The sequence below is a fragment of the Benincasa hispida genome, chromosome 2 (assembly GCF_009727055.1).
Source record: "Benincasa hispida cultivar B227 chromosome 2, ASM972705v1, whole genome shotgun sequence".
Lineage (NCBI taxonomy): Eukaryota > Viridiplantae > Streptophyta > Magnoliopsida > Cucurbitales > Cucurbitaceae > Benincasa > Benincasa hispida.
Window position 1 is genome coordinate 54,309,634 of NC_052350.1, and position 72,089 is coordinate 54,381,722.

Below are 72,089 nucleotides of genomic sequence, written 5' to 3' on the forward strand. Positions count from 1 at the left end.
TTAATTAAATTAAATTATAATCTATATTATATTCTTACCCTATTAATTTGATATTCATATATTACTATAGGTAATTTCTCCTCCACTTGATTATAAATTTCATATTTATATTCTTTAATTTTCTCCAAAAATAAAACTACTAATTCTAATAATTATTCATATATAATCGGAACTTCCTTCTTGTCAATTGAACATTTCAAACTGACCCAAACACTGATTCTCGACTTTATCAAGCTACCTAGGGGACCTTTATGGAACATGTTGGCTCGAAGCTCCAACGTACATGTGAATAGGCTGACTTTAAACTCTTTAGCCACACAGATCCACCATCCATTAACTGCCAGCATTTCCACTAAAAGACCACAACTGACTTCTTCCTATCACATAGATATATTTATGTGTCCATCGAATATAACGCAATCATGAGTACGGATGACCCTTCACAAATGCTCGTAAGTTTACAACTAGCAATTTACTGTTTGCCCCTTGTAGTTACATCTATGTTTTCCTTATGTATCCACTGATTCCTTTAATTAAACTAATACAATATGTCCAACTATGTGTGAACAACCTCTTCGGGCCAATGAGAAGGTGTTTGGCGCCACATCGTTCAAGTCCTGGAATCAACCCTTAAGGGAGCTATCTATTTACTTGCCCTGCCTTAGGGAAGGAGTGAATTCCACCTTGTGTAGTTGAGTTCCCAGCTCCTAAATCAAACGAATCCCCAAAATGCTAGGTTTGAATCGGCCACCTGACCACTTGCACCCATACAAATCAAAGGACGACCCTCAATAGCAGGAGTTCCTAACTCACTCAGGATTAAGGTCATGTTACCTATGGTCATCCTAGTGAAGTGAAGTCTCTATCATGAACGGTGTTATATAACGAGACGTTAACACTTCGTGGTCAAGTTTTATACAAACTCTTTGTATAGGACGCCTCCGCTCACATGTCTCTTACACGAATGATCAGGATCAAACCATATGTGACAAGTCACAACACTTGTGGCCATTCTACAAAGCGGGCCACATCCGTAGCGTTACTAGGATAAGGTTTCCCTCCTATATCCATATACTACAGACCATTTTGGTTATCACTCAAGACATGATCCACTTGTATGTCACTACATACATGCTTAAGTTACATACAGATAACCAAGGATTTTATGTTTATTGGTTTGTGGTAAAGCAAATATAACATACAACTGAGCAAAAACAAAATGTGAAGTAAAATATCATATATTATACAACACAAGCGTTCGTACAAACTGTTTACAAACTACAGGACACGAGACTTTAGGATATCAACCCCAACAAAAATTTCATAAACATTTTTTTCCCATTCATTGTCACCTATTATATTAACAACCATACTCTTCATGTAGAGCCATCATGTAGAAAAAGGGCTCCTGAACAAGCCATTTCTATATTTTGATGACTTAGCCTATGTCTTCGGCAAGGACGAGACAACTGGAGAAGGGACAGAGACACCTGGTGACATGGCCTCAAATGTGCCAGGGCGTATGCATGAAGGTGCTCCTGCTAGCGATTCACAGGAGCATAACCTGTCATAGGATGAGTTTGATGGAATCCCAACTGCACTTGATTCCGAAGGAAGCAATTCATTAAGAGGTAGTAAGAGAAAACGTTATAGATATCAGTTTGAGTTGGTTTAGATTTTTAAGAATGCAATGGACTTTGTAAATGACCAACTAAAGTCCATTGTTGAATGGTCGAAAGAGCAACGCACAACAGAGGTTGAGCTACGTGTCGAGGTTGTGAATGAACTTAATGATATTCTAGAACTACAAACCCGATAGAAGGTGAAGCTTATGAATATCATATTCCACAATGTGCATAATGCGGAGAGTTTTTTAGTCTATTCCAGTGGATATGAAATTGAAGTATCGCAAGCTTTTTCTTCTAGACAACGCCCGACCAACTATTTTCATCACCTACTTTTCCATGTTTAATTTTAACATATCTAAATCATGACCTGTACTTTATAATATTTTTTATGTTTCACTCCGTACTATTTCATGGACATGAATGTGATTTGATTTTCGTTTTTTGTTGTTTGTAAAATTTCTCTATCTCTACATACATTAATGTGTTGGATAATGATTAATATCCTTTGAAGATAATGAAATTGTATTTGTTGCATGCTCACGAAGTTTGATATGTCAAACAAGGTTAAAATTGGTAGAATGAGGACAATGCAACGTTCAACACATTTTATACAAATTGGTGGGACAAATAATTTTATTTAGGTTTGTGAAAATATGATATTTCATTTAATTTTTTTCCTTTTATACACGAGAAAGTAGAATCAATTGTGATATATACTAAGATAACTTGCATTTAATTTACATACTATTACAATCGGCTATTATAATAATCTACACCCCAAACACAGATTATTATAACCCTAACTATAATAACTTGCACAACAAATATAGACTATTATACCACAAACTATAATAACTCACACACCAAACATACACAAACTATTATAACACAACCTAAAATAATCTGCACCCTAAACACACCTTAAACACAGACTATTATAACTCACAGACTATAATAAACACTAACTATTGTAACCCACCCAACACCTCAAATGCCCCCTTACGTTTTAGTCCCTGAATTTGTGTGAGAATAAATTATGATTTAAATAACATTTTGGTCATTCAAGTTTCATGTTTGTTACATAATGGTCCTTCAACACTTAAATGTCTACTTGAATCCATTTTTTTAAAAAGAAAAATCAATAATTTTGATACATTTCGAAAGGTTTATCGTAGTCTTATAAAACTTTTAAATAGGAATTGTTTGGGCCTCTTTGAAAGTTGATTCAATTGCAAACTTGGTCCCTATGGTTTAATGAAAGTTAAAATTAGTCCAAATGGTTTATAATTAGAATCTAGTCCCTATAGTTTGATAGAATTCTCATAGATAATTTTTTTTTAAAGAATAGGTGATATTATTATACAACAACAAGGGGAATCCCATGGTCCAGGATCAAGACATCAAAGCATCAAAGCACAAGCAAAAATAGGGTAAAAAATCCAAAAACAAAGCCTACAAGATAAGATCAGAACAATACCAACACAAAAGAAACAAACTAGCAGACCACTAGAGAGAGTCATTGAGAGAAAAAAAAACAAAGAACAACGGGAAGTACAACAAGAAAAACATCCGAAATACACTATAAAAGACCAAGAAGATCAACCCGCCAAGAAGAAGCACGAACACGAACTGTAGAGACCATAAGGTGAACCAGAGCTGACATCGACCTCGGTCTACTTCCATGCAGTCGCCAATTACATTCTTGCCAGATGTAGTATATGGAAGCACACTAGAAAACACGAAATAACTTCCTACGCACCCCTTACCCGACCCCACTCGACACAACCAACTCAACTCCACATCCCAACTCGTCATCTGATGTGACGAGCCCAACTGACGCAACACACCAGACCACACCTCTCTCCCAAACCCACACTCAAAGAATAAATGATCTCGCGACTCCACACCTCCCCCACACAAAAGGTACCCTCCTCTGACAACACACCCCAACTCCTCAACTAAATCCGCGTACCCAACTTATCCCTTACAGCTAACCATGCACAGAAGGAATGATGCGGAATACCACCCCCTACTCACAAAATACCAACTCAAGACACGCTAGGAGTTATTTAAAATCATAAGGTCCAAATTTGTAATTTAACCTTGAAATTTCTATGACAAAACTGGACGTTTAAAAAGAAAGCAATTGCAAAAACACATAACAAAGATATTTCCAGTCAAGACATCTATAGCAAATAGGCAAAACCTTACATTGAGAAGAGTTAAATCTACATTTCTATATAATCTAGATTACAATGAAAAATTTTTAATTTGGGGGCTTACCAAAAAGCCACTATCGGCGAAGTTTTTTTGATAACCACTTCTTTCGTGTCATGACATCCATGGCAACAAACACCTTGGCCTTCCTCTCATCTTCTAAAAGTTTACAAGCTTCCAGAAATAACTCATCATCCATGTCTGGCACACACTGGAGTGCAGAAACAACATTTTCTATTGAGTAATCTACAGCATTTACCACATTTTTCACCAAACTTGCTTTATTACTGACTATTTCCTGTATTTCTTCCTTGATTCTCTTAACCTTTTTGTTGCCAACAAAAGTTGATGGAGTGGCAGATTCTAACCTCTTTCTCTGATAAGATACTTCACATTCCCTTCCATGAGGTTTATATTCTGCAAACGAATCACTTCTACAAATTTTCCTATTACCGTCTTCAACCTTTACATTCATACCGAAACTACCTAGTCTTTCATCTCGAAACTTGTCATCATATATCAAGCACAAATCTTCATACCTATCAAAGCTTCTGCCTCTGCCTACATTATCATTTGCAAGCTCCTGCAGAAAAAAAAATGAAGTGAATTGGGGATATTTTTGAGAAATGGGAGTTTGCTGCACCCCCAACATAACACAATTGACTTTCCGCCATGGATATCTGTTTTCAATGTGACACATAACCCATTTAAATATGTTCAGTGTTCGTGATGCCTATCGCCAATATTCAAACATACATGACAAGGCAAATAAACAGGCACACTGATCGGAACCGATAACAAGGTCTTGTTTGGTAACCATTTGGTTTTTTAAAAATTAAGCCGATAAACACCACTTCCATCTATAGGTTTCTATATTTTGTTATCTACATTGTAGGAGTATTTTCAGAATCAAAGCCAAAATATGAAAACTAAAAAAATATAGTTTTTTTTCCTTAGAAATTGGCTAAGAATTCAAATGTTTATATGAGAAATATGAAAACTATGAGTAAGAAATTGTGAGAAAACAAACACGATTATCAAAAACCAAATAGTTACTAGACGGAGTCTAAAATTATTTTCAAGAATACAAAAACAGAGGAATAAAATAAAATTATTCCTAAGAATACAGAATCTCCCCTAAACAGACTACCTTCCTCCTCTTCTACTCACTATCTATAATCTAACACCCAGTAACAAGTTTTTTGACTTATTACTATTATGCCCTTAATACCCTAATAATATTACTAACTACCTCAATAGTATTACTATCACACACCTTAATGTGAGTTTCAAAGATTTCATTATTGGTCGCCATAGATTGGTGAATTCCACCACATGCCACATTTTTCTGATCAACCATATGTTGAGCATCTTTATATTCTTTCTTCAAGGTAAAGAATCGACTTTGAAGGAGATCTCTGTCACAAGTAAGTTCAAATGTCTTGTTAAATGAGGCAACCATCCAAGCCCAAGCATGATCTGTGAATGTAGATCCAGTCTTGTTCCCCCTACGGACTTGCTCGAGCATAAGGTCAACATAATAATCATCCATCTCGTTCGTCCATTCAATTATTGTCTGATCACTATTATCAGAAAAGAATTGCTCCTCCGCTTCATTTACTGGAGAAAAAGAAGACGATAAGGACAAAATATTAGAGGCTGTTTTCCCAATGGCAATGACATGAAAATTATAGAGGTTGTTTCCAAGACTTGAGACCCAAAATAATCAAAGTTAAGCCATTCTAATAATTCATTCGCTTTGATCTTGTACCCTAAATACACAATCGGATGAACAGAAACTAGATGGGCAAACATTACCAATTCATACCGAGTGACTAGAGAAAGATTATACAGATAGAAGAGCAACAACCACATAAAAATTAGGACAGTAAGTAAAGCATTACTGAGCTGATACATGCTAAAGTCGGTTTCCTTTAAGAAAAAGACTGACTAAGCTCATTTTGCCTCAAGAAGGGTGAAACGAATCACTTGATGTGATGGTTGCAGCAATTTAATAAATAAAATTATAGCGTAGTATTGGTCAATTTGAATCTCAAACAAGTGCAATAATGAACATACACTTTTGAGACGACTTGCAATTAGCTTGCATAAACTAAAATGTGAAGAATGCAACATGGATTCAAAAGTCATCAAGTTTAAAAACAGCACGTATCCTGAAGAGAAGTAATGGATAATAGAAATTATTCTAGCTAGTGTTTTCTGTACAGCAAATACGCTGGAAAGAGAGAGACCAATATTTACTTCCGGGTAACTGTCATCAGCATCCACAGAGTTAAATAAATAATGTTGGTGATTTGAAGCATTGTCGTTTCCAAATATCAAGAACAAATCATTAAAATTTGGAAGAGCCCTGCTTTTATACGATCTTGCATCTGGATATTCCTGCAAAATCTAGGTATAAGCCTACTTCAAGAAGAAAAGTTTAACGAACCTAAAATTTTTAATGAAATAAGTACCTCAATGTATGTGTCCCAGAGGTCATCTTCCGCAATTATCATCTGTTGTAATTCATCCCACACAAAACCATCCTGATCAAGTAGGAATTTCATATCATGGAATCTTTTCCTAAGATTAAAAAACCTACTTTTTAATACATCTTCATCATGCTGAGGCCCAAACTCTGCATTGAACTTGGAAACCATATCATCCCAAGCTTGTTTGTTAAAATTTTGATCAACCATATTTCCATTGCGAACATGATATAACATTAGATCAATAAAGCGTCTGTCCGTTTGTGGTGTCCAGTCAGATCTCCAGTGATAGCTATTGCTAGTTCTGGCACCTTTAAAAACTGAAAACAAATAATAATTAAGGGGAAGTCCTCAAAGGTCACAAATCAAATTCTATAATTTTAACAAGATCCCGAAACAATTGATACAACCTTATTTTACAGATATTGCAATATCTTTGAGGTCACGATTTGTCAAGATCCTAAGTCTTTTGGCAAAATGCTTCCAACGACATTTTGAGGGAGAATATTTATCATGTAGTTTCTTTTTGGTGTTTAATAAGAACTGAGTTTATTCATCAACAAGGGTACAATGTCAAATGAAGAATTCTAGAGATTCCCTCTCTCTCCACAGCAAATCCTCACAAAATGTTTAGCAGAAATGATACCCCTCTTAGCTCTCTTCCTCTCCTACATAACAAATGTCTCGAACTCTTGATGAACCCACTTCAAAATAACTTGCCACATCATTTTCCCCCGTCTCCTCACACACCTTCTCCTATACACATATTTTGTAGCAGGTCTATCACTACCCCGACCCTGAAAGAACCACCTTGTCTTCGATAATTTGGTAAATTATGACAACAATAAAAAATTATTTCCATTGCAACAAATATTAAACAAAAACAATAAAAATAATAGAAGTCTTTACATTTCCTCCCCATGCACGGATCAGAACTTCGTTAATCAAAATAAATAAACAAACCTACACATGAGAGGATTAATCAAAATTTATTTTAGTATCAATCCTACATAATAGTTTTGAGTCTTCAGAGTTGGTAAAAAATTAACAAAAACAATAGGAATGAACTCACCCTTGCCATCACTAGGGATTTCTTGATCTAATTGTTTTGGTCCTTGCCCTCCATCAGGAACTAAATTTCCATAAATCAAGCACAGATCATTATAGCTAGGTATGGGACCAGTTCTGTATGATTTTGCATGTGGGTGTTCCTACGTTTATAATGGTTAGATAGTATCAATTGGAGTTGAAGAACTAGAGGCAGAAAGGGAAAAACTCACCTTAATATATGCAGCCCAAGTGTCATCGTATGCAATTACTGAATGTCGTCTTTCATCCCACCAAAATCCTCTCTGCTCGAGAATATTTTTCAAATCATAGTATTTCTTCTCCAAACTTTTGAAATGCCTCCTAAAAGAATCTTGGTTAAGTACCAGTCCAAATCTTTCCTTGAACGATGATATCATGTTAGTCCACACAAGATCATCATTGTAATCAAAATTCTTCACTTTACCCACAGCCTCCAGCATGAGATCAATAAAATAACCATCCATTTCAAAAGACCAGTGCATGCTTGAAGTATCACTGTCAGCATGGCATTGGATGTTTTCTTCCTCTACAAGCAAGCATTTCCAATTTTAGAGATGAAAACAAACTTAAAGATGCCATAAATCCACAAGTTATGGTCCTACTTCCAATAATATTGAATTGAATGAGTACCAAAACCATTCTAGCAACAGCCATCACAGCTATATATTGTTTTTAGTATTTTGGGAGGTTAACAGCTATGATAAATATATCTTCTTCTGCAATCACCTATAGGTGCTTTGGGGTTTCCCCTTTATTGTCATTTATTCAATGAAATATTTTTTCTCTAAAAAAACAGCTATTATAAATATAACAGACCACGGATATGGATAGAAAACATGACCATGACACGACAAAGACAATGTGACACGTCATTTTTTCTTAAATCTAGGACATGGACACGACCCAGAGGAATGGCACAATTATCAAAGTATACATTTTTTATGAGAAACAATTATTAAAATATACATCATTTTTATACGAGAAGAAAATTCAAATCATTTTTATACAAGAAGAAAATTCAAATGAATAAGTATATGATTTTGTATCCTACAAGAATGAGTTTTATGTATTTTGTTCTCAAAATTAATTATTTTTGTCCTATATTATCATGTAACTATTTAATTTGCTTAATAAGTGTTCAATACATGTCTAACAGTTGTTGAACCCATATTGACTTTGTACAACTAGGGTCTAACACATCTCTATTGTGTTAACAAGTATCTGACATGTGTTCAACAAGAGTTGGAGTGTTGGAGTGTCCAAAATGGACACGCACCTAGACACATTGGTCAAACAAGTAAACAAATTCATTCTTTTTTCTGGCCAACTCTTGTATGATTTAAAGGACTTTTAAAATAAGACTTGCATGGTTTAAATTACTACTTTTGAAGAATAATTGAGTTTCAACTGGGCATTATGTAAACATTACCAGTATCCTGAGGTGAGATGTCACATTCAAAATGCTCCAATTGCTGCATATGATCACAATGCCCATTGCTCATCGTATCATCGTAGATCAAACACAAATCTAAAAAGTTTAGCAAGATCCTTTTCCTATATGCATAGGCATCTGGATTTGCCTACATTGTGGCAGTAATAGATATAAAATATGATATAATTGCTTTATGAGTACAAAGTTAAAAACAGCTATATACCTTGATATAATCATCCCACACACCATCATCAGCTACGACCATTTGTTGTTTCTCATCCCATGAAAAGCCTCTGGCCTCAAGTAGAATCCTTAAATCAATATAGTATGTTTTCAATTTCCTATAGCGATGTTTCAAGAAACTCTTCCTATGTTGATAGCCAAATTCAGCATTAAAGAGAGTGATCATATCTTTCCATGCTTGCTTCTTGAAAGTACCATTTATCCTGCAGCCTTTTCTGACTTGGTCAATCATAAGTTTCACAAGGTACTGATCCATAGCAAGAGTCCAGCCTGTTCTTGAACTCTCTTTATTCACAGGGGCAAGGCCACTCATGCCAACACCTACAACAGTAATGTTAATAACTACAATTCACCAAGATATGATGGTTTTTTAAACAACCAAACATTGCAGAGTTAAGGATGAAAATACTTCCTTATTACAAGAAGAAATAAATATGACACGAGGGTGCTGCTGCATCTAAGCAACTTGGCACACCATTGTCAATGGTGAATAATTCTAACATCTAGAAAAAGGGGTGGGGAAATCTTCCCATGATTCATCAGTTAATGCATCTCAAGCTCATTTTCTGCTAGAAAATGCTGGATTAGATCACATTCACAAAAACAGATTTATTTTCATCCTGAATGGGTAGACAGCAGGTAGTGATGCTTGACCCTGAAAATAGGTCAAGGCAGGAAAAGTGTTTCTCATCTCCACAACTTAATATGTTGTCTGAATAAAATCTTTATCGTAGATCTTTTAAGTTTTCATCTATTTCCCAGATATGTAGAGCTCCATCTTCACCAAAGTGACATGCCTGAGTAATAAAAATATTACAAAAACATTTTCTCCCTTTCTTTTGTTGTCCATCCTCCTGAAACTCGACTACCCCACAAGCATAAATATATGACAACAGAGGCAGGCTCCATCAAGTTTAAATCTGCAAGCTAGACATTATATTTCAACAAAAATTGTACAAATTTTGTAGGTCTCTTAAAGTACACAGAAACACACCTATACATAATCCCATAATGTCATCATCAAAATCTAAGTCATGGCTCGACATACTATATCTCCCATCAGCAGTAGTATGTGCATATATCAAACACAGATCATTTAAATTTGTCAGAGGCCTGTTCCTGTATGACTGAATATCAGGATGGGCCTGTAAATAAATAGTATCATTTAATTTCATATTTACAATGAAGATAAGAAAATGTCAGTCTGAACATTACTCACTCTGATGAAGCTGTCCCAAATATTATTCTCTGCGATGACCATTTGTCTAGTATTATCCCATGAAAATCCTTCATTATCAAGGAGATTCCTTATGTCATTAAATTGCTTCCACAAATTAGTATAATGACTTTTTAAGATATTAATGTCATATGGAGACCCAAATTTAGCATTGAACATCATCAGCATGTCATTCCATGCTTGTTTATTAAATGTATGACCCATCCTGTTGCCTCTATGCACTTGATTCAACATAAGATCAATAAAATATTGCTCCATTGCCGGTGTCCAATTTGTCCTCAAGCGATCACTGCTGATATTGGTTTGGTTATTCATATTTTCGACCTGCAAATAGTAATATCAGAATCCTATCTTTTCCCTTCAACATCAGTAACTTCAAGAGGGCTCAAGGACCAATTAAATTGTCAGGGCATCATTTTTAACTTGAATGAAGTTGCAAGTTGAAACTACCATATTATAGTCAGTATAACTTTAGGCACCAATTATATAATGTAGGATCCTACGAAATTTTTAAAAACAAAATTAAAGAGGACGGGCAACAAACACCAAGGTGAAAAAAAAAACTACAAAAAGAACAATAGGATCCTAATTTCTCTTCAGTTTACTTACAAGAAGCACAAAGTTCAGAATCATGAAACCTACTTAATATCGAATTAACAGAAGATGGGCATTGCAATGAGATTATGAAAACTTTTGTTCGAACAATTTTGTCGTTAAATGCTAAAAGAAAGCAGGCAACATCTTATGATTTTGCTATAAAAAGAAAGCAATTTACAAAAGCGTCTGAGTGAAAACCTCCAAGAGGACGAGAAGATTGCTGCAAGTTGGAGAAGGAGAAGAGATTTCGTCTGTGGCTATTCGACGGATTCGGAACCGACGGTGGAGTCTCCAGAATAGGAGTGTCCGGTATGAAGGTGATGATCTTCAAAAACGATGTCATCAATTTCACGAGTTCGAAGAAAACAATGAGACGCCTATGTAACTTTTTTTATTATTATTTTTTTAAAAATTAAGAAAATCAATGAAAATGGTTTGAATTTGAGTGAGTAAATAAATTACTAGTTGTATGAATCCAAACTATACGATCTACTCTTGCATAAGGACAAAGAAAGAAAAGAAATAGCAGGTGAATAGCATTGAGTGGAGTAATCATCGATCGATTGAAAGGGACTCAACACTAACTGATTTGTTGATTTAAGGCTTGTTTAGATTGACTACATTTTTATTTAAACACTTTTGATAAAATTTGGCTAAAATACACTTCAAAAGTTATTTTCAGTAGTTACCAAACACTTCACTTTTTTTTATAACGATTTATTTTTAAAATTAAACACTAAAAGTTAATCCGAACCCACCTTTAATTTTTCTGATAATAAGCCAGACGACTGAGCTACAGACGACTAACTAGTAGAGAGAAAGTGTGAAAGTGATATTGAGAGGTTTTCTGAAGGTTGGTGGTTGAAAGCTTAAGGAACCTAATTTAGGATTTTAAAAAAAATCACATTTGGGTGCAATCCACGATAAAAAGAAAGAAAAAAAATATTGCCAATATGTACATTGTTCTTTTTCGTTATTAGTGAGGGAACTATGAAACCGTGTTACAATGAAACTATGCGAATTTAGAATTTTATTTTAGACAACGAAAATGTGATGAGTGAATTATCTCAATTATGTGTGAGAACTCACCTACCTTTTAGTTTAGATGAATCCCTACAACGATAACAAGAATAACCCTGATTAATTAATTGATATACAACACTAGAAAAGTTAAACAGATTGAGTTGGAAAGATTATCAAAGATCAAGAAGTGAGAACGTGTTCCTATGTTCAAAGTTTGAAACAGCTTGAAAGTTCTAGACATGCATTCTAAACACAAGAATACAAAGAAAACATAAAACTTGAGAGAGATGAAATAGGAGGAATAATCATTCAAATTACAACACTATTTTTACTAAAGGAAAGATTTATGTAAAAGGACACAACCTTTCACCTATATAGTCTAAATAGATCCAACACCCATTTAACTACTTACATGAACTTTCATAAATGTAAATACATGAAATAAATACTTCTTTCCTTAAAATAAATAAATAGGTACATAATGCATTAATAATGTCGACGAATATGAATTTTCGGATTCATTACATCTCTTGGATGAACCAAGTGTCTCATGGAACTTAAGTTGCAATGCTTTACCATGGATGTTCTTCTCGAAGTCTTTTAGCTTTAGCTCTTGTCAATGGTCCTTGTGGCATAATGATTATCTCATGATTGATTGGAATGACCTCTCATTAATTTTCAGCATAAAAACAGATTGAACTTCATTTTCATCTTGTAAAGCCTCATTGCCCACTTAGCACTGCCCAGTGGTGTGTATTTCAACCCGATGTAAGCAAAAAATGTGTCACCATTTAGGAAATCAAGTCATTTATGTGGTTGCCTATTTCAACATGTTGACCACAAGCATCCATAATCAAAATTCTCCAAGTTTCAGCATCAAACCTCAGCTGTCTTTTTTCCATTTCCTCCAATACAAAGCAAACATAATCATTGTTTTCACCTTTCAAAAGACCAACAACTAAAAAAACAAAAGTTTTCAAATGAGGACAATGCCCACTCGTCAACATTGCATTCAAAATCTTCATAGCCCCATCAAAGTCCCCTGCATTACAAAATCCATCAATCATCATTCTATAAGTTGCTGCATTAGGATCACAACCACCAACTTGCATTTTAACCAAAACCTTATAAGCATCCCCAATCCTTCCTTCCTTGCACATGTAATTTACAAGAATATTATACATCACAACATCGGGCTTCATCCGTCTTTTCTTCATCTCATTGAGTAAAGATTCCATCTCGTCGATGTTCCCTGTCTTTCCGAGATGTGTCATTAAAACACCGTAGTTCACAGGCCGTGGTTTACAACCACGAAACTCCATATCAAACATCAACTTCTTGGCTTCCTTGTATTTACATATGTAGCACCATCCTTCCATTAACAAGGCATAAGTAACAGCATTTGGATGATGTCCTTTCTGAGTCATGTTTCCAAATAAAGACAGTGCTGTGTCCATTTCACCGTTTCTACATAAAACTCCTAAAAAACTATTGTATGTTACTACACTAGGTTGAACTCTCTTCTCAAGCATTTCGTTGAACAAGTTACATGCTTGTTCCCATCCACCCTTCTTGATCCAACCCTTGATCATTATATTATAGGACACTGAATTAGGACGGAAACCCATTTCATAAGCCTGCTGGAAGATTTCACTTGCTTTAGAAAATTGGTCACAGTCAACTAGTGTATTAAGCAATACATTAAAGGACTGCAGAGTACGAATGCAATTAAAGGAAGGCATTCGGTGGAAAAGCTCAATGCCTTTCTCAACCAAATGGGCTTTCCCATAATGTTGAATCAAAGCGACGAAAAGGGTCTCACTGCAGCGAATATTCCTATTTTGTAAATGACCAAGAATTGTCTCGACAACTTCAAATCTACGAGAACGAGCCAACTTGTAAAGGAGAGCTGAGTAGGAAGGATAGTGGTGTTTGAAGCCCTTTTCATGGTAATCCTCAAAGAGAGCCAATGCCTCAGATGGGTCCTTTACCTCTTTAACATCAGTGACAAAAGGAATGTGTTCACGGAGCTTTTGACGTTGTTTATGACGATTCATATAGTCAGATTTGTTCGGACTGAGAGTGCTAAGCAATTGGAAATGTATTAAACAGACATTTTGGTGAAAAACAAGCAATCTTGATCCCTTGATCAATTTCTGTATCATCGAACTAGCAATGCTCGAATTAATGAACCCAAATATCTTATTTGAAATATTGTTTTGGCTCAATTTCTATATCTTGACTGACAAACAGCTTTTCACCTTTAGCTACCTATCAGAACAGACAGGAAAATTTGCAATACATAAAAAAAAAAAAAAAAAAGAAAAAAAAAAAAAAAGAAAAGAAAAGAGTCTAGATCAAGGCAGAAAATGTTCTCCTTCTCCCAATAAGAAGAAAACACCTTTCCAAATAGCAGATAGCATAATGTAGAGAGCATCAAAGCCTCTAAACCAAACAGCCCCATTCCTAGGAGGAAAATGAATAAGATATTGAATTGAACAACATATTGCACTTACAATACAAGATTTTCCTTCTACGGTTTGCTATGAGTTTATGACTATTAACAACAAAAAATTCTTTTTGATAGGACCAACAACAACAACAAAAAAAAAAAAAAAAAAATAAATAAAAAATAAAATAAATAAATTGAAGCAAGTCAATAACAAGAATGCAAAGGATCAATCATGTACCATTCAGATCCTCAGCCTTAATCATTTAGATGACAAATTTCTGAGAGTAAAAGTTCAATAAATCCTATGGGATCACCAATACAGCCAGTTTGATCATATAATGGTCGAAATTCTTATCCCCAAGAATGGACATAACTTTTTGCAACTATTGAAATTTCCCTTTTGCTTCCTAATGGGAGAAAAGCTATGAAGCACAGGCATATAAGGATACATCATTTCTAGAAACTAACATACGGATACGTATGTAATTCTTTTATCTAAATTTTCTTCATATATATGGATTTAACATAACAAACTAAATGTAATCCACCAAAAAGCATAGAATACCAAATTAATAATATAAAAATACTTAATTTAATCAACCAAATAACTATTACATTTATCTCAACGAAACATTCATAATTCTAACAATGGAGAAGGTTGAGTTTATGGAAGGATTTGATAATTACCTAGGCTTGAGGATGAAGATGCCAAATTAACTATCAAAAACCTAATAATTTAAGTTAAAATTAAAGGAGGTTTCAAAAGACAGTGAAAATAAGCAGAGAGCTTTGTAACTGACCGGCGGAGGCGGCGGAGGCGCGGCGGCGAACGGCGTCGGGCAAACAGACGGGGATAGAAATGCGTCACTCGTGCGGTGAGACGAAGAGTACTAGTTGTGAGAGAACTCTGATCTTAGAGTTTAACTTTTTTACTTTTTTTTTTAATATTTATTTATTTTCCTTTTGGGCTGCAAATTAGTGTTGATAATTAAAGGTTGAATTATAAAAAATATCCCTCGACTTATCTCTTATGTCAAAAATATCTTTGAAGTTTCAAAATGTTTTAAAAATACTCTTAACTTAATAAAAGTTCAAAAATACTTTTACGGTTAGTATTTGAACAAAAACCGTTAATTCTTCATGACAAAAATTACTTTAAAAATTAAAAAAATTAAAAATTGCTCCTAATCAATTTGTTTGAAGTTTTCCTAAATTCGAAAAAACCAATTTTAAAATAAATTATATAGATATCCTTACTTTTTCATATAGGTATTCTCACATTTCTCTTAATTTTTCAAATTTTAACTTACATCAATTTTCTCAAGAACCAAAATAAAAAGTTAAAACATAATTGCTCGCACGAGATTTCAATAGAAATTTATTTTGTGTAACTTGAACTTTGTATTTGTATTGATTTTGTGAAAAGTGAGTACAATCTCTAATACATAATATTTTGATGCTTTCAAAATAAATTATAATCTTTAAACTGATTGATCTTCTTGAACGATCGGCCTTTAGGCTTGTTGATCTTGGATGATCGGCCTTCGGGTTTGTTGATCTTCTTGGACGATCGGGCTTGTTGATCTTCTTGGACGTTCAACCTTCGGGCTTGTTGATCTTCTTGGAGGATTAGTGTTCACACGAGACTTCCGAAGAAACTTGGGTGGAGTTGAACTTAAGTTGGTGTTAATTTGATGTGATGTAGTTCAATCTTTAGTGATTGATCCTTTGATTCTCTCTCAGTTGGGTGGATGTGCTTGACTTGAAAAAGAAAAGCACCGAACGTTCTTGAAGTATAAGTCTTGGAAGAGTGTTTGTGTCTTCAAGGGTCTTCTGTTTTCTAGGAGTGCAGCTTCAGTAGTCTAATCTTGGAAGAGTGTTTGTGTCTTTAAGGGTCTTCTGTCTTCTAGGTGTGCAACTTACTTCAGTAGTCTTGGGAGTCTTCTAAGGCTCTCTGAATGTAGAATGTTTGTATCTTTCAGAAGCTTTCATCTTCAAAGGACTTCAGTCTTCAGTCTTCACTTCAGTCTTCAGGTGTGGTTAGCTTCAGGAGTCCTGTGTGGTTAGCTTCAGGAGTCAAGGAGTCTTCTGATTGTAGAAAATTCCCTATAAGCTTTCTGGGTATAAAATTGCTGACCCTGGCAAATGAGGGGAGCTTCTTTATTTATAGAGCTTGCCGGTGGGCTTCATAGACTTAGGCCTGACCTTGATTGGTCCATGGGCCTAATTTTGGGTCAAATTTAATTGGACTTAAGCCTGGCCTTAGGCTTAATTAATTGCACTTGAGCCTGGTCTTTTTGCCAAATTAACTGGGCTTAGGCCTATTTTGGCATTTGAGGCCCACATTAAGCCCATATTCGAGCGGACCTGGACCAATGCCCAAATTATAACATCAAATTAGTCGAAATTAATTTTACTCAATCGACGTCTGCGACGAAAACACAGAATTTGTCCTCAATTTCAATTTGAGACACATAATAACTCTTAATTGGTCCCAAATTTGACGATTTCGGAATTTTGTCATTAATTTAACAAATGACGTGGTGGTTCGTGGTTGGTCTGAAATTTCTCCTCCAACAAATGCCCCCTTTCGAGATTTGTGTACAGGTGTGGGTGGATGAATCTCGAAAAAGATAAAGCCGATATCGAGATACAAGTAATTCGGTTTTGACTTCGATGCTCCCAATTTAATTAAACCGTGAGTTTGTGACGAGTTTAACTAAAATTTGTAATAGGAGACGACCAAAATTTTAATTTAAGAAAAATGTCAACATTTATCTCAAACTTGATTTAATTTAGAGAGATAACGTAGGAATATTTTTTTCTTTTTTTTAACAAAAAAAGAATTCAGGTGTTATCTCAAATTAATTTGATTTAGAGATGAAATTTAAAAATTTTAAATTTAAAATGAAATTCAAATTTCATCCGTAATTTAATTTAATTTGGAGATGAAAACTTTAAGATTTTGGTTTTAAGAAAGAAATTTAGAATATGGCCAAATTTATAAGAAATGTTTGAGCTTTGTCCCAATTTAATTTGATTTTAGGATAAAACTCAGCAATTTTTTTGAGTTAAAAATAGAAATTAAAGTTTCATCCCAATTTAATTTAATTTGGAGATGAAAACTTAAAATTTTGGTTTTAAGGAAGAAATTTGGAATATGACCAAATTTTCGAAAATTTTTTTTGAGCTTTGTTCCCATTTAATTTGATTTTGGGATAAACTCAGAAATCTCAAATTTTTTTTAAAAAATAAAGGAATAACATCCCCAATTTAATTTAATTCCGTACTAAAATGCGATTAATAAAAAAGTTTGGTGCATGGCCAAAAGTTTTATAAAAAAAGGGACGGACAAAAAATAATCAAAAATAAGATTTGGGTGGTTAAAAAAAGAGATTTTTTTTTAAACTAACAAACCCTAGATTTAACCAATAAAATCTAAATTTAACCAAATGATGTCACGAGGATTCTGGATTTAAAGGTAGAGAGAGAAGGAAAAAAAAAAAAAAAAAACTTCCCCCCTTTCTTTTTTTTTTTTTTCTTTCTTTCCTTTTTTTCTTTCCTTTTTTCTTTCTTTTGTTCTTCTTCTCTTTTTTTTTCCAAGAAAATTTCGTTTTTTTTCTTTTCTTTTCCATTTCCTTTTTCTTTTTTTTTCCTTTCCTTTTGTTTTTGTTTCTTTCATCTTTTATTATTTATTTATTTATTTATTTTTACTAACTTGCCCTCATGCCCTTTTTTTTTACCAGAGTTAGAACTATCAGTGACCTACACTTTGAGGTGGGTTCTTTTTTTTTCCTTATATACATATACATACATACATATATATATATATACACACATATATTAGTAGGGGCATTTGACGTGCGATTGTCAGCTCCGCCAACATAATTTGACTCCTGCTAGACATAACGCCTATGTGGACTGTGTAGCCTGCAGGGGTGGTCATCAGCTTCGCCAATAACAATCTGACTTCTGCTAGACACGACCCCTATATGGGTGACTGTGTAGCCTGCAGGGGTGATCTGCTAACAACGATCTGATTCCTGCTAAACACAACCCCTATGTGGGTCTTTGTGTAGCCTGTAGGGGTGGTCGTCAGCTCCGCCAACCATGATCTGATTCTACTAAACACAGCCCCTATGTGGCGGACTGTTGTAGCTTGCAGGGGTGGTCGTCAACTCCACTAAACAACGATCTGACTCCTGTTAGACACAGCCCCTATGTGGGTGATTGTGTAGCCTACAGGAGTGATTTGCCCACAACGATCTGACTCCTACTAGACGACAGTCCCTATGTGGGTGACTATGTAGCTGCAGCAGGGGTCGTCAACTCCGCCAACAATGATCTGACTCCTGCTAGACACAACCCCTATGTGGGCGACTGTGTAGCCTGTAGGGGTGGTCGTCAGCTCCGCCAACCATTGATCTGATTCTACTAAACACAGCCCCTATATGGGTGACAGTCGCACGATCATTTTGAAGATGAAGCAAAGTCCTACCATCATTCTGGAGATGAAGCGAAGTCGCGCCTTGACTTGTGAAGATGAAGCGAAGTCACGCTCTGACTTGTGAAGATTGAAGCAAAGCCGCGCCTTGACTTGTGAAGATGAAGCGAAGCCAGGGCATCTTGACTTGTGAAGATGAAGCGAATCCATGCTAAATTATGGAGATGAACTGAGCCGCGCTAGACTTTGAAGGCGAAGCAAGCCACACCATACTTTGGAGGTGAAGCGAGCCACACCAGACTTTGGAGACGAAGCGAGCCACACCAGACTTTGGAGACGACGTGAGCCATTCATACCGACCATAAACTTGAAGATGGAGTAAAACTGTGAAAACCGACCTTGAACTTGAAGATGGAGCGGAGTTATGCACACCGACCTTGAACTTGAAGATGGAAGTGGAGCCATGCTTACCAATCTTAAACTTGAAGATGGAAACAGAGCCATGCACACTGATCTTGAACTTGAAGATGGAGTGGAGCCATGCACACCGACCTTGAACTTGAAGATGGAGCAGAGACATGCACACCGACCTTGAACTTGAAGATGGAAGTGGAGCTATTCATACCAATCTTAAACTTGAAGATGGAAGCAGAGCCATGCACACCGATCTTGAACTTGAAGATGGAAGTTCGGCCATGCACACCGATCTTGAACTTGAAAATGGAGCAGCATCGATGGAGCCTCTGAACTTGAAGATGGAGAAGTATCGACGAGACCTTCGTGTTTGAGCTTGACAAAGCATCGACAAATCCTCCGCATTTGAGTTTGACGAACATCAGCGAATCCTCTGCACTTGAGCTTGAAGAATCGATGAATCCTCTACATTTAAGTTTAAAATATCGACGAATCCTCCGCATCTGAGCTTGACGAAGTATCGGCGAATCCTTCGCACTTGAGTTTGATGAAGCTTCAATGAATATTCGCATTGAGCTTGACTTTGTGACTTTGAGCATGAAGATGGCATTGCAAATCTTCTAGACTTGAGCATGAAGATAAAGCATTGATGAAACTTCTGAACTTGAAGATGGAAAAGCATCCAAGTTTGATTTCGAAGAGGAATCGAAGTGCATTCCAAGTGTGTGCCTTTTATTTACTGTGCTAGCTCCTTACGAGGGGTGAACTTCTTCAATCCGTTGTGTTGCCCCCAATAAAGATGAACATTTTCAATCTGGAGTGTCATTCTTTTACGGGGATGATCAACATCAATCTTGTAGTATCATACTTAGGTGGTTGTGGTAAACTTTCTGATGAACTAAATTTAAATTTCTTTAAGCTGCCCTCATACCCTTAAAGAAAGGGATCAAATCATGACGTAGTTCAAGTTTTTTTTTAACTGGACTGAACTTGAAGTTTATTTCAAACTTCCTATGTATGCTTCATAATGATAGGGATCAAGTCATAATGTAGTTCAAAAAGAATATATTTTTTTTATGCGCGACTAAACCTAAATTTGTCTAAGTTGCCTACGTACCCTTTATAATGACAGGGATCAAGTCATAACATAGTTCGTACAAAGATTTTTTTTGGGAGCACCGTTCACATTTTAAGCTCATGTGGGTCATGAGCATCATGTAGTTTAGGCTCTTGTGATGAGGAGCTTTTTTCATTTAAACTTCGGAAGCTCTTATTTCATCATGGTTTTGATCATTCTTTTTATTTGTATGATTCGTCAATATGATGAGTTTTGGCTTCATTATCAAGGAACCTTCTGTACTTATGTCAACAGAAAGTTTCTTCTTCATGTGTGAAGGGATACGACTGTGAATCTTTTCGTCGTTGTTTTCTTCATGGAATGACGTTGCCTTCAAGATTTTCATCCTTCCTTTATGTTGATCGCTTGTTGTCTTGAGACGATCAAAAATAGATGTTGAAGGTTGATCTTTCTTTGATGTAGATATGTATAGCCTTTTGAAGGCTGAATTTTGAGTAGAAGTAGTCGTTGGACATTGGTCTTCTTCTCCTACCGTGGCCATACTTAATCTTTTAAAGACTAAAGATCGAGCACTTGAAGGCTTAATACGATCGAAGATAGAAGTTCTTTGCTTCATTTCTTCTGAGTCGTTGACTTCTTCGGCAATTATATGATTGTTGTAGATTTCCATTATGTTGACAGTGTGACCTGCAATAACTTCTGATACTTTCTCTGGATGATTATTGAGAAAGTTTCTTGGGAGAAATTCTGCCAAAGTTGCCAGCCATCGGAATTGAGGGAAGTCCTTGTCTTCTTTCTTAGTAGGCTTAGGATTCCATGTCATCTTTTTGCCTTTCTTTTTATGAGTCTTGTTCCTTCTTTTATAGTTTTAATAGGAACATGACTCTTTTTGGGTGGAGTTTGACTGTCTTCTTTTTCGACGAGTCATAACCATCCACCCTTTGTTGTCATCTTCAACAAGCTCATCTTTCTTTTTGGAATTTGCTGTTTGAATCTCTTGTTGGAACCGAACAACTCTAGGCTCGAAGGCTCCGAACTGAATTAGGCTTTGTCTTTGAGCATGGGACACAGATAGTGTTGGAACACTTAAAGTCGCCACAACTGTAGCATGATTTGTCTAAGCCGCTTCATCCAAATCTAGCTCAATCTTCTTTTCACGAGCCAACTTCAGAATTCATTCCTTCAGTATGAAGCACCTTTCAACTTGGTGACTAACGACCTGATGATACTTGCAGTAGTTAGGATCATCTACTTTTCCTGTTTGTTCCGACCGCTTGCATTCCGACAGTTGAATAAGTTGCTTCTCTAGCAGTTGCTTCAACATATTTGCCACATCAGAGTCAGGGAATGGATAAACCTTCTCCTGTCTTTCTTTAGAGTTGGAAGATGCTTCTCGCCTTCATTGTGCATTCTTTCAAATTTTGTTTGTTTTTCTTTGGAGAAAAATTTCAACGGGGTCATATAAACAACCATAGATTCTTTTGTGGCACTATCCCCGATCTTTTCAGTGCCCTTGGGTTCATTCTTGTATTTTCTCCCTTTAGGGACTAGGAATCTTTAGTTCTCCTGTTGGCTATGCTCAGCTTCATATCATGAGTGCGTGTTGCCAAGTCTTCAAACGTATGAGGTTTTATCCCTTGTAGGATGTAGGGAAGTTCCCAGTGCATGCCCTAAGTACATATCTCCACTGTAGATAATTCAGTTAGTCTATCTTTGCAATCCAGACTCAATGCTCTCCATTGGTTGATGTAATTGATGACTGTCTCTCCCTTTCACTGTTTGGTGTTCATCAGCTCCATCATGCTAATAGTGCGCCTTGTACTGTAGAAGTGGTTCAGGAACTCTCTTTCTAGTTGTTCCCAACTGTCAATCACTTATGGCTCTAAATCAGTATACCAATCGAAAACATTTCCTTTCAAGGTACGAACGAACTGCTTGACTAGTTGGTCTCCTCTGGTCCCTGCATTTTCGCAGGTTTCAATGAAGTGTGAAACATGTTATCTTGGATTGCTCTTTCCATCGAACTGCTGGAACTTTGGAGGTTGATACCTAGTTGGCATTCTCAAGTTGTCGATTCTCTTGGTGTACGACTTTGAGTACATAAAGCAGAACTGTGATGGTCCTCCGTACTGAGCCCTTATGGAGTTTGTAATCATATCCTGCAGCTATTGAATTGACAGGATGGTGACAGAGGTAGATTGTTGCAGCTAGTCTTCTTACAAGACAGTCTTTTCTTTGTCATTGGCTTTTGTAGTTGGAGATTGACTCGACTTAGCAGTTTCTCGAGCCTGTATTTCATCTCTTAAAGCAGCAATTTTATGATCTCGCTCTTCTGTAACTTTCATTAGGAGATTTATCTTTATCTCCAACTCTGCCATGGTCGACTTAGTCGTTACGTCAGTTATCATGACAGACACTACATCAAAATGTGATTTTTTCTCTGATAGATCAGTAGCAGAAACATAGTTGTCGAACAAGGGATTTTCTATGATGACGATCTTGTTTTTAGGAGATTCCATCAGCTGGTCACAGATTTCCTCCGTGATGATAGAGCTTATGTAAATGTTGCTTGCGACAGTAGCTTTGGATGCAACTTTCTTTGGTGCCATTTATAGATTTATTGACTCGGATGATGAGAGAGAGATGAGAGGTAGAGATCTCCCAACGGATGTGCCAATTTTTCACACGAGATTTCAATATAAATTTATTTCGTGGAACTTGAACTTTGTATTTGTATTAATTTTGTGGAAAGTGAGTACAATCTCTAATACATAGTATTTTGATGCTTTCAAAATAAACTATAATCTTTAAATTGGCTGATCTTCTTGAACGATCGACCTTTGGGCTTGTTGATCTTCTTGAATGATCGACCTTTGGGCTTGTTAATCTTCTTGGATGATCGACTTTTGGGCTTGATGATCTTCTTGGATGATCGGTCTTTGGGTTTGTTGATNCTTGTTAATCTTCTTGGATGATCGACTTTTGGGCTTGATGATCTTCTTGGATGATCGGTCTTTGGGTTTGTTGATCTTCTTGGACGATCAACCTTTGGGCTTGTTGATCTTCTTGGAGATCGGCCTTCGGGCTTGTTGATCTTTTTGGATGATCGACCTTTGGGCTTGTTGATCTTCTTGGATGATCGGCCTTTGAGCTTGTTGATCTTCTTGGATGATCGTCCTTCGAGCTTATTGATCTTCTTGAACGATCGACCTTTGGGCTTGTTGATCTTCTTGGAGGATTAGTATTCACACGAGGCTTCCGGAGAAACTTGATTCGTGGAGTTGAATTTAAGTTGGCGTCGATGTTGGTGTGAATTTGATGTGATGTGGTTCGATCTCTTGTGCTTGATCCTATGATTCTCTCTTAGTTGGGTGGATGTACTTGACTTGAAGAAGAAAAGCACTGAACGTTCTTGAAGTAGAAGTCTTGGAAGAGTGTTTATGTCTTCAAGGGTCTTCTGCTTGTTGATGAATTCTCTCTAGGCTCCCTGAATGTAGAATAGTTTGTATCTTCAAAAGACTTCAGTCTTCAAAAGGCTTGCATCTTCAAAGGACTTTAGTCTTCAGAATGCTTGTATCTTCGAAGGACTTCAGTCTTCAGGTGTGGTCAACTTCAGGAGTCAAGAGTCTTCTGATTGTAGAGAATTCCCTATAAGCTCTTTAGAGTATAGAATTGCTAACCCTTGCAAATGAGGGGAGCTTCTCTATTTATAAAGTTCGTTGATGGACTTCATGGGCTTGGGCCTGGGCCTGGCCTTGATTGGCCTATGGGCCTGACTTTTGGACCTAATTTAATTGGATTTGAGCCTGGTCTTTAGGCCCAATTAACTGTGTTTGGGCCTATTTTAGCGTTTTAGGCCCACATTAATCCCATATTTAAGCGTAACTGGGCCAACACCTAAATTATAACGTCAAATTGGTCGAAATTAATTTTACTCAATCGACGTCTGCGGCGAAAGCACATAATTTGTCCTTAATTTCAATTTGAGACACATATAAACTCTTAATTGGTCACAAATTTGACGATTTCGGAATTTCATCATTAATTTAGCAAATGACGTAGCGGTCCGTGGTTGGTCCGAAATTTCTCCCCCAACAGTAACATACTACAAAATTTCACAAAATTCCAAAATCAAAATCTCCTCTTGAAACATACTAAAACGATAAATAGTCAAATAAAAAAAAATAATTGACTATCATACATATAGGTACTCTCATTATTTCTCTTAATTTTTCAATTCTTAACTTACACTGTTATACATATTTAAATAATAATATGTATAATTAAAGTATGGGTTATGTATGTGGATAATAATTTATCACATTGGGTTGTACTCAGTCTTTCTTGATTCCCATCTAGAGAGAGATCCCACTAAGGGCATTTGAAGTTTTGGTTAAGGAAGATCATAGTCATCTATCATCATCTTGAAGTTATCATTAGTTTCTCAATAGAATTCGGTATGTTATTATTCTTGATAATTTGGCATGAATGATCTTAGGATTTATCTATTCAATATAGATTTAAAGTATTTATGCTAACAAGTGGTATTAGAGCATGAATTTCATGTTGGATTGTTGGTTTTATGCATTTTTCATTGGTATTGTAATTAAATTTTAGTTTTTGTTTAAAGAATTTAGGGACTAAAGAAAAAATAAATAAAGACACTGCACCAATTTTCAGACCTCAATCGACGATAGTGTATCCATGGGAAAATTAATTTGACCCTACGGTGATCTAGTGCCACAATTAGAAAATATGTGTTTAAGAAAAAAGGATTCCACACACGGCCAAAGAAATCCATTACCGGCCAATTCAATTTTGCACTTCAATTTTTGAGTTATGATTTTGGTACACCATCTTGCAAACAAGCATCAACTTCGATTTTTGAGTTCTAATTTTGGTACACCATCTTGCTGTCATGCATTAACTTAATAATGGGAGTTACTGGCTTTAATTTGATGAATTTGATTGGCTTTCAATCAAAATTAGGTTGCGCGCCTTGGTTTCTAAGTTTATTTTGATCTTTGATACGGTTGAATCAATTGATAATTGAGTAAATTTAAATCTAATTTTTAAATTAATTAATTAGTGAATTTGAATATAAAGTTTGATTGATGATTCAAATTTTAGTTAAATTAAACATATTATGAATTTAAGTTAAATTTCATTGATCATGTTGTGGATTAAATTTAAATTTGATTAAAGATATTTGGTGATATTCACATGTTTATGTTGCTTTAATTGTACTGTGTATGTAATTATTAAGTGAATATTGGTAAAGACTATGTTCTTCCTCCTTTATTTTTGTACAATAATATTATTATATTATTGTGTCTTATATTTTAGATTGAATTGGTCAATAATAATAATAATAATAATATGTCACCAAAGTAGCATCTATTATCTAGATCGGTTTAATTATGAAATATAAGATGTGCGTATTCATGAATTTATGCGGATAATTATCGGTCCAAAGAAAGATAATTATTTGACCAAATTGTGGGTATGCAGGTGGTAATGAGTATGTGGCAATTATAAAGATTGCTCATGTCAAAAATAGTCGGTCCAAAGAAAGGCTAATTTTTGACAGAGTTTATTATCAATACTTTGATTACTACGTTGAGAGTACCATTTATAATTGGTGTTTTTTTGCCCAAAGGTTGGACATTAATGTTGTGCTAGGTATCTTGTTAAAGGGGCCCACCATATGTGAAATTATTTTGTTTTATTTTAATTGTGAGCATATGTTTTGTTGTTTATTGTTTCAGTTGGTCTTACTCAAATATCTGAAAATCTGAGTTCAATTCCTAAGTTGAATGGATTGAACTTCAAGATTTGGAAGGAAAGCCTAGAGATACTTCTCGGGTGTATGGATTTGGACCTTGCATTAAGGACCGATAAACCTAATTCTACTGAGAAATAGCCAAATACGGCTAATATAGAGAAGTGGGAACGGTTAAATCGCGTGTGTCTGAAGATCATTAGGCACTCCATTCTGGAGTCTTTTCGGGGCTCTATCACAGAAAGTGAAAATGCCAATAAGTTTCTAGCTCAAATTGAGAAATATTTTGCTAAAAATGAGAAAGCGGAAGCAAGTAGTCTTTTGACTTCTTTAACTTCTATGAGGTATAAGGGCAATGGAAACATAAGGGAGTACATTATGGAAATGTCTAATCTTACAGGTAAATTAAAGGTACTTGATATCGAGATAAATGAAAATTTACTCGTGCATCTAGTACTTATCTATCTTCCTGCATAATTCACTCAGTTTAAGATAAGCTATAATACTTAGAAGGATAAATGGAGTATTAATGAGCTTATCTCACAATTGTGCAAGAAGAAGATAGGATTATGAGAGATGACAGAAAGTGCTCATTTGGCAACAAGCTCTCGTGAAAAGAAGAAAAGAAAATTTGTGGATGCTGCAGAAGGGATCTCAGCAGAATAAAAACAAGAAACAAGCTACTGAAAATCCTTGTTTTTTCTGCAAAAGGAAAGGACACTTCAAGAAAGATTGTCCCAAGTACGCCAAGTAGCGTGTAAAGAAGGGTAAACTTCTTACTTTGGTTTATTCTGAAGTTAATTTAGCTTTTGTACCTACAGATACTTGATGGGTAGATTCTGATGCTACTACTCACATAAGTATATGAATGCAGGGTTGCCTGTGGAGGCGTCCACCAAGTGATGCTGAAACATTTATCTATGTGGGCGATGGCAAAGTAGTTCCAGTTGAAGCTATTGGAAATTTTAGATTACTTTTAAAAACTGGTTGTTATTTGGATCTGAATGAGACTTTTGTTGTATTGTTATTTAGACGAAATTTAGTTTCTATTTCCAATTTAGAAAAATTTGGGTTTTCTTGTTCTTTTGGAAATATTAAAGTTAGTATTTTTCAAGATTCTAAGCTTATTGGTATCAATTCTTTAATTGATAGTCTATATGTGCTTGATTCTTTTGCTTCATTTAACAAGATCATGTTATCTAATTCATGTGGTACAAAACGTAAATTAAATAAGAATTCCGCTATATTATGGCACAAACGTTTAGGCCACATCTCTAAACAGAGAAGAGACTTGTGTCAGATGGAATTCTCGATTCCCTTGATTTAAGTAACTTCAACGTTTATGTGGAATGTATTAAGGGATAACAGACAAACATAAGAAAATTAGGTGCCAACATATGCTCAGACGTCTGAGAACTAATACATACAGACATTTGTGGTCCATTTCCTACGCCCTCTTGGAATGGGCAACAATATTTTATTACGTTCATAGACGACTATTCAAGATATGAGTACCTATATTAACTCATGAGATGTCTCAATCCTTAGACGTTTTCAAGTTTTTCAAAGCTAAAGTTGAACTTCAACTTGGAAAGAAAATAAAGGCTGTTAAATCTAATCGTAGTGGTGAATATTACGGTAGATATGATGGATCAGGTGAACAATGTCCAGAGCCCTTTGCCAAATACCCAGAGGAATATGGAATCATCCTGCAATACACTATGCCGGGCAAACCCAACATGAATGGTGTAGTGGAAAGAAAAAATAGAACACTTAAGAATATGGTAAGAAGTATGATTAGTAATTCTTTTCTACCAGAATCCCTCTGGGGTGAGGCACTAAAGACTACAACATATATCCTTAATAGGGTACCTAGTAAAGTAGTAGTTAAAATCCCTTATGAGCTGTGGATAGGAAAGAAGCCTAGTATTAGACATCTTCACATTTGGGGTTGTCCAGCTGAGGCTAAGTCTTATAGGCCTAATGAAAGAAATTGGTCTCAAATATTATTACCTGTTATTTTGTTGGGTATTCCGAGTGCTTTTGGGGTTTCAGGTTTTATGATCCCACTTCTAGATCATTGTTTGAGACAGAAAATGCTAGATTCCTTTAGGATGTTAAGTTTGGGGAAGATAGGAGAAGATAACAAAAGGAAAGTTGTCTTTGAAGAGGAATTGGTTTCTTTTTCCTCACGTGGTTATAAATGATGTTCAGGTTCCAATTCCTGACTTCATTATTGAACCAATTATAAAACAAGACAACATTGATGTCCCCGTTATTGAACCTGAAGGTCAAACTCAACAACCTTAAGAAGTGTCACTAAGAAGATATAGTAGAGAGAGAAGAAGTGCAATTTTAGATGATTATATTATGTTTCTTCAAGAACATCAGGATGATGTGGGCATAATGGAAGATGATCCAATCAACTTCCAACAAGCTTTACAAAGTTCTAACTCTAAAAAATGGATAAGTGCTATGGAAGAGGAAATAAAATCCATGAAAGACAATGACATTTGGGAACTTGTCGAACTGCCATCATGAGTGAAACCTATAGGTTATAAATGGATATTTAAACCAAAAGGGATTCACATGGCAATATCGAAAGATATAAGGCTCGTCTTATTGCAAAGGGTTTTACTCAAAAGGAAGGCATTGATTACAAAGATATTTTCTCTCCGGTTTCATCGAAAGACTCTTTAAGGGTAATCATGGCACTTGTAGCTCACTTTGATTTAGAGCTACACCAGATGGATGCAAAAACTACGTTTCTCAATAGGAACATTGATGAGACAATTTATATGGTGCAATTGAAAAGCTTTGTGTCCGATAATTCAAAGTCTTGTGGAGTGCAAATTGAAGAAATCCATCTACGGTCTCAATCAAGCCTTTCGTCGATGGTATCACAAATTCCATGAAGTGATAACCTCCTTTGGTTTTGATGTGAACATAGTGGAAGATTGTGTATATCACAAGTTCAATGGGAGTAAATCAACCTTTCTGGTGTTATATGTCAATGACATACTCATAGCTAGTAATGATGTAGGTTTATTGCATGACACTAAGAGATTTCTCAAAAGGAATTGTTGAAATTAGGGTTTTTGCACTCTAGGGGCCATTTTGTCTTTTTCATTGTACCCTAGGGTTTCCCTGTTCTCTATTTAAGCTGTTGGTTTGTTGTATTTCTTTGTATCATTTTTCTAATAAAAATCTCTTTATCCCATGGTTTTTCTTCCTAATTAGGGTTTTCCACGTAAATCATTGGTGTGCTATTTTCTTTTCCCTACTCTATTTTTCATCATGGTATTAGAGCATGGAGACGAAACCCTGGCCACCATTGAGGAAAATCCAACAAGAGAATCCCAAACCAGTAACCCAGATATAACCAGTATTATCCAAAAAGCCATTGACAGGTACTTCCAAACCCTTCTTCCCCACTTCCGTGAAGACCAGCTGTTGCCGCCCTACCCACCGCCGGTCATTTCCTTCGCAGACCCAACAACCAGCTGCCAGACTCAGCGACCGAAGACTAGTGAACCAGCCGCTACCCACTCGATCCAGCCGCGTGCAGATGAAGACAGTAGTGAACAAGTCGATACCCACCCGGTTTGGACGCACGCAGACGAGGGCGACAAGCGGCCGGCCACTCGAATCCTGTCCGACCAATCTCAGACGCTGCTGATCGACACCTTGGAGCCTCGATCTGCTATACCCACCACCGACCATTCCAGATCTGTGATGCCCAACGCCAATTAGTTAAGTTTTCGTCCGTTGGGGTTGCTGTCAGCCATCTCCTCTCAGATTAGTGTCTCATCTCAACCTATGCCGCACCAAAGGACAGATGGAAGAAGTATGTGTATTTTTCAGTCAGGTATGAGCAACCGAATGGGGCAGTTTTCGTCGATCACGGATGAGTTTGGAGGGGGTGAGTCTTCATCATACCACTAGGACCAAGGAAATATAATCAAAGATCAAGTTACCCAGTTGCAATTGCAGATTAATCGACAGAGCGAGATGTTTCACTAGTAGCTTGCTGCTACTGAAACATCCAAGAACCAACCATACCCTTAAAACTCGGTAACTTCGTTCCCTACTTACCCCTCAAATTTATGTCCTGGAACTATAGGCAATTCTTTTGGAATTATTATAGGAGAAAAGTTAAATGGTGATAATTACTTCTTTTGGTCTCAATCTATTAAAATGGCCTTGGAGGGCCGTCATAAATTTGGATATCTGACAGGTGAAATACCAAAACCAAGTATCGGTGATCCCCAAGAGCAAATGTGGAAAGGAGAGGATTCTTTATTGAGGTCGATTTTGATTGGAAGTATGGAACCTCAGGTTGGAAAACCTTTATTGTATGTAGCTATAGCCCGTGATATTTGGGAGACAGCTTAGAAACTCTACTCCAGGAGACAGAATGCCTTACGTTTATATACTCTACGTAAGCAGGTCCATGAATACAAACAAGGAACGATGGACGTTACTTCTTACTTTAACAAGCTATCTCTGTTGTGGCAAGAGATAGATTTGTGCCGTGAGATGATTTGGAATTGTTCGTGTGGAGGAGTGTTACATTATCAGTCTGAAGAAACGGATCGCGTGTATGACTTTCTTTCAGGACTCAACTCTAAATTTGATACAGTACGCAGTTGTATATTGGGGACCAGACCTATACCATCCCTAATGGAAGTTTGTTCTGAAGTTCGCTTGGAGGAAGATAGGTCGAAGGCCATGAACAGTACACTTGTAACACCAACAAATTCAACTGTTTTCAAAACATCAGGCCCTGTACAAGATAAACAGAACACTAAGCCGCCCCTAGTGTGTGAACATTGCAAAAAACCTGGCACACTAAAGATCAGTGCTGGAAACTTCACAGTTGACCGCCAAATGGTAAGAAACGGCAGCCAAGTCGGGCTTTTTTAGGCGAATCTGTTACTGGAGATACTCAAACTCAGAATCAGGAAACTACTCAGAGCACTACTACTATAGTGGGTGTAAGTGCAATCGCCCATACAGGTACTTTTCACTCCTTTGGCCTTGTGAGTATAACTGGAAATAAATCTGGATATTATACTCAAGAGCCACAGATCACTTAACTGGTGTTTCTGATCAATTTTTATTTTATAACCTGGTGCTGGAAATGAGAGAATCAGAATTGCAGATGGGTCCTTTGCTCCCGTTGCTGGAAAAGGACGAGTGTCCCCCTTTTCTGACTTAATACTTCTAGATGTGTTGCATGTGCCAAAAGTGTCTTACAATCTATTATCTATTAGTAAACTTACAAGAGATTTGAAGTTTTGTGTTGTCTTCTCATCTCATGATGTTATTTTTCAGGATCTGAACTCGGGGATGACGATTGGCACTGCCCGGCATGATAGGGGACTCTATTTTCTCACTGAAGAGGATATGTGATTGGACTAGTTTATTTTCTTCCCATTTTTCTATTTCCGAAACTGATTATATGTTATGGCATTATCGCCTTGGCCATCATAATTTCAAGTATATGAATTATTTGTTTCCTCATCTTTTTCGCAACATTAATATTTCTAAATTAAAATGTGATATGTGTGTCCAGGCTAAACAACCTCGTGTTTCTTTCTCTTCTCAGCCCTATAAGCTCTCTAAACTGTTTACTCTATTCCATAGCGATGTCTGGGGTCCTTCACCAGTCACTACCATAACTGGGTAGCGTTGGTTTGTAACATTTATTGACGATCATACTCGTCTAACCTGGGTTTTTGTGAAATCCGAATCTCCATTTTCCTACTTAAGTAAGTGTTTAAGGGGTTAATTAGGAGAAAGTTAAATCCTATGTTATGTAAATAATCTAATAATTTTATAATTGTCATAATAATTGTAATAATTGTAACCTTCTGTGGATCAACAATTAGTAAGAGTGAATGTAAACTATAATGGTTCAGTATTATAGGTATGATAACCATATTTGATCCTGGAGTACGAGTAGAGAGGACCGTAAAAGGATAAAAAGAAGAGAAAACCTTGAAGACTTAAATCCTGAATAGTGAAGAAAGGATTCAAGAGCTAAGGAAAATATAGAAAATTATTTGGGAAAATTTGTGTGGAAGTTGCACGGAGATAAACCATATTCACAGTAGCTACGAGATTGGAGAGAAAGTTTGAAAGAAAATGGAGAAAGCGAGATTGAAGAGAAAATGGAAGAGAACGAGATTGGAAAGAATGAGAGTGGAGAGAGCGACACCAGCGAGAGAATGGGAAAAGAGCGAGATTGATTTGAGCGAGAGAATGGGAGAGAGCGAAATTGATTTGAGCGAGAGAATGGGAGAGAGAGCGAGATTGGAGAAGAGCGAGAGTTTGAGCAAGGAAGTTGGAGAGAGCGAGAAAGTTAGAGAGAGCGAGAGTGGAGAGAGCGAGAGTAGAGAAAGCGAGACCAGCGAGAAAGTGGGAGAGAGCGAGAGCAGCCTGAACGCCTCATTTGAACATCACGCCCACGCGATCGAAGGAAACCGCCTNATCACGCCCACGCGATCGAAGGAAACCGCCTGTGCATCGAACGGTCGGGCATTTATGCATTGAATTTGGCCACGATCTTATAGATTATGCATTGAAAACCCGAAATTGAATACAAATAAAGCTTGAAGATGTAAGGGCAAACGTCAATTAAAATTTAGGTGTAAATTCTTAAACCCTAAGAAATTATGTTTGATGCGTTTAGGAAGAACACATTGAACTAAGGTGAAGTCAGCCTACATTGATAAAGGGAGGATTAAACATTTGGCCATGCAGCCAAGTAAGTGGTGTCAACACCATAGGAGGTTTGGATGCCTATAAATAGAATCGTTGGGATTTCATTTTCAAATCACAAATCATAAAATTCGTAAAAAGAGGGGGAGAGTAGAGTGCATTGAACAGTGAGGGTGGAGGAGAATGTATCAAACTGAGACGAGAAGATCTCCCAATCTACTCGAGCGTTGGTGTAATTTAAAATCCATCTGAAAGATAATAGAGACTAGTTTTCATGGTGAGGCTGCCGAAGAAGAAGATCTAAGGAATTGGGTTGGAGAATGAGAAAAATACAGAGGGGTTGAGCTATTGGGTAAGCTGGGCCAGTCTTTATATTTGGATGATTCTGACTGAACCATGAAGAGTTATGAGCTAAGATTTTATGGTAAGCTTCTTGAGACATTTTAAAGTAGTTATTTAGAAGGAAGTATCTCAAAATAAGGTATATAACTATGAGTAATCTAAGCTGTAATTTGGATCTGGATTCTAGGGGTAAAAAGAGAGCTCGAGGTAGAAAAGGGAACTATTAGAAAGGTTTCTAAGCAATTAAGGTGAGTGTTATAGTTTTGATAGTTAACATATGTTGTGAGTGTTATAGCTTTATAGTTAACATATGTTGTGAGTATTATGTTGCATTAGAAAATACCATCCCTGTTAGCATGATAATTTTGCTAGGTTGGTATGCGTGGTAAAAGCTATGTTACTCCAGAGCATCATTTGTTATCACTGTGTCTTTGATAAATCAGTACGTAATGTGAATATTATAGTTGTATAACCTGAACATCACAGTCTTGAGGTGTTAGATTTTACTATCGTATGAATTATAGGGTTGCTGTCATCCCTCGCAAGCGTTACAGTAGAGTCCATTGTGAATACTCACTTAAGTTAAAAGAGAAGTGCATCGTAAACACTATGAAGCCATGCTCAGTACTGTGTTATGTAACTTAGTTAATATATATCACCTTGATGCTTATCACACAACTTAAATAGAACAATTTTAGCTGAATAAATAGGTACTGTGATGTTGGGACCACCGTGATAAATGGTATGTCTTGTGAATATGTACAGTCCTTGTTAACTATACGTGTGTTGCGAATAATTTGTTAACCCTACACGTTTACATAGGGTTACATACATGAGTGGATACAAGCTATATGCTTTGATAATATGATGATTTCCATGATATTGCTTGTGTGTGACTATGGAAACTGCGATTATGCCCGGGATGTGGTTATCATGTGTAACAAAAGGTGCTTGACGGGAAATAATGGTCGGCTTCAGTCGGCGGGAAAATTGGTCGGCTTCGGTCGGCGAAAAATAATAGTCGGTGACAACCGGCCGGAAATATGGTCAAGTACCTATGCATGACTAGCGGATAAATAAAATAGTCGATGTACACATTGGGGGAATTGGGGTCATAGGAAGGTTTCCTATAGATGATTGTATGATTGATGATATGATATGCATACTACGTGTAGCTTTTGGGATAAAGATTACTGGTTGCATGAGACTATCTTTGACTGTGCATGTAGTTAAATGCGAGTGTTGGCATGTGATTATTTCCCAAAAATGATGATTTTCAAAATGATTTTCATCTTTAAAAGAACCACTCACTGGGCTTAGTGGCTCACACTTCTCAAAATATTTTCTTAATCCCCCCAGGTAGAAGAAGATGAGGAGTTCCAGGATGCTACTAAGGTCAAGGTCTGCCACGTGCCCCAATTACACTTTCGGAGGTTTTTTACGATTGTCGTTGTAAACTTTGTTGTTAAGTTCTTAAGTTGTATAAACGTTATTTCACTATCGTAATAAAAGATGGGCTTACTTAATCCGTTATAGTTTATCTCCTTGACTTAATCATTCCGTCGTGTATAAGTTATAGTATGGTATCAGAGTTTCCACAAGAATCATTAGGCAGTAAGTGTCAGCTCAAGGGTTGATAACTACTGCAGTCGCATCCCTCTCTTAGGCTAAGAGGGTGTCTGGGGCGGGGTGTTACAGTTTTCCTTTTGACAGATAAATCAAAATTCACTTCAGTTTTCCAACAATTTTACAATTCTATAGAAACCCAGTTCAACGCTAAAATCCTATTCTCAGGAGTGATAATGGTCGAGAATACCTTAGTAACGCCTTATGCGAATTCCTTGTCTCCAAAAGTCTTGTCCATCGTTCTCGTGCTTACACTGCTCAACAAAATGGAGTGGTCGAACGGAAAAATCGTCACCTCGTAGAAGTTGTCCGTTCTCTTATGTTGTTAACTTCCCTTCCCTCTTATTTGTGGAATGATGCTATCTTGATAGCAGCCCATCTAATATACCACATGCCATCTCGGGTCCTAAAATTCCAAACCCCTTTTGATTTCTTCAAAGAGTCTTACCCAAATTCCAGACTTCTTTCTGATGTACCTCTTCGTGTCTTTGGCTGTGTGGTGTTCGTTCATACACACGAACCTAACCTTACCAAGTTTACCCCTTGGGCACAAAAATGTTTTTTGTAGGGTACCCTCTATATCAGTGTGGGTACAAGTGTTATCACCCTCCTTCTAGAAAATACTTTGTCTCTATGGATGTGACATTCTTTGAAGATCATCCATTCTTTCCCAATGGTTCTCTTCAGGGGGAGCATTCCAGTAAAGAAATCAATTGGGGTCCCAGCTTTTCTCCCTTACCTGAACCTAAACCCATCCTTGATGTGAGTACTAACGTACCTATCCTCCCAACCAAAAAAGTCCCTTGGATCACATACTATAGAAAGAATCTCAAGAAGGAAATAACGCCGCCTGTTATCTCTCCGGCTCTAGTTCATGAGTTTGAACAGAGATCAGTTCCAGGTACTAGTAGTCCTTTTCCTGATCATGATAATAAATGTGACAAAACTGATGCTTGTGTTGAAAATGTTGAGAGTAAAAGTAGGGAAGATAACGATAGCAAGGATGTGATTGAGGTCGATGATGGTGCGGAGACAAATGGTTGTGTGACTCTTGAGGACATGGTAGAACCTGGAAAAGAAGCATATCTTATTCCCGTTGAAAAAAATGTTGAGAGTGGGAAAATAACAGAAATGGAGGGATAATGCAGTATGTCAAAAGAAAGTAAAGATAGAGATGTATCCCTTGGTCTTCCGATTGCCCTAAGGAAAGGTATGAGATCATGTTCTAAATATCCGTTGTAGAGTTACCTGTTCTATAGTAATTTTTCTCCTGAGTTCAAGGCCCTCACTACAAATCTAGACACAGTGGTGATACCAAACAGTATACACACAGCAGTGGAAAGTCCTGAATGGAAAGTCGCAGTTATGGAAGAAATGAGAGCTCTTGAGAAAAATCATACGTGGGATCAAATCAATCTTCCAAATGGTCATAAAGCAGTCGAATGTAAATGGGTGTTCACAATGAAGTATAGGCCCGATGGAACTGTTGATAGATACAAAGCCAGATTAGTTGCTAGGGGTTTTACTCAAACTTTTGGGGTTGATTATTCCGAGACTTTTTCGCTAGTTGCAAAGCTAAACACAGTTCAGGTCCTCCTTTCTGTTGCAGTTAATAAGGATTGACCCTTTCACCAGCTTGATGTGAAGAATGCCTTCCTCAATGGAGAACTGGAGGAAGAAGTCTATATGAATCCTCCTTCAGGATTCGAGAAACAGTTTAATCACCGAGTGTGTAGATTGAGAAAGTCTTTATATGGGCTAAAACAGTCACCAAGGGCTTGGTTTGGTAGATTTACTATGTAAAGTTGCAAGGATATAAACAGGATCATTCTGTTCATACTCTGTTTACTAAAAGGTTTGTATCCAGGAAAATTACAGTTTTGATTGTCTATGTTGATGACATTGTTATTTCAGGCGATGATACCTCAGAGATTAACCGATTGAAGGCAAAGATGGCTGAGGAATTCGAGATCAAGGACCTTGGAAACTAAGATACTTCCTTGGAATGGAAGTAGCTCGATCAAGAGAAGGAATTTCAGTTTCCCAATGGAAGTATACCCTGGACTTGCTTAGGGAAACAGGTATAACGGGGTGCAAACCAGTTGATAGCCTTATAGAAGCAAATGCAAAGTTAAGTAATATGAGTAAAAGTGTTCCAGTGAGCAAAGAAAGATATCAGCGACTTGTTGGGAAATTAATATATCTATCTCATACTAGACCTGATATCTCTTATGCAGTGAATATTGTAAGTCAGTTCATGTAGTCTTCATACGGAGGACACATGAGGGCAGTAGAGCGCATTTTGAGATATCTGAAAACCTCTCCAGAGAAAGGCTTGATGTTCAGGAAAACTGAAAAACGATGCATTGAAGCTTACACGATGCTGATTGGGCAGGATCTGAAGTAGAAAGAAAATCAACATCAGGGTATTGTACCTTTGTGTGGGGCAACCTTGTTACATGGAGAATCAAAAAGTAAGGTGTGGTTGCCAGAAGTAGAGCTGAGGCAGAATACAAGGCCATGAGTCCGGGAATCTGTGAAGAGATCTAACTTGAAAAAGTTTTGGAAGACCTTGATCAAGAGCACACCAGTCCAATGAAACTCTACTGTGATAATAAAGCAGCCATAAACATAGCAAATAATCCTGTTCAATATGATAGAACAAAGCATGTGGAGATTGACCGACATTTTATCAAGGAAAGACTTGATAGTGGCAACATTTGTGTTCCTTATATTCCTTCCAATCAACAAATTGCAGATGTCTTAACAAAAGACAGCTGTTTGACGCATGTGTGAGCAAGTTGGGTCTTATTGACATCTACGCCCCAACTTGAGGGGGAGTGTTGAAATTAGGGTTTTTGCACTATAGGGGCAATTTTGTCTTTTTCATTGTACCCTAGGTTTCCCTGTTCCCTATTTAAGCTGTTGGTCTGTTGTATTTCTTTGTATCAGTTTTCTAATAAGAATCCCTTTATCCCGTGGTTTTTCTCCCTAATTAGAGTTTTCCACGGAAATCATTGGTGTGCTATTTTCTTTTCTATACTCTATTTTTCATCAGGAATTTTGAGATGAAGGATCTTGGTGATGCTTCTTTTGTATTAGGAATTCGAATACTACGAGATCGTTCTCAAGATATTAGAAGATACCCCGATCGCTAAAGGTGATAATTTTCATTTAGGTCAATGCCCCAAAACCACACTCGAGACTAAAGAGATGCAGAAGGTTCCCTATGCATCGGCCATTGGAAGTCTAATGTATGCTCAAGTATGTACGCGTCCAGATATTGTGTTCATAGTTGAAGTGTTAGGCAGATATTTGAGTAACCCGGGGATGGATCATTGGAAAATAGCCAAATGGGTTATGAGGTATTTATAGAAAGCAAAAGATTATATGCTCACTTATCGAAGATCAGAAGTTTTAAAGATCATTGGGTATTCTGATTCTGATTATGCTGGATGTCAAGAAACTTTGCGATCCACTTCAGGCTATATCTTCATGTTGGCTGGAGGAGCTATATCCTGGAAAAGTGTTAAATAAATACTTATGGCTTCTTCTACCATGGCTGCAGAGTTTATAGCATGTTATGAGGCATCCGATCATGGAATATAGTTACGAAATTTGTCACTGGGTTGCAGACAATGGTTGGCATAGAAAGACCACTAAAATTATTTTGTGACAATAAGTCGATAGTGATGTATTCCAACAATAATAGAAGCAATAGAAGTTAAAGCATGTAGACGTGAAGTTTCTGGTTGTTAAAGAAAGAGTTCAGAATGGTTAAATTTCGATAGAACACATAGGAACAAACTCTATGGTGGCAGATTCATTGACTAAAAGTTTACCACCTAAAGTTTTTCATGAGCATGTTACTCACATGGGTGTTAGTCACTTTTCTGATTCCATGATTTAGTGGAAGTTTGTTTTTAAGGATGTTCTTTGACCTTAGTTTGTTTATTTTCTATATAGAATAAAGTTGATGGTTTATGTTTTATTATCTGAACTCGTTTATCATGCATGCAATTTAACATAAAGTTTTTAAGAATGATCTCATTAAGGAATTTGGACCAATTGGAAACAGATATGATCTAGATCACTTTGTATATAGTTTCTATGCTATCCATCTATACTTGATCTATGTCATTGAATGTATTGGAATTGGTGATCAAGGAAGGTTTAGTTACAAGGGTAGTGACGAAAGCCACCTTGATTCCGTACTAATACAGGAGATGGACCAAATTGAACTAAGGAGGAATTCTATTATTGAAATAATCTGTTTATACACGCTTAAGATTTATGTGATTTAATTATATCAAGTACACAGACATAGCCTAAGTGGAAGATTGTTAGACATATTTAAATAATAATACGTTTAATTAAAGTATAAGCTATGTATGTGGATTAATAATTTATTACATTGGGTTATTTTATTAGACTGGGCGCTATTATGTGATCTAATTAATTAAGGCCCTAGATTCCTAATTGAGTATGGACTTAATGGATAGAAGCCCATTCCTGGTTAATTAAGGTTTAATGAGAACCCTAATTGAACTAGTATATAAAGAGACCTTAGGGCTATGGTCTCCAATATACCAAAACAATAAGCACTCAATCTTTCTTGAATCCCATCTAGAGAGAGATCCCAGTAAGGACATTCGGAGTTTTGGTTGAGGAAGACCATAGTCATCTATCATCATCTTGAAGTTATCAGTAGTTTCTCAATTGAATCCAGTATGTTATTATTCTTGAAAATTTTGCATGAATGATCCTAGGGTTTATCTATTCAATATAGATTTAAAGTATTTATGCTAACATACACTAGTTATCTCAACAATCAAAACATACCAAAACGTTGCGACGTTGAAGGCCCCTCACAAAGTGCCTTGGAGAGCAAATTAGAGCAAATGCCTCTTCATGCGCGCATATCAAATGGAAACACCGCAGTGCCGCAAGGAAGCATTACAATGCTTGCCTAGCAAACTATCTCTATGAATAGCACGGGCATAAGTGTCGTAGCGCTTGTGTAACGTCGAGCCTTTCCTTGCTTGATTTCATCGTTCTGTCTCCCGTTGCTTGCTAATTGTTCCATTTAAGCTCAAATTGCATCCAGATCATCTCGAAGGCTTCTTTTGCTCAATAACCTATCTAAGAATTAAAATAAACATTAAATTCCTAAGAACTAACACGATTTAGGATGATATTTTTTATATTTAACTATTTATCATTTTGGTATGTTTCAAGAGGAAATTTTGATTTTGAAATTTTGTGGTATTTTATGTTTTATCTTAAAATTTTGTTTTTTATTTTGGTTGTTGAGAAAATTGGTATAAGCTAAGAATTGAAAAATTAAAAGAAATATGAGAGTACCTAGATGATAAAAATGAGAATATCTATATAATTTATTTTAAATTTGGGTTTTTCGAACTTAAAAAAAAGTTCAAACAAATTGATTAGTAGGAGCTTTTTTTTTTTTGAATTTTTAAAGTCATTTTTATCACAAGGAATTAACAGTTTTTATTCAAATTCTAACGATGGAGGTATTTTTGACCTTTTATTAAGTTAAGGGTATTTTTTTAAATGTTTTGAAAGTTCAGAAGTATTTTTAAAATAAAACTTTAATGGATTCCATTCAAAACTAACGACAAGGGTAATTTTTGAATTTTTTTTAGAAAATTTAAGGGCACTTTTGAAACTTTTGAAACTTTAGGGGCATTTTTTACCCAAAGTGTAAAGTTTAGGTGCATTTTTTTTTAATAATTTAACCATAATTAAAATAAAAAAATTTAGCCTATTAGCCTAATCCACCACAGATATTTTATAAAGGATATTTATGTTGAGTTTTATGACCTAAAACTCATGGTTTGTAAACATCAAAATTATTCTGAAAATTCAATAAGATGTTATTGAATATATGAATTGCTTATTTCGTTTTAGAAATAAATCCAATAAACTAAAAGATCCATAACTATTATATGAGTACTTGAACTTTATGTGGAAACATAAAAGTAGATCAGGCTCGAGTAAAATAATCAAAAGGATCTATAGTATATGAATAAGATTGTGTGCCTTATTCTGGTAACACTATTGGATGCGGCCTGCTCTGTAGTTGTTACAAAGAGTTGTAAAGTGTTACAGACTGTTGGGGTTGATGCCCTAAATCTCGTATGGTCCTGCAGTTTGTAGACACTTGTATGTACAAACTTTTTGTGATTTATAATATTTAATATTTTATTCACTTCAGTTTATAAAACATGAGACATTTTAGCTGCATTAACCACAAACCAATAAACTAAGATCCCTAGTTATCGTCGTAACTTAAGCATGTATGTGGAGACATACAAGTGAATCGTACTTTAAGTGATAACCTAAATGGTCTGTAATATATGGACAAAGGAGGGATACCTTATCCTGGCGATACTACGAGTGTGGCCTGCTTTGTAGGTGTTACACATTTTTTAAAGTGCTACAAATGATTTGATCCTGATCATTCGTGTATTAGACATGTGAGCAGGGATACTCTATACAAAGAAGTTTGTATAAGACCGGACCATGAAATGTTTAGTCTCTTTATATAACGTTGTTCATAATTGAGACTTTCATTTCACTAGGATGACCATAGGTAATATGACCATAATCCTGAGTGAGTTGTGAACTTCTTCCTGCCTATGAGGACGGTCATTTGATTTTCATGAGTGAGAGTGGCAGATCATCGACTCAAACCTACCACTTTAGGGATTCGTCTGATTGGGGAGATGGGAACTCAACTACACAAGATGGAATTCACTCATTCTCTGATGTAGGGGTAAATAGATAAATTGCTCTCTTAAGGGCTGGGGCTTGAACAATGTGGTGCCATGCCTTCTCTTGGCCCGAGAAGGGTTTAGTCATAGTAGGACTATGATCTATTGTTCATTAGAGGAATTAGTGGTACTTAAGGAGTTAAATGTAACTACAGGGGCAAAAACGGTAAATTGGCCCAGCTGTACTTATGAGCAATTTGTGAAGGGTCATCGTATTGTTGATTGGTTATATCCAATGGACACAGAAATATATCTGTAGTGTGAGGAATATAGTTGTCGGTCTTTAGTGGAGTGTCCGACAGTTAATGGGTGGTGGATATCGTGATTAAAGAGTTTAGTTAGTTATTCACGTACCGTTGGAGCTTCAAGCTATAGGTCCATAAAGTCCCCTTGGTAGCTCAATGGATTCAAGTTGAGAATAGTTTTTAGGTTAGTTTGAAATGTTCAAATTAATAAGAGGGAATTTTATTATATATGATAATAATTGATTTAATGTATTTGATACATTATTACTTGATTGGAGGAATTAATATAAATATGATTTATATTAAATGCCATAAAAGAGAAAAAGAACTATGGTTTGTATGTTGCATATGATGTAATATTAAAACTATAGGTTATAAATATAATATGATAAGTTAGTTATCGTATTTATTTATAAATTATTAATTATGAGATAATTAATTTTCTTTTTCTCCAATAATCGTCTTAGTGGGTGGTTACATAGTTATTATGGCAAAGTGGATAAAATGAAAAATAGTTTTCAAATTCATTCCATGAACACACGAAACAAGTTATTGTTTTCACAATCGAGAGACTAAACGATAGAGCATCGAGTTCACTATACGATAGTACCTTTTACTATACGATCGAGCATCAAGTCTATGCGATAGACTTCTATTTGCTACACGATCATTCTGTCCAATACTCGATTGTTTACTCCTTCATTTCCTCCTCCCCTTTATCCAAAATCATACAGAGCCCACAACTCTTAGATTCTCACACCGAGAATACCGAGGTAATCTTATGGTGGTGTCGAGTTCTGTTCGAGGATCGAGGATCGAAGATCGAGTTTTACTCGCTAGTGATCGAGGAAGTTCCAGTTGCTCGTTACGTTCGAGTTGATTGCTGCGTTGCTAAGCGATCGAGGGAAATACGTGGATAAATGGTTCTTCAAAGGTATTATTTACTTGATCCTTTGTATTTATTTTCGAAGTATGCTGTAATTTAGTCTTTAATGCATAATCCGTTTGGAATGATTGTAAATGTATGTGTTCTTTCACAATGGAGTTTGGACCGATCCGCTTCCGCTCACTGGTCCTCTATATTTAGAGTTCCTTTACAGACGAAGTGATCCTGATTCGTACATGTCATGACATGAGGAGTGAGGGCATCCTATATAATGAGTATGCACAAGATCGGGCCATGAAATAAGTCACTCTTACTTTATAACGTTGTTTACTGTTTACGACTAACTATTTCACAACAATGACCTAGATAATTTACCCTTAATCCTGAGCTAACTATGAACTCCTATTTATTTGGGATCATCCTTAGATTTGCATAGGTGTGGGTTGGCTCAATAACGGTAACTCAATGAGCCTTCCATTTCAGGGGTAAGACCGGGTAGATAGCTGAGGACATAGGGTGCAAGATGGAATTCACTTCTACCCACTTTTAGGGATAGTAGAGAGGTTATTTCCTTAAGTATTGACTCGGGGTCTTGAACAAAGAACCCCACCCTTTCATTAGTTTGAGAGGGACTCGGTTTGATGATCGGATCACAAATCAATTGTTCATTAGAGGATCAGTGGGACTTAAAGAACAAGAGGTAATTTCGGGAGTAAAATAACCTTTTGACCCAGCCGTTATTACGAATAATCTGTGAAGAGTTAACAACTTACTAATCATGATTAAATCGAATGGACACAATATATCTACAGTGAGGAGAGTGCAACTACGGGCTTTAGTGGAGTGACCCAGTAGTTAACGAATGGAGGTTAATTCAGTGTAAAGAGTTTAGTTAATTAATCTCGGATCGTTGGAGCCCATGATCTGTAGGTTCACTAGGTTCCTCTACTAGCTCACAAACAGATTAGCCTTAGAGTAGCGTGATAAGTTGATTTGAAACATTCAAATTAGAATTAAGGGAATTAGTAATTATATGTGATAGAATTACATGTTTAATATTAGAATTAAACGGAATTGGAGAATCGATTAATATTTAAATATGATTTAAATATTAAATTCATGAATAGAGATTCATGGTAATGGAATTGGTGACAAATTAATTTAATATATTTAATTTTATTAGAAAATTAATTATTTAATTAATTTTGTAAAATTAATTAAATCTCATGTTTTAATTGAAATGTTATTTTATTTTGGGAAATCAAATTAAACAAGAAAATTGGAAATGGAAAAATGGATTTTTCCACTTTCAGCAGCTCACTCACTTTCCATTCTTCTTTAGCTCAATTAATTCAAGCATAAGCTGTGATTCATGAAAGGCAGTTAATTGCATGAAAGTCATGCAATATAAGGCTGGAATTTTGAGTGGAAAAGAGAGACTGCAATAACTTGCTGAAGCTGAGAATTTGTGCTGAAGAAGTGTTCTTCACATTGTGAAAAACCAGAAACCTTCTCTCCTTATTCCATTAATTCAAGCTTATTTTGAGTCCCACAACTCAATCCAAGGCACCAAGAGGATAGCAGGGAAGTCCTTGTGGTGGTTCTTGAGCAGAAATCAAGAAGATTGCAACTGAAGATCTTGAATCAAAGGTACTTCAAAGGTTAGTGTTGAAACTCTAGTTTATGAATATGCTTAGTTTAAACTCAAAATTAATGAATTAGAATGCTTAATGATCCTATTTTACTTCCGCTGCCTGCTTCCTGAATCTAGCAATTTGGTGGATGAATTTGAAATTAGAGGGTTTGATATTTGAAGCCAAACTTATGTTTGGACAATGGAATAAAATTCTCGGAATAAGAATTCAAACTCATATGTTTGGAATATGTTTTTTTTTTTTTTTTTTTTTAATGAATGTCATAAGTTTGAGAAAAATTTTCCTTCATCTTCTACCTTTTATCAATAGTCGTCGATAACAATCATTGACTGACTTTCGTGATCGACCATCGGCATTCGATTGACTGTCTTCATCGTTGACAATGGATCAATCGTCGTGCCTTCGGCTATTGATAGTTATGACTATCTTCAATTGATGCAAGATTGCCAGTGATAGTCAGTAATTATTGTCGCAGGTTGCCTGTGACCGTTGACTGTTGTCAACCTTTTTCCTCTTCCATTTCTCTTTCTTCATCCATTATCCCTTGGATTTCTCATTCTTTTCTCCTTTTTTATTTTTACAAAAATTAAAAAATAAAAATCTAACTTATTTTAGGATCTTCCTTGCTGAAGCTTGAAGTCGATTATGCTAGTCATGGATAGTCGAAAATTAATGTCATAGAAATTAATAGACCAAATGAATTAGTTTAGGATTACAAAAGACAAAGCTAATATAAATTTCATTTTAAAATGGATGATTGAATTTTTCTTTCAAAATTATCATAAAAATTGATCCAAAATATGCTAGATGTTATATAGTCACAAAACAACTATTAAAAAATAGGAAAAGACAATCAGATTATCTAAATTCATGTCTGCACCCCAAACACAAGCTTCAAAAATTCAGGCTTCCAAACTTTGCACCCTAAACAAAGGCATTTATGATTCTCAGACTTCAAAAACTCTTCAAATAAGCCATCAAGGCATTTGATTCCAAATTCGCACCCCAAACGCCTTAATGTTTTAAGATTTAGAAAATTTTCATATCTAAATTTAAGTTATATATATATTTTTCAACATTTTTAACCTTTTGATCCATACTCTCTCACTTCAATCCCATAGAAATTCCCATTCTCCATTTTTTTTTTGGCAAAAGGCACACTCTCAATAAAAGAATATATGTTTCTCAGATGATACAACTATATATATATATTATAGAAATTCAGATCCAATTGTTAAGATTTCTTTATATATATATTATAGAAATTCAGATCCAATTGTTAAGATTTCTTGAAATTAGAAGCCAAATTATTTGCATTTAGAGATTTCTTTATTAAACTCAATTTATTTGCATTTATGATTTATTTTTTTAAAAAATTTATGATTTATTTATTTAATTATTTATTTTTTAATTCTAAAACTTGGCTACATTTGTAAGGGATGTATGCTTTACTTAGAAAACAACACACTTAAGGAGTGTTTGACTCACCAACATGAGTTGAATTGAGTTGGTATAATATATCAATTCAATGTTTAGTTCATCAACTTTAAATGTTGGTGGAGTTGAGTTGATATATTTTGCCAACTTATCCCAACTCTTCCCTTTTCCAATGTTTTTGGGCTCCACCTATGGCGATTTATAGTGACTATCACTGTCACACTCCGGGGCCAAATCCGGACTCCAACAACCACCTTTGATGACAACTCCGTTGACCAACCCTGGGCTTCGTCAAACACCTCCGATGATAACTTTGACAACCAATCCTGGGCTCTGATAACCACCTCTGATGACAACTCTGGCAACCAACTCCGACGATGAATTCCAGGCTCCCGCAACCACCTTTGATGACAACTCCGGTGATCCAACTTCGATAACCACCTTCACGTGACCAACTTTGCCGATCAATTTTAGGCTCTGACAACCACCTTTGACAACAAACTCCGATGACCAGTTCCGACAATCACCTCCGACAACAAAACTCTGATGAAAATCACCTTCGATGATCAAATTTGATGACCATCTTCGAGCAAGCAACTTTGACGACCAACTCACCTCTGATGACAAACTTTAGCAACCAACTCCAATACTACCTTCATGCGACCAACTTCAGGATCTGACGGTAGTCTCCAACTATAAACTCTAGTGAAAATTATATTCGATAATCAACTTTGACAACCACTTCCGACTATTATAAGACTGATGATTATTAAATTATATTGTAGGGTTTTTGATTATGTAAATAATAATATTTTGTCTATATTAAGTACAATATTTATATGTAGAAATTTGTAAAATATATTTTTATTTAGTTGAATTCATATATCAAATGAGTGTTAAGAATATTTGAAAAGTATGTATGTAATTGAAAAATGTGTAACATATAACTAAAAAAAAAAAAAAATCATAAAATGGAGATTTTTTTTGCTAAAATATTTTATAGTAAGAATTAGTGAAAAATGAAGATTTGTTCTCTAATGATCCTCAAAATTTGGAGGAACTGAAAGTGAAATTATTGAAGAAATATGGTGGCATTCCATTGGTTGTTAAGACGATGGGGAAATTCTATAAAAAAATCATGATAGAGTAAAAATACAGAGGAACAATAGGAAGAAGAATAGAAAGAAGAAGATGATGATGAAATTCATAGAGAAAAATTAGGAGTCAAAAGTATTAATTTCTCTTTGATTTCTCATTTTATTTAACCATATTTCTGCAATAAACATAGTGGGTCAATTGTTATTCATTGAAAAAAAAAACAAAGAAAGAAAGACGGAAAGAAAGCTTTAAAAATTAAAGGAAAAAAATTCAATCCATTTTTATATTCACACATAGATGGGTACAATTATTGAATAGAAAAGTTTCAAAACAAAAATAATAATCATAAAAGCATATTATTTAGAGTTAAAAAAAAATCTACACTAGATATCTTAAATATATGAATTTAACTCTACACCACAAACACAAACATATGAACTTAGACTAAATAACTCTGCAATCCAAGCACATATATATAAAATCCACAAATATATGAACTACACAGACATATGAACTATAGAATTATCTCAACTCAACGCACAAAACAACTCTTTAAAATTTCTAGCAAAGGTTGCTTTTGATGATGATTGATAGGATTGATTATCAAAGTATGGTTTATTTGCTTGAATCAACAACTTAGTTCAATGGTCACACTTCTTGTTCCTGTCTCAATGTTTACTAAAAGATGTTTGCCTTTGCCAAATTCATTTGAGGATTCTGCATGTCATATTTGTCCCTTAACCAAACAACTTCATTTGTCATTTGTTTCTAATAAACATGTATTTGATTTAGTGCATTTTTTTTGATACTTAGGCCCTTTTAAGAGCCTTATATATGCTAGATATAAATACCCTTTTAATATATGATTGCTCACGTTTGATCCAAGCACCAAGCCTTGTATTTTTTTTAATCAGTTTTTCACTCGGCATGTAGCTTGAGCTATTCAAAGTCTGATCAAATAAAATATTGATCCAACTAAATATTTGTAGTGCTTTAATAATGGACAAATTAATTTGTGTAAGCTCAATTTAAATTGAGGGAATTGATTTGGACAAGATTAAAATTAAAATTCATCTAAAAGAAATTAAAAGTAAAATTACGTAAAGATTAAGAAAGAATTTCACAAATAGAAAAATGTCAAACTATTTATAGAAATAACAAAAAAAAGAAAAAGAATATTGATAAATATTGACAGACTTGTATCAGCGTCTATCACATAGACATTGATAGACTTATATCGATCTCTATAAAAAAACTGAAATTTTACTATTTTATATAAATAATTTTTCTTATTTTTTTATTTTTGAAAATTTCCTAAAATTAAAAGAAAGTAAAATATAACAATCTCGTTTGTCACTAATCGGAAGAATGTCAAGCTACCATTAAACGTTTGTCGTTGAAATCAAATTCTTGATTAAAAGATGCTTATCACGTGTTGTTGTAAGGATCCAATTCTTAACCAAAATTATTTGATAGAAGCACCAATAATTAGACGCTTATACTTAAAAGGAAGATGAATACCACGGAAAAAATTGAGAAACAGTAAGTTTAATTTTTAAAAACTTAATCTCATTTGTTTTTGAAAATTAATTCTATATCCTCTCCATTTTTTTTTATTTTTTTTATCATAGTTCACATTTTTTTCTTAAGTAAAAAAAATTGAATTTTTAGTCAAATTTGAAAAACAAAAATAAGTTTTTAAAAACTATTTCTTTTAATTAGTTTTCAAAATTTAACTTGGGTTTTTAAAACATCGATAGAAAATAGATAAAAAAAAAAAAAACTAAGAGGTTAAATGAGTGTTTATAAGCTTAATTTTTAAAAATTAAAAATAAAAAAAACTAAATAGTTACCTAACATGGCACAAATGATTACCAAATAAAGCTTAAATGATTAAGCAATTGGACCTTGATTAATTCTTAGTTCCTAATATTTGAAAATTAAGCTTATCAACCATATACTACTTCCATCGATAAGTTTATTTATTTTGTTATCCACTTTGCACTAATGTTTTTAAAAATCAAGTCAAATCTGAAAAATATAGTTTTCAATTTTCTTTTCCTTTTTTAGAATTTGACTAATCTTTCAAGTATTTATTTTCAAAAATAAAAATGATCATAAATTAGAAGAAAACAAATATAAAAATGTAATGTTACAAACATGCTTAAAAGTAAAAAAAAATTGTTTTAAATAGAAAAATTGTTGAAAATATTTTTAAATATAGTAAAATGTCATAATTTATCAATATTATTTTATTATGTTTATAAATATTTTAGTTCATTTTATTATATTTAAAAACAACATAGTCATGTAGATTGATCAAGGGAGATCTTTTGTTGGTGGGTGTCCATTTACAAGACTCAACTCCTAAAAGCATTACAGCTTCACTTTAGTATCTACCCATTTTATATAATTAGAAACCCCTACACTTTTTTACCGAGCCTTTATTTAAATATTGTAGTTTGACAAAATAATTAGAAAAATAACATGGTTTCGAAAATATTTAGAAAAATGTGGTAGTTTGGTAAGTATAGAAGGTCGAGTCTTGGACTCTCAATGATTTAATGGTTGGATTAAGAGTTGAAAACTCAACTAAATTAGGTCGAGACTTCAAGTCTTGACCATATGCAACTACGATCTCAACATATTTTATATATAACCGCAGCCTTAAGTCTTCCAAAAAGATCTTTGGCCCATTGATATTGCCCTCTGTCTAAGATTTGTATTTTCTCTTAATTGGTAGCTTTAAAGTGTTACTCGTTGCAATTATTCATAAAATTGAGGCAAAATGGAACCAATATGAATTAGACTTTAAGAAAAATTGAAACTTAGGCTTTGAAACATAATCCAAAACTTAATAAGGTCCTAAGGAAGGAGGAATTTTGGCCTATGAACCGATTCATACCTCGACCTCGATTTAACCTCTTTTAGCCTTATGCAAGAGGAAAATTGGAAACTCTAGGTAATCTTTATACAATTACCTTATTGAAACTTCTTTTAAGGTAACTTCTTACTCATTCTCAAAATCCTAAATCTTGCTACACCATTATTATCTAGTCTTTTGCTTAATCATGATTATGGAGCTGATATTACCTCGAGCCTTGAATTCACCGAGGCCAAGGCAAGAGATCTCCAAGAACCTCATAATGATGCTAATAGGTGTCCTTACTATATTATATTGCAAAATCTGAAAGTTTATTGAATTCTAATTGAGCAATGGAGCTCAATCGATGTGTTGTCTCTAACAACATTTAATATCACGAAGCTAGGGAAAGATCAAGACTTAATACCCTTGGAAAGATTTAATTTTGACTCATGGTGGAAGCTAATTAATTCTTTTGCCGCCAAAATGACCTCCATACTCTTTAATTACTTGTTAACTATCTTTTGTAGTCAGTCAAAGGTTTAGTTACTTTAGGTATGATCTTTCTTGTCAAGATCTTAAATTAGGTTAAGAGTTATTTCTTGACTCTTACTCTTCCAACTACTTTTCTCTTTTTATGTGATCTTGGAAGATACATTTTGTAGACTACCATCATTGTGTTTAGGTTGTACCCATTGGACTCCTCTCTATTTAAAGGGGGGAGAACTTTTACTTCATCAAGCAACTTCCATCTATTTTCAAAATCTCTCTCTTGAAGAAATATTCCCAAAATTAAATTTGGTATCAGATGTTTACACCAATTCCTATTCTGACCACTCTTCTTTTCCACCTAACTCACCAAGAGAAAACCCGATTCCTTCAAAACTACCAACAAGGCTGAACCAAATAAAAATATTGCCGATGAAAGTGTGCGCTACCAGGTTTGTTCTAGTACTTGCCCTGTTGGAAACCCAAGCTTCACAAACTTATTGAATCGTCACCTCGATTAAGCTCGATAGAGGAAACTTTCCACTATAGCAGAACATTGTGCTCCCCATTCTAAAGAGTTACAAGCTTGAAGGACACCTCACTGGTATGACCCTTGCTCTCGAGCAATCTATTGTTATTCCTGAAGGAACTCTTATCAAAGAGTATCTTTGAGCAGAAGCAAGATCATTCCAAACTCATTGTGACAGAATTACCGTATTCTCAATCAAACAGAGTAGATATGCATTAATATTACAGGCATGTTTTGAACTTTAAATAACAAAGAGAGAAGATACATACCAGTTGAAAAATCCTTCCTCATTGTAATCTCGCTCTCGTCAAATGGACTACACCTTTCGCTCTCGCTGAGGTCGTCCAAGCAATCGTTCACCAAATTGTCTACCCACGAACAGACTTCTCACGAACACGGCAACAGGGAAGACACAACCATTTGGAACCCTCGATATTCTTGGTGTGAGAATCCAAGAGGTGTGGACTTTTTTGGATTTGGTAGAGGGAAGGAGGAAGAGATGACCGTTTATCACGACCAAGTAAGTGAGAGATATCAGGTGTCTATCGTATAGACAATGCTTGATCGTTTAGGTAGAGGTACACGATTGTTTAGTAAAAGGAGCGCGATTGTATAGACGCTCGTTTAGTAAGATGCTCGGGCACGCGATCGTTTAGAAAGAGTTAGATGATCGTTTAGCAAATCCTATGCCATCGTTTAGTAAACCGCGCGTATGTATACGATCGTTTAGAAACGTTGAGCTGTCGTGTATGCTCTTGGTTTGCTATGCGACATGCAGTATACACTACTCGGTGAGCGAATCTCTGATCCTTTGCAAAATGAAAACAATTTTCATTTTATCCTTCAATTATGAAAATGGAATGTAACCTCCCACTATCTCATTCGGTTATGGAGAAAAAACCGGGCAACAATTATCCCATAATTGTATATTAAATAATAAATATAATCATATTATATTTATTAATCTATGGTTTAATATCACATCAAATGCAACACATGGACCATAGTCTTTTCTCCTCCACTAGATATAAATCATATTTATATCATTTTCCTCCAATTAATATATCTCATACATCATGTCAACTATATCATATATAATTGACCTGTTCAATCATATCATATATAATTGAACTCCCTCTTTTCAATTTGAACACTTCAAGCTGACCAAAAAACTGATTCTCAACTTGAATCCATTGAGTTATCAAGGGGACCTTATGGACCTATGGCTGAAGCTCCAATAGTATGTGAATAGCTGACTAAACTCTTTAGCCACGAGATCCACCACCCGTTAACTGCCACACATTCTACTAAAGACCAACAACTACATTCTTCTCACTCTGATATCAAATGTAGGATTGGTATGGCAACCTTAAAGGGGTGAATAGGGTTTAATCAAACTAATTAAAACTTTTTCCTAATGTGGGCCCAATTAAACAAATTAACAAACTTTTTGCTAACAAGTAATTTAAACAATTAATTCATACAAATAAACTTCAAGTATCCAATATAATTTTTGTAATAAGAATGGTAATATAAAAATGCAAAGATAAATTCAACCAACCTAAATAGACAAATGTGAGCAATTAATTTCAAGGATAAATTGTAGCAATTAATTTATGCAAATAAAAAATAATAATTGAATTAATTACAAAATTCCATAGAAGAGGGATAGAGAAATTGACACCATGACTTTATAGTGATTCGGCACAACCGACTTACATCCACTTCTCAAGCTCCTCTTGGGTATGTTTATACGAACTTGACTCTTTCCACGACTTAGAGTTGAACAGCTACAACGGTCTTTTTTCGGGTGCAAGAACAAACACAATCCTTTCCATGTTGAGGATCAAACCATTACAACGACTCTTTTTTCGGGATCAAGAGCAACCCTTACAATAGTTTAAAAAAATAAATAACACAGTCGATAAACTCTTTAAAAGAGTGGATTTACAAATTTAGCACTCAACGAATCAATTATTTTTCATTCTTTTTTTCCATATATCATAATTTCAATTTCCATAAAAAGGGGGGAGATTGTTGACTTTTTTACTCTTAATCTCAAATTAATTAATTTTACATTAAGTGCCATGGAATAGGAAAAAAACTATGGTTTATATGTTTCATGAGATGAAATATTAAAACTATAGGTTATAAATATATTATGATAGGTTAGTTATCATTTATATTTATAATAATATTAATTATTGGATAATTATCTCTTTTTCTCTAATAACCAATTGAGTGGGAAGTTATTGGTGTTTTCATGGTAACTGTGAGATAAAAAGAAAAAATGTTTTCCTAATTTTAAAAAGAAAAAGATTTGTAAAGAAGTTGTTTTGAGATTTCCAATCTCGAAAAACACTCACGGATAGTTGTCAAGTAAATTAGATTTACTAAACGACAACTTGGAGTAAGCTAAATGATCGTGGAGTGTTCTTAGGCGATAGACACTCGGCTAGCGATGAGCTAAACAATCGCATAGCTTTTGCTAGATGATCGTATAACTTTTCCTAAATGATTGGGCATCGACCTATGCGATAGGTTCTTCCATCTTCCACTTGCTCAATCGCTTACACGATTTTGATTGCTTCGTTTTTCTACCTCAAACCAAGTCCACACAGAGCCCATCCTCTGGATTCTCACACCGAGAATACCAAGGTAACCTTCTTGGTGGTGTCATACTCAACTCGACATCGTTGAGGTTCTGTGGAGGCTGTTCGCGGTGTTTGTGACCTTGGTGATGGCGATTGCTTAGTTCGAGTATGTGGTGTTTGTGCAATGTAGCAGTCATGTTGGACAAGCGTTTGTGTGTTGCTGTGTTGCTGTGATCGAGCGTTCGTGATCAAGGAACTCAAAGATGAGTCTACAAAAGTGTGTTGATTCTTGTCCTTGATCTTTTGTATAGCATGTTGTAATATTTGTATTTCGCATAACTATATGTTTCCGATTGTGATTGTAATTGTAATATTCATATGAATGAAATTTGGAATGATTCTTCCGTTGCTCATGGAAATCCTCATATTCAATTTCCTTCCATTGGTATTAGAGCCAGGTTGTTCTAATATTCCAAATTTCAATTTTGTTTTGAACTTTTTTTTACAGTCGTGGTGGGTTTTCTACATTTGTGTTTAATTGTTAAATGCTTTTGTGGATGGTGTTGATGAATGTTTTCGAGTTTAATTGCCTTTGGTTAAAGCTTTCTTCAATTACAAAGTGTTAATTTGTAAGGGCCCCTGTGCTTTTGGGCGTAATTAATTTGCAATCACATCTGTAATTCAAAGAGTTTGAGTTAGTCAAGTCGTTCATGATGAAGTTTCGAAGCATGAAGATGCGATTCTCAACGAGGAAGAGGACCAAGAGTTGGTCGTATCGTGTAACCTAAGGTAAACAATCATTGGGATTTATCTAAGCGATCTGTAGATTTTTCTATACAATCGTGTAGTATTTGCTAAACGAACGTTTAGCTAATGCTAAACGATGGGGTAAATCATTTACTCTAGGAAGTAGCATTGGTTTCCCGATCATGTAGGTGTTGAAGGTAGACAATCGTAGTGAGAGCATTTGATGCTATTCGTTTAGTAAAAGACGTGCGCTAGACGATCGTGTAGTTAGCTTGCTTCATCGCTTAGTTACTACCTACACGATCGCGCGGTATACAATATGAAGGCGCTCGCTAAACGATCGTCTAGGTAATGGTGCTTTGCCGCATCGTAGTTGTTTAGACGATCGCATAAGGCTGGCGTTGTGCGGAGCGTGCTAGACGATCACATACCTTCATCGCTTAGTAAAAGATATACGATTGTTACTAAACGATCGTTTAGCTCTGGGAGCGTTGGTAAATGATAGAGTGAAGTATTTGTTCTTTCGTGTAGACGATTGCAAGAAGTTTGGTACACGATCGTTGGAGATGCATTGCTTCGTCTGGATGGTTGAAGACCCGGTTCGCTTATTTTTAACCGGAGACTCCTTGGTTTTGTAATAGTTAACTTTATTTTTTGTGGATTTGAGGCAATTCTACCTGGTTCATCAACATTTATTTTTTATACATGTGATGTATGGTGTTTATATGCCAAAGTGTTTGACATATAGTTTACAAACCCACCTTAGGTTGTGCAATTATTCATGCATCATGCATTATAAATGTTATAATCTAGCATGAAGAAATTACATGAAAGCATGCGCATGCATCAGGATATATAAGAGTTATATTTTACATGCAGTGAGCATAATCATGCATCATTCTTTTATTATAAGTGTTATAGTCTAAGGGTGAATAGAAGCATATTATGCTTGTTTCATTGTTGTTTTGTATAAGCGTTATATTAAAAGAAGTAGCAATGAATGAACAATGCATTGAGCATGACACTTAGGCTGTTTATAATCGTTATGAGTATCTTGCATGTGTTAGCTTAGCATTGTGGTTTTGGTTGTTTCCGTTTATAAGTGTTATAAAGAAAATTAGAACTAAAATCAATAAGAAAGAGTTGCATGCAGACTTAGGGTGAACTCAAGATTTTAAAAGTGTTTTAAAATTGGATTGAGATAGACCTAAGTTCAAATGGTTCTAAAGAGTTTAGTAACCTAGATTAATCTTTTAAAATCGGTTTAATATAATTAAATTGATTGGCATAAAAGATTAATTTTTTTTAAATCTATCTATAAGGGACCTTTTATCTAAGGTGGCTTTTGTCTAGGCTGAGGTTCTTAAGCTGACGAAAATGGAACACTCCTACCTGGAAACCTACTTGGAAAGGTGAATTAGATAGATTTTCTACAAGCATGCGACAATTTGGTCAAAGACTCCGTTAAAGAGTTTAATGGATGATGATCAAAAGTTGTTTAACTATTCAAAGTAAAAGTTACTCTTGGGCAAACCTAAAAATCACTTAGTTAAAATCCTTAGCCTTGTTTTCTCTAAGTAAACTAAACCCTAGGTTATAAAATACTTAGTGGGAGGAAGAGATGTATCTGATATGTCTATGATTCCACTCACGTTTCTCCCTGAATGTTCACACCATGAGATTCATGCTTGGCCTCGTGGTGCCCTGGGAGCATCCCCTTTCATATGGTATTTGCATGAGTCAATATCAAGGTGGACAGAGAGAGTGTTTATAGTAAGTGGGTGAAAGGTGTGTGTCAACACATCCTATGGTCTCTGTCATTGGTTCACACTGTGAGATCATTTTGTACTTCCTCGTGGCGCCCTGGGAGCGTGCCCCTCTGAATGGGTTTTGTGTAGTTGGTCAAATCAAGGTGAACTCTAGAAATGGATAGAGTCGCTTTAAGTTTTGCCCCAATCAGATTTTTTCCTTCGGATTGGCTACTTGGAGTGGATCTCTAGAGCCTAAAATGGCGGGTCACACTTACGGGAGATTGTTAAGTAAGTTAATGATCTCTTGGTCAAATCAGTGATGGTTAGTTTGAAAGAGTTAAATAACATGCAACAGAAGTATCAAGGATCCATAAGTATTCAAATTCACTAATTTTGGCAACAGCCGAATGGAAGAACTCTTTCTTCTCACAGAGATTTTCTCTCAAAATTTCTGCATTAGTTCTTCTCAAATGACTCAAAACTTCTTTATTTATTGCAGATGAATATGCAAAGAAGTGAATTGTATGGCTTGCAGCTCATGCTTGGAGAATTAATGAAGAGAAGTTAATGGCCTTTGTGTGAGAAGGAAAGTGAAGATAATAGAAAATCTATATTCTCCATTTTGTATATCATGCAAAAAATGATTTCCAATTTCCTTTTTTAAAATCAAAATTTAATTTCCAGATTAATTGTGATTAATAAAATTGAAAAAAGATTTTCTAAAATTAATTTCATAAATTAATTTAAGATCAAATATTAAATTAATTTTTGCACAATAATCATCTTCATATATTTAAATAATATTTAAATATATATTCTCCTATTCCGTTTAATTTGAATGTTTCAAACTAATTTCTCAAGCTACTCTAAAGCTTATCCATTTACGAGCTAGTAGGGGGACTTTGCGAACCTACAGATCATGGGCTCCAACGGTTCGAGATTAATCGGCTAAACTCATTAGTCCGATCTAACCCCCATTTGTTAACTAATGGGACACTCCATTATAGCTCATAGTTGAACTCCCCTCACTGTAGATATATTATGTTCACTTAATAACGATAATTAGTAGGTCGATCCTTCACAGGTTGTTCGTAATCACAACTAGGTCAAAAATATCGTTTTACCCCTGTGAATACATCTTGTTCCTTAAAGTTCCTATTGATTCTCTAATGAACAATTCTGATTCATAATCTCTATAAATCAAATCATTTCTTTATCAAGAGAAGGTGAGGTCCTGATTGTTCAAAACTTGGAATCAGTACTTAAGAGAACAACCTATCTGCTAACCCTAAATTGGGTAGGAGTGAATTCCATGATGCAAGGCCATGTCCCCAACTATTCATCCGATCTTACCCCCAAAATGGTAAGCTTATTAAGCAGTGCCGTTGGACTACACTCACCGTTTGCAGATCAAAGGATATTTCTGAATAAACAAGAGTTCATAGCTGGCTCAGGATTAAAATTGAGTTAAACTAGGTTATATAATAAATGAAATAGTCAGTTTTAACAGAACGGTCGTTATAAAGAAAAGTGGCTATTTTCGTGGTCCAGTTTATATGCAAACTCATTGCATAGGATGCCCCCACTCACATGTCTCAACATGAACGATTTGTGGATCACATCGTTTGTAGTACCTTACAACCTCTTGTAACAACTACAGAGTGAGCCGCATCTAATAGTGTTACCAGGATGAGATACCCAATTTCATCCATATACTTATTAGAACATTTAGGCTATATACTGTCAACTTGATCCTGTTTATGTCACTACATAAAGTTACAACATTCAGACAATAGCCAAGAATGCATTTATTGGATTTTCATAATAAGATGCAAAATCAACAAGTCATTATTATTGATAAAAAACACGAACTGCGAGTTCTAGGACATTCCCAACATAGTCGTTATAGAAGCAAGAGTTGTTCTGGTATTAATGACTGGTTGAGAACTTCTCAATTCAGAGGAGGGATAATTGACCTTCCTTCAGCGGCTTTTGTCTTAAACCTTTGAAGCGTCATTGCGAAACTAGATGTTACACAAGGTTCATATTAGTATTGTTAAATCCTTATTGGATGTTGTTTATTTTACAACGGGTATTTGCTTAAAACCTAACATAGGTCAATGTGTTTTTCTTTTCAGCAACTCATTAGTATTTCCATTTAGTGCTTTTAATATGACCGATTACATACAGTGGAAAGAATCGTGTAAAACGTATTTCGTGGTAAACAACCTCGAATTTGTCATGGTTGAGGAGTGTCCTCAAGTCTCGACCCTTGATGCACCGCAAAGTGTTCGCAATGCATATGAGGTGTGGATGAAGGCTAATTTATTGGCCCGACTTCACATTTTGGCTGACATACCTTATGTTTTGGCCAAAAGGGTTGAGAACATGGTCATTGCACACGAGATCATGGACTCACGATATGTTTGAACGTCAGTTCTTACTTTTCGAGCACAAAGGGATGGACGATGAAATCAGTAGTGTCTGTTGTTCTAACACTGATCCCACTACTCACCAAAATAGGAAGAAAAATAGTAAATCTGATTTATTGGTCTTGGATACGTGTTTGGTAGAGAATGATGATTCTGCTTGGATCCTTAATTCAGGTGCTACCAATCATGTCAGTTCCTCTTACCAAGGATTCAGTTCCTGACAAACGTTGCTGCAAGGAGAGATGACTCTACATGTTGGTACTGGTGAGGTTGTTTCAGCTGTTGCTGTAGGCAGTTTGAAGTTATTTGTTGACAAAAATGTTATCTATTACTAGATAATGTTTTTGTAGTTCCTCATTGAGGAACTAGATCTCGGTTTCTTGTCTCATTGAACAAGGGTATACTGTCTCATTTTCTGAGAATAAAGTGTTTATTTTCAAGAATGGAACGAAGATTGGTTATGGTTCAATGGAAAGTAACTTATATGTACTAAGGCCGTTAGTCATAAAAGCCTTGTTTAACACTAAAATGTTCAGTATGGCAACAACAACTAAAAGACCAAAGGTTTCTCCTAAAGAAAACACCCATCTTTGGCATTTAAGGTTAGGTCACATCAACCTCAATTGGATTGAGAAGTTGGTGAAAAGTGGACTTCTAAAGAGTTTAGAAGAAAAATCTTTGCCAGTATGTGAATCATGCCTCGAAGGCAAGATGACCAAATGACCTTTTACTGGAAAAGGTTACAGAGCCAAGGATGCCTTAGAGCTTGTAGATTCAGACCTCTATGGTCCGATGAATGTTAGAGCTTGGGGTGGGTATGAATATTTCATCTTTTTCATAGATGATTATTCAAGGTACGGGTATCTCTACCTAATGCAACATAAGTCTGAAGCCCTTAACATGTTCAAGGAGTATAAGGATGAAGTTGAAAACTTGTTAGGTAAGAAGATAAAAACACTACGATCTGATCGTGGTGAAGAGTATATGGACCTCCAATTCTAGAACTAATGATAAAACATGGGATTACGTCCCAACTCTTGGCCCCCGATACACCTTAGCAGAATGGTGTATCAGAAAGAAGAAACAGAACCTTGTTGGATATGGTTCGGTCTATGATGACTTATACTCATCTTGCAGACTTGTTCTGGGGTTTTGCAGTGGAAACTGCATGCTATATCCTAAACAACGTTCCCTCGAAAAGTGTTTCTAAGCACCTTTTGGGTTATGGAGAGGCCGTAAAGGTAGTTTACGCCACTTCAGAATTTGGGGCTGTCCGACACATGTGCTCATGATTAACCCAAAGAAGCTGGAACCGCGTTTGAAGGTTTGTCTCTTTGTAGGCTACCTCAAGGAAATGAGAGGTGGATACTTCTATGATTCGAGTGAGAACAAAGTGTTTGTTTCTACAAATGCTATCTTCTTGGAAGAAAACTACATGAGGGATCATAAGCCACAGAGTAAGCTCATTTTACATGAGATTTCTAGTGAGACTGAGACTGTTGAGGGTTCAACAAGAGTTTTTGAACAGGATAACAGATCAACAAGAGTTTTTAAGGTCGGAACATCTAGTCAACCAGCTTAAAGGTTGAGACTGCCTCGACGTAGTAGGAGGGTTAGGAACCCACCAGATCGCTACATGGGTTTGACTGAAGCCCAACATCATTTCAAATGATGAGGTCGAGGATCCGTTGTCTTTTAAGAAAGCAATGAAGGATGTTGACAAGGATGAATGGGTTAAGGCCAAGAACCAGGAAATGGATTCTATGTACTTCATTAACGTCGGAAGCTTGTTGATCCACCTGATGGGGTAAGACCTATTGGGTGTAAGTGGATCTATAAGCGAAAGAGAGGTATAGATGGAAAGGTGCAAACCTTTAAGGTTAGACTCGTGGCAAAGGGTTATACCCAAGTCGAGGGAGTTGACTATGAGGAAACTTTCTCATTTGTTGTCATGCTCAAGTCTGTCCGGATACTCCTATCCATAGCTACATTTTATAATTATGAAATATGAAAAATGGACGTCAAGACTGTCTTTCTTAATGGTAATTTTGAGGAGACCATCTATATGACTCAACCATTGGGATTCATAGTTCGAGGATCAAGAGAAAAAAGTTGCAAGCTTAATAGGTCCATTTCTGGGCTAAAACAAGCATTTAGATTATGGAACATCAGATTTGCCATTACGGTAAAGTCATTTGGCTTTGATCAGAACGTTGATAAGCCTTGTGTTTACAAGAAAATCATCAACAACTCAATAGCTTTTCTGGTACTGTATGTGGATGATATTCTACTCATTGGGAATGATGTAGGGTATCTGACTGACATTAAGAAATGGCTAGCTGCCCAGTTCCAAATGAAAGATTTGGGTGAGGCACAATATGTTATAGGGATCCAGATCATTCAGAATCGTAAGAACAAATTGTTAGCCCTATCTCAGGTATCATACATCGATCAAGTGTTGATCAGATATAGGATGCAGGATTCTAAGACGGATCTGTTACCCTTCAGACATGGAATCGTTTTGTCTAAGGATCAATGTCCTAAGACACCTCAAGAGATTGAAGAGATGAGACAGATTCCCTATGCTTTAGCTGTAGGAAGCTTAATGTATGTAATGTTGTGTACTAGACCCGACATTTACTATGGAGTAGGGATTGTCAGTCGGTATTAGTCCAATCTAGGATTTGATCATTGGACGGCGGTCAAGACGATCCTTAAGTATCTTCGGAGAACGAGGGACTACATCGTATGGAGATAAGGATCTGATCCTCATAGGATACACAGACTCTGACTTTTAGACCGATAGAGATTCTCGCAAATCGATATTGGGGTTAGTTTTCATTCTGAATGGAGGGGCTATAGTGTGGCGAAGCATCAAGCAAGGATGCATCACAGACTCCACTATGGAAGCCGAATACGTAGCTGCTTGTGAAGCAGCTAAGGAAGCTATTTGACTGGGGAAATTCCTTTTAAATTTGGAAGTTGTTCCAAATATGAATTTGCCTATCACTCTTTATTGTGATAACAGCAGGGCTGTGGCGAATTCAAAGGGGCCTCGGAGTCATCATCAGGGTAAGCATATAGAGCGGAAATACCACTTGATCAGGGAGATTGTGCATTACGGTGATGTGAGAGTCATGAAGATCGCGTCAGAGCACAACATTGCTGATCTTTTTACAAAGGCTCTCACAGCTACAGTGTTCGAGGGTGACCTAGAGAGTTTGGGTTTGCGGGATATGCAACATCTTGTCTAGGGAAAGTGGGAGATGATACTGGGGTATTCCCTAGTTTATTGTATATTGTACATGTTTATATTGTATTGTACATTAGTCTCCCGAGGCATTAGAACAAGTGTGAGATTATTGGGATTGGTGTCTTAATTCTCCTGGAGTCTTGTTGTTTGTAATTATACACATTGTTTTATGAATAAAATAGCTATTATTTCATCTTAGCATTTACTGATGTCCAATAAACAAAGCTCCATGGTTATCTTATGTAAGCTTAAGCATGTACAAGTAGATCATGCCTTAAGTGATAACCTAAATAGGTCTGTAGTATAAGGATTAAGGTGGGATACCTGATCCTTGTGACACTATGGATACGACCTGCTTTGTAGAAGTTTGCAAGTGTTGTAAACTACTACAGATGGTAGATCCTGAAAATTCATGTGGAGACATACGAGCGGGGGTATCCTATACAAAGAGTTTGTATAAGACCGGACCACGAGATGACTAGGTTCTGTATATAATGCCGTTGATACTGGAGACTTACATCTCACTTAAACGACCATAGGTGAGATGACCTCAATCTTGAGTGTTTTGGGAACTCCTACCTTTGAGGGCGATCCTTTGATTAGTATGGATGAGAATGGCCAGATTGCCAACTCAACATGCCTACCTTTTTGGGGACTTGTCTGAGTCTGATCTGGGAGCTGGGAACTCACTTACACAAGATGAAATTCACTCCTTCCCTGAAGTAGGGGTAAATAGATAGATTGCTCCCTTAAAGGCTGATTCCGAAGCTTGAACATAGTGGCCACAGCTTCTCTTTAGAAGAAAGGATTCAGTCATAGTAGGACTATGACTTATGTTCATTAGAGGAATCAGTGGTACTTAAGGAGTTAGATGTAACTACAGGGGCATAACAGTTATTGGCCGAGTTGTACTTACGAGTGATATGTGAAGGGTTGTCGCACTGTTGATTGGTTAAGATGAACACATAATATATCTGTGGTAAGAAGAGTTCAGCTGTCGGTCTTTAGTGGAATGCCTGACAGTTAACGGATGGTGGATCCCGTGACTAAAGAGTTTAGTCAGTTATTCACGTACCATTGGAGCTTCGAGCTATAGGTCCATAAGGTCCCCTTGGTCGCTCAATGGATTCAAGTTGAGAATCAGTTCTTGGTGTTGATTTGAAATGTTCGAATTGACAAGAGGTAATTCGATTATATATCGGTATGATGTATGAGATACATCTAGTGGAGGATTAATGTAAATGAGATTTACATTAAGTGCCATGGAATAGGAAAAAAGAGCTATGGTTTATATGTTTCATGAGACGAAATATTAAAACTTTAGATTATAAATATATTATGATAAGTTTGTTGTCATTTATATTTATAATAATATTAATTATTGGATAATTATCTCTTTTTCTCTAAAACCAATTAAGTAGGAGGTTATTGGTGGTTTCATAGTAACCATGAGATAAAAAGAAAAAACGTTTTCCTAATTTTATAAAGAAAAAGATTTGCCAAGAAGTTGTTTTGACCAATCTTGGAAAATACTCACGGATAGTTGTCAAGTAAATTAGATTTACTAAGTGACAGCTTGGAGTTAGCTAAATGGTCGTGGATTGTTCTTAGGCAATAGACACTCAGCTAAACGATGAGCTAAATGATCGCATAGCTTTTGCTAGACGATCGCATAGCTTTTTCTAAATGATTGGACATCGACTTATACGATAGGTTCTTCCATCTCCCGCTTGCTCAATCGTTTACGTGATTGTGATTTCTCCGTTTTTCTGCCTCAAACCAAGTCCACATAGAGCCCACCCTCTGGATTCTCACACCGTTAATACCAAGGTAACCTTCTTGGTGGTGTCTTATTCAACTCGACACCGTCGAGGTTCTGTGGAGGTTGTTTGTGGTGTCCGGGGTGTTCGTGACCTTGGCGATAACTTAGTTTGAGTGCGCGGTGTTCGTGCAGTGGAACGATCATGTTGGACGAGCATTCGTGTGTTGCTGTGTTGCTATGATCAAGAATTCGTGATCAAGGAACTCAAAGATGAGTCTACAAAAGTGTGTTGATTCTTGTCCTTGATCTTTTGTATAACATGCTGTAATTTCTATCTTTTTTGGTTCCTTTTTAGTTGTATATTTGCTCATGAATTATGCTATGTTGTTGGTTTGAATTGTTGAACTGACTGTGAAAGAGAACATATTGTGTTATTGTCGTGGTGATCAAGGAAAATAAAAAGGAAGATTTGAACGGGTGAAGCTTGGTTTGTACAAGCCATTGATTCATTCTGTGATGATGAAGAAACTGGATGAGTGAGCTTTCAATTAGTTGGTGAAAAGGGAGGTGAAGTCATTGCTAGAAGTATTAGATTAAAGGGAAGCGTAAATCTGTGGACTCATCTATTGCAACATCAAAGTTAGGGGAGCCTAGCTAACTTGCTCACTAATATTCAATTATGTGTAAAATTGATAGTGTTGAAACATAATTGATTTGTACTTTGTGAACAATTTTCATTATAGTGAATCTTTTTTCACTTGGGCATAAAGCATCCACACCAAATTGGGTTATCAACTTTGTGTGTCTTATTGAGAAAAAACCTCCACTTCTACTATAGGAATAAGTAGAAAAATAACAGAGAAATTAAGAAAAAGCAACTTAACTCGAAGAAAAACCATGACCTACCAGAAAAAAATCTACTATGTGAAAAATTGTTACAATCGTATAGAATATTCTCTCTTCGATTCCAATTACAAAAGCACTCTCTCAAAACTTTTATTATACTACTCACACCCTTTTCCCACTCTCAAACTAGAGAATTTAACTAGAGCTAGCATACTGAAGCTTAAAGTGTTTCTAACTAGGACAATTGAAAACCAAGGGCAAGAACTCATTTTATAGGCTTAGAGCACATCGCCATTCTTCAATTTAATCGATGTGGGACAAACTGTACTTCTAATATTTTGCAAAACCCAACAAATTCCACCTTGGCAAGATATATGAAGAATTCACAGCTTTTGCAACATCCCTTGTCTTCATAGACAATCATAATTCTCAAGTTAGAGAACTATAACCTACTCCACCTGAAAAGTAGACCATTTGGAATACCACCTTCCAAGATTTTCCTTTTTCCTCACATGTCAATAAACCTTGCATATATTTATAGTGCAACTTCTACCTACTTAGCTCACCTGGAAGTCTTTCAGTCATCGACATAACTTCCACCATGCACCTTGTATAACTGCCAAGTCAATGCCTGTGTACAAATTTGTGGAACCGTTAACATCACATTCTCTATCATAGTAAAGCGAACATACCACAAGGACAATTTTCGTCTTCTTCAGAGGAAGTCACCATCTCCTCTAACGTGAAAGATACCGTCAGCATCCGAGCGAACATACCACAAGGACAATTTTCGTCTTCTTCAGAGGAAGTCACCGTCTCTTCTGACGTGAAAGATACCATCAACATCCGATCTAGAACCATTTGGCGAACCTGCTCTGTTTTTCATGTGTCCAAATTGTCTGCATTCTCAATAACCTATCTTATGCTCGAAGATTCTTTTCTTGAAACCTTTGTTGGAATCACTCTTGAACTGCATTGAACCACCATCATCGCTTACCTTGCACTTGGTAACCCATATTTGATCAACATATCCTTGACTTGCACTTGTCACAAGCCAAAATTGATCCTTCCATCAAATTTCTCTACCTTATTAGACTCATAAAGCTTGACATATATATGTAGATATTCAAGAAACAACGAACTTGAGCTCTGATACCACTTGTTGGAAAAAATAAAAAAACCTTCCACTTCTATCACAGGAATAAACAGAAAAATAACAAAAAGATTAAAAGAAAGCAATAAAACTAGAAACACAAGAATTTACGTGAAAAACTCCTAACTTGGAGAAAAAACCACGACCACTAGAAAGAAATCCACCATGTGAAAAATGTGACAATCATAGAGAACATTCTCTCTCCGATCCGAATTACAAAAGCACTCCTTCAAATCTTTTATACTACTCGCACCATTTTCACACTCTCAAACTAGATAATATATAAAGGGAATTTAATTAGAGTTAGCACACTCAAGTTTAAAGTGTTTCTAACTTGGACCACTAAAAACCAAGAGCATGTATTTCTTTAATAGGCTTCGAGCCCATTCTCATTTTTCAATTAACCGATGTAGGACAAACTGCACTTCTAATATTTTACCAAAATCCAATATGTCTATCTCTTTCTCTTACTTATTGTGTTTACTCTTATCTTTACAATTGTCAATAACATTATAACTACTTTGCAATCCACCTACCTTTTATAGAAGTTCAAATTCTCTACTTCACATTGATTGCAAAGTTCTCTCCTCCACATTTGTTGCACTATAAAAAAACCTATAAGAATGTTATACAAAAAACAAATGGTGCTTATATTTATTTATTTTTTGGGAAAAGATGCATATATTATTTTTATAACAATTTTTAGGTAAGGTTTCTAAATAAGAAAACACACATGATTTTTTTATAAAAGATTTGCCTCTAAGTAATATGATTGGTTTGTGACAATTGTTCAAATTAAACCACTATTGTGTTTTGAAAGTGATATTCATATGCATTTTTTATTAATTAAAAACGAGTTACTATAAATGTGACATATTATTCATTACATTATTATAAAATGTCTGTCCATTCTTTTATGGCCATAACTTTTTTCCATTATTTGTCAACTTTTTTATTATGTTCTGTTAAAGGGATTCAAAACCCCACAACCAAAATCAGCTTTTACCGATTGCATTGGGATTCCACCTTTGCTCAATCGTACGATATTCTATTTCTCTTGTGATCTAATTACAAAAGTAATTTATGTTTACCATAACATAATTAATTACAATATTAAATATAACATATAATTACGATAATTAGCTATTTAATTAAATGGTTTTATTTTTCTTCATGGATTATAATTAATATAAGATATAATGACTTATTATGGTGATGTCGAGTTTCAACACCAATGGTACAAGTGTTAAAAAAAACCTCCTACTTTTACCAAAAAAAAAAAAAAAAAAAAAGGAAATACAAGTATTTACGTAAAGAACTTCAAAATTGAAGAAAAATTACGACCCACAGAAAAAAAATCTACTATGTGAAAAATTGTTACAGTCACATAGAATTTTCTCTCCGATCTCAGTTACAAGAGCACTCTTTCAAAATTTTTGTACCATTTACACCATTTTTCCTCACTCTCAAACTAAAGAATATAAAAATAATATTTAATTAGAATTAACACACTTAAACTTAAAATGTGTTTCTAATCGGGATGATTTGAAATCAAAGATATAGACTTCTTTTATAGTGCTTTGAGGCCTATCACTTTCTTGAACCTGTTTGATGTGCGACTATTGCTCTTTTAATATTTTATCAAAATGCAAAAATTCTACATTGACAAAATATTTGAAGAATCCAAAACTTTTGATGCATCCATTGTCTTCACCAACCATCATAATTCTCAACTCAGAGAATTATAACTACCATTAAAAGTAAACCACTTGAAATATCACCTTTAAAGATTTTTCTTTTTCGTCTCGCATGTCAATCACTACAAGAAAAAGGAGCTCCCCTGATGCCTAAATCGGTCGTTGGGAAATAGGGTCTCTCCCGATGATATAATGGACCGTCGGGAGTTCCTAAGGTAAAGCTTTCACCTACTTGGCTCAACCACGCATATTGTGCATAACTATCAAGTCAATATCCATGAGAAAACTTGTGGAACCGCTAACATCACATCTTCTATCATTGTAAAGCGGACATACCATAAGGATGAATTTCATCTTCTTCAGAGGAAGTCATCATCTCCCCTAATGAAAGAGACAATGTCAGCATCTGACTAAGAGCCCTTTGACGAACCTACTCTATCAGGACTTTTTTTTTATGTACCCACTTTGTCCACATTTTCTGCACCCTGTGATTTGATTCTTAGAATCTCTATTGGAACCACTGCTATACTCCACTAGAGCAACTTCATTACTGTGGTTAGTCCACCTAATAGGAATGGGTGTTTGGCCAAAGAGTTGGAGTTTGGAGGAGTGGAGATGCGTGAACTTCACACCTTATTTGGTCCAAGAAGTTCATGAATCCTACCACTAAAAATATTTTATGCTTTATTAACTTCATTACACTATGGGCTTCACAACTTCACAGCTCTTAAGCTTCCGCTAATTCCACTCCTTGCCCCAAATATCTAAAAAAGATAAATTAATATATATCTATATCTATATATATACACACTTGATTACATCAACACCTTGAGCAGTGAAGTATTTGTTCTCTTCTCCTTTTTAACTTAGACTAAACAAATATAATAGTTGAAAGAATCATTACAAACTTTCTATCATTCTTATGTAACTTGTAATCCTGACTTAGGTCATTAAAAACCAACTTTTCCTCTACCCACTAAAGATGTTTGTTTGCCACAATGTCATAGTAATTTTAAATGTTTTTCTTTAGACAAAAAAGAGAGAAAGAGGCAATTAACTTGAAACTGAGATTAATTGCAACAAATGAGAAGTTAACATAAAGCCTAATTAATAGTAATCATTTAAAGACAAAGAACTTGTTGAATAGACCAAAAATTTAGAGAGAATAAGAAGAAGAACAGAACAAGTACAATCTCAAAAAAAAAAAGAAAATTAAAAAAAAAAGATGATTAATTAAAATGCTAATTTTTTTTTCCTTTTCTTTTATTTTCCTCAAAATCAGATGGAGAATGCCTCTTCTTGAATTCTGCATAGCAATTGATACACACCATTTGCAATTTCATCCCCTGAAGAAAGCCCACAATCTTCCTCAACCTAGAGAAAAAAAAATCATCTCAACACAAAAATACATAAATAAATGACTCCATTCCATTCTTCCACTCGATAAGAATTTCGTTTTTAGTTATCTAACAAACCCATTTGAATCTAAAATTTCCTTTGCGAACATTAATAAACCTAATTTCCAAAATCGAAAAATAACTTTCCAAAACCTACTTTTATTTAATTAATTAACGAGTCAAAACTAACTATAAATGAGATTAAAAAATGGAAAGAGTGGGAGTAATAAAATAACTTATTAGTTAAAGCGAGTTGAGCTCAACAGTAATTAACATGACTTTTCTCTTTAGATGTTGGAATTATATTTAAAAAAAATTAATGATAACACTCACGCACGTTATAAAATAAAAATTTAATCTAGGTTCGATTTCTCGCATTCACATTTATAAACCAAAAAGAAAGGAAATATAATATAAAAAAATTACCTTGAGACTAAAAGAATAGAGGACAAATTGATGGGAAGTGGAGACATTGAGATGAAGAACAGTGAGATGCAAAGAATGCAAGCCAGAAACAATCTTAAGAAGTTGCTTAGGGAGCTTTTTACATCTTATCTTAAGGTTTGCATGGGAGTCAACCAAAGAGACTTCGATATCGCCAATGGAAGGCTGAATTAGGCCGTTCAGGTTGTTCAGATTGTTTGAGTTGTTGAACGCCATAATGTCGGTGGAGGAGGAGTCGTCGAGAGAAAACGAAGAGGAGGACGAGGGCGAAGATGAAGACGGGAAGGTAAAGAAATGAGATTGAGAGAAAGGAGAGGAAGAAATAATGTTATTATTTGGTGGAACATGAGAAGGAAAAGGGTGGTTTATTACATTTGTTTGAGCACTAAGCAAATGTACTTGTTGCTCAAGCTCCTTAACAAAGTTGATAGCACCACCTATGATTGAGGCTTGGTCACCCTGCGGTAATCAAAAAGAAGAAAAAATTTCATTACATTTCATTATTTTCAACTTTCTTTTTTACTCATCAGATCAATGTTTTTTTTTTCTTCTTTCTTTTTCTGTCAATTATATGATTACAATTCAAAAACCATGGGTTGTTGCGCGTGGTCTTGGTTGGTATCATTTTTAGCCCACTGTTTTTTTTTTTTTTTTTTTCTTTTTCTTTTTGCTATAATTGAAGGGTGGCTGTGGGGTGGGAGAAGAGAGGCTCAAAACAGAAAGAAAGGGATAACTTTTTTTTCAAAATGTTATCGCTTTTCTTTTCTTCTCTTTTCTCTCGTTCCTCCACTCTCCGTGTTGTAATGAGAAAGAGAAGTTTTCTCTCTTTCATCGGGGAGCTTTCTCTTTCTTTATTCAACTACCGAAAGATTCAGAGACAAAGCGAAGAAAGAAAGAAGAATAAGAGATGATTGACAGAATCAAAAAGAAAGATTGGTATTTACCTCCCATCATCAGTGAGTAGAACTTCCTAATTTTCCTTTAGTTACTTTTTTTTTAATGTATTTTTATAGGTATCTCTCTATTATATTTGTTGAATAAGTGGGCCCCTTCCTAAGATTCATCAACTAATCAAAGTCCACCACATCTGAAAGTAAGAGCTTCTTTTTCGCCAATTAATGAGTGGAAAAGTTGAACCTTTCACTTCAAATTTTACGTTAGTTGAGATATGCTTTCATTTGGACAATGATTAGGTACAACACACGTAACTTTCATTTTTACATGATAGAAAAATAGAAGTTCAATTTTTTTTTTTAAAAAAATTTGTTTGCCATGTAATTTTTTTTTTGACAACTAAGAAGATTGCACAAAGATCGGTGTAATCTAAGATGCATCTATTTTTTATACACGAAAAATACTTAGATGCTGACTAGACTACATCGTACCTATATGTATGCAGCCTACCAATTGCTCAATTAAAAATTACCATGTGGTAAAAAAAATCTAAATTACACCTTATCATTGTCCAAAGAGTAATACCCTTTACATTGTAATGCCCTTTACATTTATCTTCCATTATAAAATAATTCTGTCATTCCAAAAACTTTAGATCTTAAAATAGCAAAACCTATTATAAAAAAAGTTCATTTTTTTTTAATATAATTATGTTCTCTAATTTCTCCCACTTTCTTTTTTATTTTACCCTATGAAAAAACAATTATAGCTCCACCAATAAGAGTATAGAGCTTTTTTCCCCTCTCTATTTCAAACATATAAAGAGAGAAATGGGCCATTTTCTTTTTACATTGTAGTTGTAGGTAAGGTAACACAGAGAAAAAAAGGAAAAAAAAAGTGAGCTTTCTTTTCTTTTATGTGTTTGAAATAAGAGAGAGAGAGAATGCAAAAGAGGAGAGAGAAAGTAAGAGAGGGTACCCTTTGGACATAGGAGTGAGGCATTAATGATCTAAGAACAGAGAGATACTCATTCATTTGCTTTCTTCTATTTCTCTCAACTGTAATGTGTGTCATCCTTTGATTCTCAATTTCCTCCTTGTTCTTTTGTGTTCTTCCCCTCCGCCGCCGCCCGCTCCCTCCACCACCCTGCATCTCACCCGCCACCACCACCGTCTCCACCGCTGATAATTCAACCCGTCGTGATTCGTCGTTAAAATTATAATCATATTGGTCCAATAATGGTGGAGAATTTTGTGATTGGTTGGCAAGATTATAAAAGTCTTCATCTTGATCATGGATGAAGTTGAGTCTTGAAGAAGAATTCACCAAATTGAACAAATCTTTATACACAAATGGGTCTTGAGGGAAAACAACTGCCTCTAGAGCCATAACTATAATGGTAAAAATTCTGTGTTTTCTTTTGTTGATTTTTGCCTTTTTTTTTTGGCTCTATAAGGGAGTGGGAAATAAAAAGAAAGAAAAGTTGAGGGATTGAAATGAAAATGTAATTAGGTAAAAAAAGAGAGAAATGGGAAAGAGGAGGACCCAAAAAAATAGGGGGAAACTAAAATGGTTGGTTCTTTCTTTGAGTTTTCTCTTTGAGAGATGGAAAAAATGGGCCTTTTAAAGTTGGTTTTGTACATGGAAAAATAGGGAATTTCCAAATCTACAGATTAGACTGCACGTGAAGCTACAACATTATTCATCAAGGCATTTTTATTTTTATTATTTTTTTTTTTAATGGTAGGAGGGAAACATTGAGATCTCACATTTAGATTTTCTCTTCTTTTGTTTGAATAATTATATTTATTTTTAAAATCATCATCATAATAATAATTATAATGAAAATATTAGGGTATATCATTAGCTTAGTGATGAAAAGATTGGAGTTAGATATATGTTGGAACTCTTGGATTTGGAATTTCAAATTCATCATGACTTGAAATCATTTGTGTTGGATGAAAAAAAAAGAAAAAGAAAAAATGCAAGTGATTTATAATCATGTGTGATTTGAAGTTTGTTGAATTATTTTTTGCTCAATTTCATCGTTTTCTTCTTTTTTTTTTTATAGACTAAAAAAATATAATAGAGATTGGATAAGTTCGAAAGCAATCAAAAGTTGTATATATTCTCCCATGACCTAAATGGGATTGGGAAGGGAGGGAAGTCCACCCCACACGTTCAGACTCGACTACGTCGAGGTCAAATCTTGCCAAATTCATGTCCGACCTAATGGATAGAGGGTTAGTTGGATTCGACTCATAAACTTTGGTTTAGATGTCTTATGTTAACTTGTCA

At 35.4% G+C, this 72,089-nt stretch overlaps 4 protein-coding genes and 1 long non-coding RNA gene across 16 annotated transcripts in view; 2 read left to right on the forward strand and 3 right to left on the reverse strand.

The window, feature by feature from the left end:
• Positions 1-3,780: 3,780 nt before the first annotated feature.
• Positions 3,781-11,343, reverse strand: LOC120070960. Of its 6 annotated transcripts, none has more exons than XM_039022902.1 (11): positions 11,134-11,343; positions 10,321-10,662; positions 10,096-10,246; positions 9,082-9,422; positions 8,856-8,898; positions 7,618-7,952; positions 7,410-7,548; positions 6,323-6,657; positions 6,098-6,248; positions 5,122-5,465; positions 3,781-4,428 (listed from the first exon to the last, which is right to left on the reverse strand). In XM_039022902.1, the coding sequence occupies exons 2-11, from the start codon at positions 10,651-10,653 to the stop codon at positions 3,922-3,924; spliced, it is 2,679 nt and encodes an 892-aa protein (XP_038878830.1). In that variant the 5' UTR covers positions 10,654-10,662; positions 11,134-11,343; the 3' UTR covers positions 3,781-3,921. The 6 variants fall into 6 exon arrangements, with proteins under 6 accessions (XP_038878830.1, XP_038878829.1, XP_038878828.1 ...); XM_039022901.1 differs by having other exon boundaries at positions 3,782-4,428; positions 8,856-9,006; positions 10,096-10,228; positions 11,134-11,342; XM_039022900.1 differs by having other exon boundaries at positions 3,782-4,428; positions 8,856-9,006; positions 11,134-11,342.
• A 908-nt stretch (positions 11,344-12,251) lies between these two features.
• On the reverse strand, positions 12,252-15,356 carry LOC120070961 (pentatricopeptide repeat-containing protein At1g07740, mitochondrial). Of its 7 annotated transcripts, none has more exons than XM_039022909.1 (3): positions 15,211-15,356; positions 14,713-14,832; positions 12,252-14,229 (listed from the first exon to the last, which is right to left on the reverse strand). In XM_039022909.1, exon 3 carries the CDS (start codon positions 14,121-14,123, stop codon positions 12,750-12,752), a length of 1,374 nt encoding a protein of 457 aa, XP_038878837.1. In that variant the 5' UTR covers positions 14,124-14,229; positions 14,713-14,832; positions 15,211-15,356; the 3' UTR covers positions 12,252-12,749. The 7 variants fall into 7 exon arrangements, with proteins under 7 accessions (XP_038878837.1, XP_038878838.1, XP_038878835.1 ...); XM_039022910.1 differs by having other exon boundaries at positions 14,713-14,817; positions 15,211-15,347; XM_039022907.1 differs by lacking the exon at positions 14,713-14,832.
• Positions 15,357-30,325: 14,969 nt separating this feature from the next.
• Positions 30,326-31,543, forward strand: LOC120072153. Its single transcript, XM_039024566.1, has 3 exons — positions 30,326-30,466; positions 30,578-31,021; positions 31,466-31,543. The coding sequence occupies exons 1-3, from the start codon at positions 30,326-30,328 to the stop codon at positions 31,541-31,543; spliced, it is 663 nt and encodes a 220-aa protein (XP_038880494.1).
• A 36,595-nt stretch (positions 31,544-68,138) lies between these two features.
• Positions 68,139-71,863, reverse strand: LOC120070803 (transcription factor bHLH96-like). The gene is made up of 3 exons (XM_039022687.1): positions 70,770-71,863; positions 68,880-69,356; positions 68,139-68,430 (listed from the first exon to the last, which is right to left on the reverse strand). Exons 1-3 carry the CDS (start codon positions 71,178-71,180, stop codon positions 68,335-68,337), a joined length of 984 nt encoding a protein of 327 aa, XP_038878615.1. The 5' UTR covers positions 71,181-71,863; the 3' UTR covers positions 68,139-68,334.
• The window catches only part of LOC120070804, a 5,128-nt gene continuing 2,401 nt past the window's right edge, over positions 69,363-72,089 (forward strand). Inside the window, exons 1-2 of the long non-coding RNA XR_005480025.1 lie at positions 69,363-69,853; positions 71,863-72,089. The exon at positions 71,863-72,089 is cut by the window's right edge and continues 2,401 nt beyond it. This is a non-coding gene — a long non-coding RNA (uncharacterized LOC120070804). The remainder of the gene's footprint in view (positions 69,854-71,862) is intronic.

Coding starts and splice junctions, on each gene's coding strand:
- LOC120072153 (XM_039024566.1), top strand. CDS start 30,326: ATGGCCTTGGAGGGCCGTCATAAATTTGGATATCTGACAGGTGAAATA. Junction 30,467..30,577: donor TTGGAAGTATGGAACCTCAG/GTTGGAAAACCT, acceptor CTACGTAAGCAG/GTCCATGAATACAAACAAGG. Junction 31,022..31,465: donor TCACAGTTGACCGCCAAATG/GTAAGAAACGGC, acceptor GTTATTTTTCAG/GATCTGAACTCGGGGATGAC.
- LOC120070803 (XM_039022687.1), bottom strand. CDS start 71,180: ATGGCTCTAGAGGCAGTTGTTTTCCCTCAAGACCCATTTGTGTATAAA. Junction 69,357..70,769: donor CTCACTCCTATGTCCAAAGG/GTACCCTCTCTT, acceptor TGATTACCGCAG/GGTGACCAAGCCTCAATCAT. Junction 68,431..68,879: donor TCTATTCTTTTAGTCTCAAG/GTAATTTTTTTA, acceptor TTTTTTCTCTAG/GTTGAGGAAGATTGTGGGCT.
- LOC120070960 (XM_039022900.1), bottom strand. CDS start 10,653: ATGAATAACCAAACCAATATCAGCAGTGATCGCTTGAGGACAAATTGG. Junction 5,466..6,097: donor TTACCCGGAAGTAAATATTG/GTCTCTCTCTTT, acceptor CTTTTTCTCCAG/TAAATGAAGCGGAGGAGCAA. Junction 4,429..5,121: donor TCTTTGAAACTCACATTAAG/GTGTGTGATAGT, acceptor TTTTTTCTGCAG/GAGCTTGCAAATGATAATGT.
- LOC120070961 (XM_039022907.1), bottom strand. CDS start 14,123: ATGATACAGAAATTGATCAAGGGATCAAGATTGCTTGTTTTTCACCAA.